Source organism: Monomorium pharaonis, chromosome 1 (assembly GCF_013373865.1).
Source record: "Monomorium pharaonis isolate MP-MQ-018 chromosome 1, ASM1337386v2, whole genome shotgun sequence".
In the NCBI taxonomy this organism is placed as follows: domain Eukaryota; kingdom Metazoa; phylum Arthropoda; class Insecta; order Hymenoptera; family Formicidae; genus Monomorium; species Monomorium pharaonis.
In genome coordinates this window covers 6,787,488-6,859,576 of record NC_050467.1, presented here as the reverse complement: position 1 = coordinate 6,859,576, position 72,089 = coordinate 6,787,488, and the positions used below count along the sequence as shown (strand labels likewise).

The window sequence follows — 72,089 nt, the reverse complement described above, 5'->3', positions numbered from 1 at the left end:
CAAGTAAACGATATTATATTACAAGTTGTCATCGTTTATTCGCAATAATTACCTTGAAAGCAATTTATTTATGACTATAAGTAGTTAATAAACAATGTCAAAGAATAATTATTCTTCAAAAAAGAAGAACCATGTAAGGTATTTTTACTTAATGTGCCCCACCTAAACTTTGGTGATTTTTAACATTTTTTATAAATTCAAAATTAAAAAATAACGATCAGATTTAAAATAGGAAAGATTTCTGAAACTAAAAAAAATATATAAAATATTTTCAATTATTTGTATAAGTGTAGTAAAGATTTTAAAGAAAGATAGCACTTGTGCCATATTGATTTACATATATTTATACTCAATGTGGTCCAGCTATGTATTTTCCTATTTTTTGTAAACATTTTTTAAATAAAAAAATAGAAATAAACATTGAACATGTTTAATTAAGCATTTTTTAACATACTTATGGAAAGAATACACATAGAGTTATTTATGAAATAACGAAACTGTGTTTATTTACTATAAGTGGCGTTATCTCAACTTTTATCTGTCCAAAAGCTCCAACTACAGCAAGATAAGAAATAGTAATTAAAAGTTAAATACCAAATAAAAAAACAGAATTTTAACTTTTGTATTATTGTGTTTCCAGTGTCCCTAGCCATAATGGTTTCACAATATAAAGAGTTTTCTTTCTTTAATTATAAACAAGATGTTTTAATAAAAATGTAATCTAAATATAAGATTGAAGAGCATAAGTAAAAAGCTACAATAATATAAATTGCGGACATTTATAATTGTTACATGATAATTATACAAAGCAAAAACTTACCTCTGAAAATTTAAGTTCGAAAGAACACAATTTATATAAAGTGCGATTACATGCCATAGAAAGTACATATTGACCAATTAACTGACATAAATACGTTGTATCGACTTTCTGGGCGATATATTGACGCTTTTTGTGAAATTGTTGTATAACTGTTTGAAAATGAGGGGGAGTGAGCCATATTGGGTACAAATACCTTATATGTCTTTTTAATATAATACTCACACACTTTTTAGAGAAAAATAATCCACATCTAAAAAGAATTCAATTTTTACGAAAGATATTTGCAAATAAATTAATTTTTGAGATTAATTATATAAACATAAATCTAATTCTAAGTTGAAGCATTTAAAACATAAACGCTCGTTTTTAAATTGTTTATAAAAAATAAGTTTTTTGTATTATAGCATTATATATACATACATCCAAACAAACACACACACATACACACACACACGCACGCGCGCACACATATCATTATTATGTAGCTTTATATGTATAAAGTATGTACTTTTTCATAGTTTGGGGTACACTTTACTCTATAATTTATAAACCTATAATATTGAATTTTCTGTTTCTCGACTACAGAAACTTAGGTTACAATAATAAAATTGCGAGAGAGAATATTTTCACACACACACACACACACTCGCGTGATCGGTAGTCTGACATTAAAAGAAAAGGAAGAGAGAATCTTTCTTCGCGGCGCGGCGCGGAGTCTGCCGGAGGCGTTTCGTTAATTTTAAAGCGCGCGAAGCTGACATCTTCGGAGTGAAAGCCTCCGGTTATTATATTCCGATCCGAGAGACGCGCTCTCGAGAGAGAATCGCACTTCTCACGAAGCGGAACATAATTCTGCATGCCTGTGTGCACGCGTGCGAACGGCTTAATTAGCGGCCAAATTGAGCTTGTATGTCGACGACAAATACAAATTTTTCAGCAATCGCAAGGTGTGCGATAATTCTCAAGCCCGTAGATAACAAACATATTCAAAAATTTAAACATACCGCGCGGATACCGACGCTTTTCCTTTCCTTTTCTTGTCTTCGAGAACATTTAGGTATAACTTTAAAATCGCTTTTAACAAGATACGCGCAAGATTGGACGATAGATGGGAATAGAAATTGATTTTTCGTCGTAACTGCCAGTTCATTAAATACACTCGAATTTCTATTCGCAAATGAATCGCTACGCGTCGATTGTCCCGCGAAGTTTTTTTCTCCCTGATTCCCAGATGATGAATTATTTTCACTTGGGTGACTCGGCGTTTGTTTCACTTCGGACAATCCCGGACAATGGGATCTCTTCCTTTTCTCTCCGCGGTCTTTTTTCCTCGGATTTTAATTACTTTCCCCATTTTATCGCGATCGACTGCGTTCAAGTACACGCACGCGAAGCTGCGTTTTTTTTTTTCACATACGATTAGCGCTTGTGTAAATTTCAGCTAATTGTATATTATATTTTAATTCAAGTGGAGCAATCATGTCTCGTGTCTTTCCTCAACATTTCACAGTACTTTCATAAATTAGACTAGTCTGTTAACTAATGCACTAAAACTGTTCTGTTTCGAAAGATTCGTTCTTTCTCACCATAATTCCTAATGCGAATTAATACAGTATCAATTTGCATTGACATTGGAGAGTCAAGTAACTTTCACATTAAGTTTCGGTTTTGAAAGTAATATTTTTATTAAATTTTTAGGAAACAAAGATTTCACTATATTATATTTAAAAAAATTTATTATATTGTTTATTAATAAATATTTTCTTAAAAAAAAAAAAAACAAATAATATATCTAATAATGTTGCAAAATGTCATCCACAAAATAGTTTTACTTAAATAATATTTAATTAATGTAATATGTATATTTCATAAATTAGTTTAATATTGACAATAATATATATTATTTTATTTCAATAAAACGTAACAAATGACGCGATTCAAAGGAATTTATCTAAAACAGTATGCAGAGTATCTTTTGCAAAGGTACGTTTCATGAAGATTTGCAGGGCGTTTGATTACAAAACAAAGTTAATAATGCAATCAGAATGCGATAATAGTTTAAAGGGATGTTGCTACGCTCAGCGTTAAATCAAGTCGCGAGTACTGTTGGAGTATCGGTAGCGGTAATTAGGAACCAGTTTCGCGGAGAATCCTTGATCGACTGGTGGAAGCAAGAAAAGTTGCGTGAAAAACCGGTCGACGGCTTCTGCGTAATAACGATGCGCTGGCAACGTGAGTGAGTCTTCGGTGTAGCTTCCACGGGTCTGGGTCACTCGGTTACAAAACCTCGAAGCCGAAATAACGGTACTCGTACCCACGGAGTAGCTTCAGAGTTGATCGGGATTAACCGCTGTTGGAATTGCTGGTGTGTGTGTGTGTGTGTCTCACGGTACAGTTCTACATGTATTATCATTAACGATCGATATATCGGGTCTGTCACTCCAACGGTATATCGAAAACAAGAATATACCGTCGACATTCCAAATCTAGGCATAATCATAGGTTCCGGAACGTGAAGCAGAAAGTTGACAGCTGTTTCATAATCAAATTAAATTACAAGTGATCAAGAGTCTTAAATTTAAGAATGTACCACCTATAATCTCGTCTCTGTAAAGTAAATTAATAAAATTAGGAATGCGTTAATATACTTTGCTTAACAATTTTTGTAGTTTATTTACGTATTTTAATATAAAAAAATTAAGTTATTTTCAAATACCATGACAAAAGTTTAATTTCTTCTATTTACATAAATTTATTATTTATTATATAAGTATGTATAACAATTTATAGGTTTTATTCCGTATTTAAGATTAATAAATAAATAAATAAATATAAATTTGATTTATTTAAATAATAACTGCATAATCATAAAACTTTATATAAATCATCTTGTATACATTAAAGCACTTATTGCTGCTGATTTTTTCTTGTCTTACTCTTAAATACTCTTAATCTATAAACTTTTTTATCTTTTCTTTTTCGTTATTTTGAAAATACATACATGTATGTAATATATTCTTAAATCATATAAATAATATATAAAAGTCTATCTCTCGCATCAATTAATCGCGGCAAGTTTAAAACAAATTTCTTGTTTTATTTAAATTTGTAAATTGTTAAATTTTAAAGATTAACAATTTCCCATCAATTTTCTACTTTTTAAAAGAATTGACTTTGAACTCATTGAATAATGCATGTTTAAAAATTCGGTTCATGTATTGTATTAAATTACACATCAAACAATCAAAGCAATGACATTGCCATCTATTACGGATTAAACTTATCTCTTTCAAGTTCGAAATAAATGTTCCGTGTTCCATCCTGCGATCCGTCTGGCATGCGCCACCTCGGTCGTTAACGATTCGAAACATATGTCGTCGTTTATCGACCGTTTTATTCTTAACATCGACACCGTGTTACGCGAACTCCGTTATGTGTCCCTCATTCGTACCTATGATCTTAACGTGTGAATACACAAAGGATTTGAATTTTAAATCGTCATTCATAACTTTGAGACGTTTTATGCCACTGTCATTATTATCTATATACCGTTCGACCACCATAAAAAACATTTTTTAAGTATAGCCCCCCTCCCCCCCAAAAAAACGTTTAAAAGTAGTTTTCAATCGAAATCGAAATCTCTAGATTTAAACGGCAGATCAACAAAGTATTCGCTCCACACGCAATTTGTATCTTACAGCAAAAGGAAGATAGAAGGGTAAAATAGAAGAGTAACAAGAGTCAATTTTTGCTCATTATCCAGCCAGTAAAATTATGGTAAATTATATCGCTGTTGGTACTTTAGAGAATACAAAATTATTTTTCTCAAGTCGATAAAACAAAGGAAAATAAAGATAAGACATGGTATAGAAAAATATTCAATGTTAGTCTTTGTTTTTTACTATTCAAGGTACTTGATTACTGAATCCTCTTGCATCTCATACTTGATTTTGGGTCTTTACCCTCGTCAATTTCAGAATCATTTTCCCTCTCATGTTTATTCAGAAAATGTGCGTGCACGGAAATTAATATCTAAATTTTTAGCGTAACTTAAATACCGTACGAACATTGCAACATGCAAGTAACACTCGATTACTCAAGAATCTACCTTGCATGTAGGACCCTTAATTGACGTTAAATAAAACTCTATTGTCATTACGTAGAAAGATAATTTTGATAATCTATTCGTGCATTTTTTTTAAACTTTTCATTTTTTTTAAATTTTCATAATTTTTAACTTTATTTCTTTTATTTGTATGTTTGGCATAATAACTATGAGTAAGTCGCAGATGCGCACAGTGTAAAACGAACATCGGCAATCAAATTCTATAAATTCATCCTAATCTTAACTAATTTAGCAATCTGATTGGTGGTATCCGTGTTACACTGTGCACATCTGGAACGCTCCCAGAACTATTTGCCACTTTCAGTTGATAGCATCATTTGTATGCAATAAAAATAGAATTTTATTTTATAATTGAAATTTAAGGACTGTTAAATTAAAAAAGTTGCTTTTAATAAAAATTTATTTAACAATAAAATGGGATGTCTGGAAGGATACAAAGATTAAAAATGGAGGTAAAAAGAAAGTGATCTTTGCTTCTTTACTGACAAATATTTAACTAATAAATAATTTCTTGAATGGAATAAACCGATATCATTACTATTTGAATAATCTATGACAATTATATTTATTTATTTTATTTAAAAAGATAAACAAAATTATTCATTAAAATTATCAACAAAAAGGCCAGAATTGCTTATGTCCTTTTTATTTTTATTTTCCATTTTTATATCCTTTTTTCTAGACATTCCACTATATCGTCAACTAGATTTTCAGAAAAGACAGCTTCTTTTATTCTTAATAAATTTTAATTGCAGTCTAATTAAATAAAAATTTTTTTGTTAAGGCCCGCGTTATAAGAATTTAAAACAGAAAGGCGTATAAATAAGGTCTCTCAAAATTTAATAAATTAATGCTATCAGCGAAATAAAAAAATGCGATTTCGATGAGCGTAACGTGTATCAGGTCTAGTTAGAGGTACGAAAAATCGTGCGAAAAATCCCGCGTTTTCCGGAGGACAAGCTCTTGTAATACCTGCATCGTACGTGCGGCACGTTGTTGCGCCGACACGCTAAGTAAAAACGTGAGTAAATAACGATTGACCCGTGCACCGTGCACCGTGGATCTATAGTTTATACATACGTGGACGCGGTATCGGTAGAACTGATTGTCGTAGGGGGGAGGGGGGCGAGTTAGAAAATAGGCGTGCCCGTGATCTATCGCAAGAGCGAGAGGTCGATTCACCGGGTGTGTACGCCGGTACACACAATAGCGGAAGGAGCCTTTAAAACCGCACATTACGAGATCTCTCTCGCTCCCGCGAGATCAGGTAGATTATCTAACGAGTACCCAATATTTTACCACGATCGACGCTCGCGAGTCTCGGCGACGGCAACGCGGTACCTGAAGGCAATTTAGCCTTCTCCAACAAATGAGCAATTTGCCGCTTAGCGTTCAGTGAGTAACGGGGTAACGAACCTATCTTTGTAACGCTGCACTTTGTTACACTTTCTGCATCTAGAACGGGACAATGTATTGTGCGAAAATACATGCACTGCAAAATATAGAAAGTGCGATTAAGAGAGATGATGCTGAGAGGAAAAAAACAGAGAAACAAATTCTACGTTGTTATTTCGGATTCATTACATTTTGATCCTTAAATTGACATGAAAGACGAGAAAGCACGTAACGATTAATATATTTCTTATAAAATATATTAATTTAATCCAACAATATTTGCATTCGATAAAATACATTTGTTTAATATTTAAATATCTTTTATTTTGGAGGCGGAGAGAGAGAGAGAGAGAGAGAGAGAGAGAGAGAGAGAGAGACAAAATAAAATAAAATTACATTTATTTCAATTCAATAGTCGCCATACAGTTTGTTTCCTTTACAAACAATTCAGTTCTAAATATTTATTGATTAGTGAAACACATACAGAAAATTTTGAAAATTGTACGTAAATCTATCCTATCAACTGCAAATATTGTTTTAATTTAAACTATATAATAACAAAAAAATATCTTTTTCAAATAATATTATAAAATTTTTCCGCAAAAATTAAAATAATAACAAATTAAATTTACGTTTTAAACTTAATATTTTTGACTAATTACTAGAATTGGGAATATATTTAAAATTAACTTGATACTTATATGATTACCTTATGATAGATTTGCAGATATATAAATTTATGAAACAAGTAGTATTTATATTCAATAAGTAATTTACAGCATTGTTCTGTGTAAAAATCAATTAAATGTATTATAGTAAAAAATTTGATAATTTCCATTCTTTTTATTAAATAATCTCATCAAGAAATATTAAGAAACAGTCAAACAGATGCCCTTGCAAATTAATTATTCTTGACCATACCGAAAGTCTTGGTTCTTTTTTTTGGTTGTGGTTTTATTAATAAATAACAATATTTTTATACATTTAAGTCAGTTCTTTTTTCTCCGATCACCTCTCTTCTCCCTAACAATTGTACATTTTTCCATCACTTTCCCTTGTCGAACTTGCGACATGCGTTGTCAGTCGCACGTCTTGCGACAATGAGAGCTTTCGGAATCGAGAACAATGGCGATCCGATCGCATCGAATTTAACGGAAGTCGCCTGCGGAAGACAAGCCCGCCGATCGAATCAGACACGCGACACTTTTTCCACTCGCTCTAACCAACGATTTTTGATTGGCGTAATCAGCCAGGCTATTACGTGTCGGCTGGTTTGCGTAAAAGCAATTCTATCGAGAGCGAACTTTACTGCCGCGCCGAAAGAAACCGGTTAACAATTTTATTCGCCGGCGTACTTTCGGCAAAAGATATCCATGCACGATCGTACAACATTAACGATAACTTTTATTCGCTGTATTTTATGACTTTAGGATTTTATTATTATCATGAATGTTTATTGTATTGTGTACGTGACAATTGTAAAAAAAAAGAGAATACATTCTGTGATGTTTTAAATTAATGAGTTTTTTCTGATACTTTAAATATTCTGTCGGAATAATCTGCAAATATAATCGATATCTTGTTGATATTTTTCAGCTAAAGCCATAAAACTTTTAATTATACTTAGTAGACGTTTTTTCATTCAGATGTTATACTATATATATATATATATATATATATATATATATATATATATATATATATAGTATAAATTTAGTATCATTATTAAGAATTCTTGATAAAAGAAATTAATCATGCTCGTTTGATAATTTGTAGAAAACTTTAGAAATTTGTCTTTTTTCAACAGTCATACTGGTGGACTCTGCTAGATTTTTTATTGATTCCACCAGATCTTTTTTTCCGGTCTATTATCATCGATGAATCTGATCATCAACTGGTTGAACAATATATTAACGCAGTATATTATGAAATTGTATTTGTATTGAAAATCATAAAGCAGTACAATATACATAAAGTACAAAATGACGATAACTGATGCTCTTTGACATTTTCGTTTGAGAAAAGTTAATTCTGTCACCGGAAAGAATTGTACTTCAGGAACCAAGAATATACTCTAAAAATAAAAAGAAAATTCTAAAGCTAAGTTTAAATGATAAAAGTGAGTATTCTTAGCTTTAGAAATTTTCTTCTTTTATTTCTAGAGTTATCCTCTTGACTTCTAGAATACAATTTTTTCGGTGTAACTTAATGAAAGATGTCTGTCAACATGATACAACGTAATCGAAGTGGAGCACTCTGCAGTTCACGACGTCGGTTTCAACGAACGAAATATCGCGCTCTTTCCGTTTCGGTTGCGTCGTTTCCCGACTCTCTTTTTTTTTCTCCCCGTTAGTTGGCTTCCTTCCGAGCGCGTTATCGCTGGAAGATTCGAAGAGAGCTCGCTTTATATCGAGGTTTCCTAATCCCATTGTCCGAGGAGGAGGAGGCGAAACGCGCGTGGTGTATCGAGCCGTACGGTGTTGCGCCACCTTTCTACGCCTAACCTGCCGTGAAGTGTTATGAAACACGCGGCGCAGTGACTCGATCCATCAAAACTGCACAGCCGAGCAGCGGGGCCGGCTTTCGAAGGCCGATTCGGCCGAGGGTGCATCGCCCGGCGGTCTCGCTGCTTCGGCGACCTCCAAGGACGGTGCGTCGCGACGGCGAGGAAAAAGCGTGAAAACCGGCACGTGCGAGCTCCTTTCTTCCCAATTAGTACAATTTTGCGGACGTAACGGTGTAGATGCGCCGTGTCTGTTCTCAGAATTTACTATCATACGGTGGGATTGCGTAACTTGCGATCGTACAACGTCATCTATCCTAAATTGCAAATCAAGGAAAAGTTCGAATCGGATGCGCCGAATAACCACTTATAGGATAATTCAGGTACACTGAGAAAAAATGTTAATTTTACTAGATCTTTTCAACTTGATTAAATTTCTTCGATTCAATTATTTTATACTCCGGTCAAATATATAAATAGTTAAATTGAAGTTCAAATATGTTATGTATTTAAGTTAAATGCATAAATACTTGAACTGAAGAAATTTAATAAAGTTGAAAAATTTATTCAAATTAACAACTTTTTTTCTCAGTGTATATATGTTGCACCCATCAAAAATCTAATTTATCGAGCGTTATTTATTATGTATTTATAAGAAAAATAAACCGACAAAAATATACTATTTACAACTGTAAAAAAATAGGAATTCTATCAGTTAAAATAATTAAAAATACAAGGAATTATTAACCATATATTGTATTTTTTAATTTATTATTGATTTTTTGATAAAAACAGTCGACTACTTAATAATTAATAAAAAACAATAATGGAAGAGGACATCGAAAAAAACTGGCTTGAGTATTTTTGTGACTGACATTATTCATATAAAATATTAGTTTTACTATTACTATTTAACAGCCTTATATTATATCATATTATTATACTAGATTAGTGTTACATTTATTGCAATAAAATTTGTAATAGCACAATTTATGAAACTTAATTTAATAAGATTTAGTTAGATTTTATTAACAAATTGACTGAAAAACTTTATAATAATTATAAATATGTGTGTGCACACAAAATGTAAAATATTTTACAATAAACCTTTTTTTATGAAATATAAAAGTTTAATGCACAAATACATAACTGCACTGTTATATTAATTGATCAAAAATGGTTAGTTGTGATTAATTTTTTTACTTGTTATTAATACGCATAGAAAAAAAATGTAAAACTTTTGTCTATGTTACTCATTTCTCATTTATTTTATTTTTGTCACTAAATAATTGCTTATTAAGTAAAAATACTGATAAGGTACGATTAATTTTGATGAATTGAGCAATTTTCCTCTATAGGCTGCATCTGTATGCATTATTTTATTCGATCATCGAACAAAACGTTACTAACAATATGAAAGTATCTTTATGTATCAAATAGAGAATGGAAGTGAATAGAACCACTTCTTTTACACCTACTTCTTCTTACATCAATTTTTGTGACTAAGCATATAAGTTAGAAATTTTATTAACTCAGTCATGCAATTTAGGTCAAGAGAAATGAATTTCCCTTTTTGAAGCAATATATCGATTGTTAAAAATTGAACGATGAGATACAGTTGAGATGTAGGATATCTCAACCATAACTGTTACGAAATTCACGATTAAATACATGATTTTTGTTCCCGAGAATAAGTTAAAATTGCAAATCATAAAAGTTTTATACGTTATAATTTTAGTTAACAAATCAGTATTACTGGAAAAAGGAATTTTGCTTTATTTTTAGATAATAAGCTGTTTCACTTCTATCTTCGTTTTTATTAAAAAAATGTTTTAGTTATAAACCTGAAATCCTTTACGGTTGTATTTCAAATCTAAACGCGCCGTTCAAAGTTGAAAGTAAACTGTTTAAAACGGGAATAAAAATAAAACACTTTGATATCCCAAAGTCAAACACATTTTTCTCTCGACCGGCGTTAATTTTTCAAATCGAAGTTTTCTCCCCTTGAGAAATGCGAAAGAGCAGGCGGAAATGAATGCATCCACATTTGCATCTCGTCACGGCGACCGCATCTCAAGGACCCCGCCCGAGCGTGCGTTCGATTATGCTCGTTGCGCGCTTCGCATTCTCTCGTTCGGCCCTAAATGTTACGATCGTCCCAGCATAAGCCCCGTCTGTCCGCTTCCTCTTTCCCGGAATGTAGAGGGAAAAGAGTTCCCCCTCTCCGCGGAGGACGACGCTTTTACTTCCCATCGCGAGCGCGAGCGTTAGCTTTATGTAGGGCAATCGCGGGCGATCTGACCTGCCACCCGCACGCGAACGCGATCGAATCGCGACGGTGATCGGCAGCGTGCGAAACTCGACTATCGCGTCCGATACTTCGCGCGAACGAAACGCCATTCGGCTTGGAAAGGCGAAAAAACGAGAAAGAGAGAGAGAGAGAGAGAGAGAGAGAGAGATGTGAGAGGAGGTTCGCGGATTACGAAATCGACCAGAATGGCTGGTGCAAATTGAAGAGGTGGAAACGAGTTAGCATATTTATCTGAACCTCGGATTCTTCCTCGGCCCATTCTTCACTGGCACGGATACTCTGGCTGAATCTAAAGGAACATTATCAACCTAAACGTATTTTATTTTTTTGAATCCAATTTAAGTTTTCAGAAAGATAAACCCAGTGAGAAATAGTACATCGAATCATCATTTCGATGTCGATTCGACGTCGAATTGATGTCGAATTCATTATCGTTTCTCGCTGGGAAATAAATCAGTGGACCTTAAAATATTACGTGTCGTTATAAAAAATTATGGATTGCCTCTTGAAGTTTGCAACTACGTAGAGTGAATTATTGGATTTGCCACGTATTCATTAATTCTTCCTCTCCGTCCATTTGAAATGCATATTTTCTTAATTGAGATTCATAATGCAGCCTCTAGCGACTTGTGTGCTTAATAGCACAGATACCGTGAGTTTAAAATAGAGAATTCAAAAGCCGCGGGTAGCTTCGTCAGGCGGTCGCGAAAATTTGAAGGAGCCGCCTCCCCCCCTCTGCCCCAATGAATAAGGGGAATCCCATCGTTAACGAATCGTAACCGCTTGTCTTTTGTTGTGGGAGAAAACCGCGGAGAGAAGACTCGTCGTTGGAATTTTGAAATAGCGCGGGCACTTTCACAAAGCGGAGCGCTTTTCTCGGTCGCGTCGCGACTCGTAAGCGTAGATACGCATATTACGATTGTCGGCGCGAGGGCCACGCGTTTCTCCGCGAAATCTTACGTTAAGCACATTGTTGCTAAACAAGCAATTTCACGTCTGTCAAGATTCGTTTCTAGCGAGATATCGTGAGAGTTTTAAAAGTGCAGTGAAACGCAATGGCATAATTCCTTCATACAATTCTAACTGTGCAATTCTATGTATATCATTAGTTTAGTTCTTTAAATTTTTCCGATTACGTTAGAGCTAACTAATTGTCGCAGACAGGGCTGGTATTCTTGTAATTTTATTCTTATTGCCGGAAACAGAAGAAAAACTGGTTATATAAATTGGAAAGCTGATAAACTCCATTCGTTTATTTGTATTATAAAAAGATAAACTAATCAAAGTTCTTCTAGAAATTTCCAAATAAACATATAAATTATTTCTTGTTAAATATACTAGAATTCTTGAAAATTATATTAAAAATTTAATTAGTTCAATCCTTGTAACTTTTTAGTAAAAAAGTTAATGACTATAACAAGAAGTTTTATAAATTCAACCAGAAAATACTAACGAAGGAAACGCTTACGGTTTTTCCTACCAAACTTCTACTAAAAAATCTAGTTATAAAATATCAAAAGTTCAGTCATAATAATCAGAAATTCCGTTCTTATCAAAATAATATATTCTGCCATATCGTCTTGTTGTCATATTAAAAAAATTTTTCTGTTATGTATCTTCTCTGTGTTTTCCATTTTGTAGCGTTGAAAACTCAGCTAAGCACAGGTACACACCTAAATGGAATTCACGCCTACTCGTCGAATATTTCTACTACACGATTATTTCTAGGCGCAGTGTTCTCGCGATCCAGGAATCTGTATGGTCAACGCCAATCTCCTCCCACGCTTTAATTCTGCTCGATATAATGGAAAGTTCAAGCAACCATTGCACTCTCCAAGTGGATCTGTTAGATCTCTCAATAACCTAGTTTAGTACTTCTCTATTAATTAATTAATCTTTCATCTGAAACACGTATTTATCTCTTCGTGTAGCATTTTCATGCTTAAAAATTCAACTGCATCTAAACTCATTTATTATGTAGTTAAGTAACAATAACTAGATAAAAAGTCAAAAATTGTAAATATAAAGTTAAAAAGTTAATCATTTTTTACTTAACTTAAGTTAAATAAATTCATTTTAAATTCAATTAGTTTTTTTTTAAAATACAAAAGTTTTAAGTAATTTATTAATTTTTTAAATTAAAAGAGAAAAAGTGTCACATAAATTACAATACTTTTTTGTTTATTTTATATAAATTCACAAAGTTAATTTTACGAATCATATTGTATTAGTTTGATTATTTATTGTAATCTAATTTTTCAAAAATACAATATTTTATTTTAATATTTATCAATAATGTTTTTAAAATTAACTTTTAATTTAGTTTAAATTAATTTAATCTTAACGCAATTTTTATATAATAATAGTAAGTTAACTATTCTAATCTAATTTTTATCTATGTAATTTTTAACATAATAAATTAATTTTATAAATTATAAACTTAATTTAACTAAGAGAAAATATTAATTTAGAGAAAGATTGTCAATACTGGTCTAAAATGATTTCAGTTCAATTAAATTGTATATTGTAATTCTTAAATAAATTGTTATCTTCATTTTTATTTTTAAATGTTAAATTTTAGTGCTTTTTTTTATTTTATAAACTTTGTTTTTAATACATAGAAATATATTTTCAAGAATTAAGAATTTTGGTATATGATAAAATCAATTTTATGCTCATCTGGTAATTTCAGAAGAATATTATCATCCATTTTTTAAGAGACATACTGATTGAATCTAATAGATTTTTGCTTAATCAAATTTTTTCTAGAGACTTTTCTTTTAAGAATAAACATTCACTTTTTAATAGAGACTGCCCAAGGCATCATGTCCAATATAATAAATACAGAGTGTTACGGACACTGTATTTATTGTACTTTCAAATACATACTTTGAAATACATTCCTTAGAAACAAATAATAATCTTATGCAAGGAGGTTTGCATTTCCCCGGTAGAATTATCGAGACGTTACGTATGCATCGGGGAAGAAATATGCGGGAACGGGCTCTCGCGAAGGACGAAATCAATCTAGAGACAGTAGTAGATCGCAGCGGGTGTGATTTACCCAGTTCAGGCGTTAGATAAGTCGACGTTTCAAGGATAACGGTCCGCGTGTAAAAGCGGCTCGCCCCGGTAAGTAAAACGTATCATCTACATATCCCGTTTCTCGCACCGCCGCTCTAGTTTTGATCCCGTTTATTTCTTATGGAGAAAATAAAAGGTTTCCGAAGTGCAATGTAGGTCGGACCTCGCCGCGCCGGATCGTGTTTCGGTCGAGGCAGGTGGGTCTCCCCTACTTCCGGTGCGCCCTGTCATGAACAAGTCCAAACTTTCAGCTCCTCTGACTCACTCTCATGCTATGCATTAAATGCACATGGCCTCTTTTGCAATTCGATTTTAATGAAATTTCGGACTTTGGATTTCATTTCAAATATCAGATATAATTAAATGTCATTTAATGGAATTGTATTATTTAATTCTTGTCAAGACACACATTTGTGATGCACATTTTGCTTTAAAGCGATTGAAAACATGGCCTCAAGTTTAGATACAGCAAATTTCAGAATTTCTTTGATTTACTCTGCATTCCTTATTTTCTAAATCTCATAAAGTTAACAGAATATAAATGAAGCTCAATTATTCGAATAACTTTTGCCATTTTAATAAGAGCAAAGATAACTATAGAAGTTCCTGTTCAGTTCGAGTGATTTTTGTTCTCACAAAATAATGAACTTAAATAATTATACAATCTTAATTTTTAATCTACAATTTTTAGAAACCGAGTACGTATTTTTTGTTTAATGATTTTTTTTATAAACATATAATTTAATCAAGGTCTACGAGATCGCGTGAGTTCATTTATCACAGCACGTGTTTCTCCACATTCTCATAGGTAAGAATTAACAACAGGCGGTCCGTTTGCGTCACAGCAAAATATATAATTAAATCAAATGGAATGCGTGGTGCAAAAGCAGTTTTAGCATCGGTAAAAAAAAATAGCTAGAAATATATCTCGTGCGAATTAACGCAACTGTTAGGCGAAACGCGCGTCACGAAGTAGAACGGGATAGAGTATCCCGAGACTTTTACTTGGCATTTGAGAGATAGACGAGACATTTTCTCGCTCCCGAGAGAATCATCCATCGAGTTATTCTGCGGTGTCAGAAAAAGGGGGAAAAAAGAACATGACGAGAAGCGTTTTTGACCACAGCCATTTCGCGAGAATCGGGAGAATATGCGAGATATGACACGGAGCCAGTGGGGGGAGGGGCTCTTTTATCTACGGATATACCGGGTGACCTCGAGACACCAGAAGACCAGCGAGGACGAGAGCCGAGAGTGGGCGTTACCTGTTTTTGCTCGCTTACTCTCCTTTCCTCGCTCGCGCCAGGGACAAGGCGGATAAAGCGCGAGTCGGCCGAAGGAATCCTTTACCTTCCCTCTTCTAGGATTCTGCGCTCGGCAATTTTGCGCGGGGTCATTCTCACGAAGCGAGCAAGACAAGTGGATATTCTCTAGCTAACGATCACTCCGAATCTCATGCCCATTAGAGAATTTTTATTACTGATAATTACTCTCGAACGAATGTAATTAATGCAAATCTCGAACGGATGTCCGAGATGACGTTTGCAACCGTGTTTAATTCTGTATAGTCGTCCGAGGCTTGTCTGACGGACGACTCGCAGTAAAGTAAGGTATCCAACAGTGTTGCCACAGATTATGAATATTTGTAATAAATGTGATCTAAAAAATCAATGTATTATGATTCAGTACACAAATAAATACTATATTTTCCTATCCTACAAAAAATTTTGCCCTAAACTTTTTATCCTTCCAAAAAATACCCGCGGCAACAACGAAACCTAAGTTTGAATGAAAATCTCCCAGCTTGACAACACTGGTGTCTAAATAAATGTTCACTCGTAGAGGTCACTCCGGTGTATCTATAGAAGAGGTCTTGCCACTGGGAGTGCTGCACTTGGGGAATGCACTCTCCCGCCGAGGAGGATGCACGCGTACTTGCGTCTGCTTTGCGGGAGATCGATCACGAGCGATAGAAGGCTTTCAGCGAGGAAAGATTCCCCCTTGTAAAATCCGCATCCTTTTCTTCCTCGCGGGAAGACGAGAAAGGATTTGCCTAGCGTGAAACACCTCGATATATATCTGAATTGTGTAACTGCCTACTAACTTGTCGGCAGAAAACAAAAAGAGAAAAATAGAAAAAGTATGTAAAAAGTGGCGTAATACAACAATACAGCTTCAAGTGATTAATTGATAACAATAAAAAAAATTTGGAATTTTTATAATGCTTTCAGCGCTTAAGGTAGAAGATATTTCGTGCTTTAAGTTGATAAATTATATTAGAGAAACCTTGCATCACGTTTTTCACAATTGAAATAGATTTCTTCGTTCGCATACAGGTAAACTTTTAGAGAAGTAAATCGGTAGTCTATATTTATCGTTACGTAAACCACACGCTAGTCCATTAAATCCTTTCAACAAAAATGCGTTACGATATCAATTATTCCTACGTAATGCAATTCAGTGGTTCGGTAATCAATTTTAATCTCGACCTAACTTATCCTTTATCTTTTTCTAGTACTAGGAATCAAAAGACAATGAAGATTAAGTAACTGCCCTAGTAGCACAAAACATTGGCGCAATATTGGGAAGTAATATAAAGGCAATATTCTCAATATTGTAAAATAGATGGTTCATCTTATTTAGCCAATTTATCTAAACAGTAATATTGGTTCAATATTGGTTTAACATTGGACCAATGTTGAACCAATCAATTTTTTATATTGGACATTAATTGCATTCTAATTTGGAACCAATATTTTATGACCAATATTGGCGTTGCATTGGGAAAACATTGGCCAATGTATTCCCAATATTTAGTCAATGTTTAACCAATATTAGTCAACATACTGCTAATGTATTGTGCTACCAGGGTGAAATCAAAGTTAAATCTACTTATTGATGAAAATAAACATTAATATCTTCAACTCGATTTCTGCTTCCATCTTGATTTACGTTTTGCACTTTCAAAATCAGCAAGTGTATCGTGATACATATACGTGCCTTGTGCATACGCGAGGCTTCCCACGAGGGGCAGGATGATCCCGTACACCAAGATCATTCTCCAAGGATCGGCGGAACGACGCGGCGCGATCACATCGACGATCCAGCGAACCAGGAACCACCTCGGCGCGCGAACATCCGCGGGGCCCGCTAATAAGGGGCTTCTAGGAAGCACTCGCGCACTACGAACTTTCACGAGAGATATGTTTCTTTCCTCGTCTCCACACAAGGCCAACGTCGCCGGGTGAAACAACCTGATAAAGACGCTTTGTGTTTCCACCTAAACCAAAGCGTTCCTCGAATCGCCTCTCAGGTCCGGCTGATCCTTTCGTTCACCTTCAACGGTGATCTTTCAAGGCGATCTCAACAATTCTACAATTGATCCCTCCGCACTATTGGCATTTCCACTGACGAGTCCCGCTAGCTCTTTGACACTTCCTTGATGATCTACTCGTCGCCGACCGCCGACGGGTTCTTCAATCACAATCGGGTACTACTTCAGTCCAGAATCATTCTGACAGTTAGACTTCGGACGAACCGCAGCATCATCGAGCAATCGCTGAGTCCTCGGGATTCTCCATGATGCGTCCTAGTCCCTCGCATCCGTCGACTCGGCGCCCACAAAAGATTATGTCTTCAGGTGTGATGACATTCGATTAACGCGCGATTATACGTGAACACAAATGAGAGGTTCGCGATTACGACGGAATTAACTTGACGGCATTTTACCCGCGATATTGCTCGCTATACGCAACGAGTCAGGATAACCGACGACGATCCGTTCCCTTCACCGGTCGACCGTCGAGTGCCCCGGGCCTCAGGCCCCCTTTGCTCTCTCGATGGCGATGAAAGTATCGCGCCGAACAGAGCCGACCAGCCGAGTCGGAGCAGCAACGTTCAGCTACGTTCTGCTGCTACGTTTTCATGTAGCGTAACGTCAGCGTAAGCTAGTTCATTAGATCTTTGTGCTTGTGTATATCTTTAGCCGTTCTGCTAAATGCCACGAGAAGAGTGCTGAATATTTTCGACAGGGAGAAATCTTTTTTTTTAATCTTTAATTGCATTAGTGGGTTTGCAAGAAAAGCACCAGTTCATGTTTACATCAAGGGAAAAGTGAACTAATATTATTTTTATAACAGTTACATAACGCAGATGTAATAATTTTGGTAATTTTAATAAGCACGTAATATTAAAATTATTAAAAAAAAATAGAGATAAAATTTTTCATAAGAAAAAAGATTAGATTACTATTAGCCATTGACATACATTCTGAGAATAATTGGGCAATAAAGTTTCTGTAATAGAAATGTTATGTTTCCTGCTAATGCTTCGCAATTTCCCGAATTAATGCACATAAATACAAAATGTGCTGTTTACTCACATATGAACTTTCACATTACTCTCTACAATTAAGTATAGAGGAAAGTCGCCGATACTGACATAAGTTTCTTAAAGTGACATTTTATTTCTTGAAGACTAAACATTGCACTATATTAGTACTGACAAAAGCATGATTTGCTTAGATAATTACAAAAATAAAAACCAATAATTTATATATTTATAATTTGTTTTTATATCAAATAAACTAAAAATTTGAAGAAATTGTTTTTAGCAAAAGCAAAACTTTTACGATTCTTTCTTTACAAATTGCAATTTTACAATAAGTAGTACAATTATTATTAATTAGATCTAAAGGTTTACGAATCAAGTATTTAAGAGTGAATTCAATTGAATCGAATCTTTTTGATTTAAATATAGAAATATACTGGACATCCGGCAACTATCCAGTATCCGGTTAGTTTTTCACAATCTGATTATCCGGCCGGATATAAAAAAAATTTTTTTAATTTATTTAGATAATAGTCATATTTAAATTTAGCAATATAATGAGTTCTAAAATTAACTTTCAATATATTGATAAAAATTTTTAGTTTAATTAGTCAAATGTTTGATAAAATGTAGAGCCTGAAGAAATTTTTCCAAATGTCTGATCAATCTAAGCATTTTTATCAATATTATCATTTTGTTATGAATATTGTCTGATAAAAAAGCAATTTTTAGTTTACATTTACGTTTCTATAACTTTAATCTTTTTAAACAATATAATTAAAAACAAATTGACATATATATCAATTTTCAATCTTCCTTATCTTACTTAATATTGCAGTACAAAATCAATTTCAATTTTATAAAAAAATAGGTCTCTGAAATTGGATACGAAACATTTTGTATGAATAAAAAATACTTTTTTCGGTATGAAGAAAATTACAGAATATAATTTTGGTTTACGTGATCGCCGAATAAACCAGTAGAGTTTCTTAAATTTTAAAACGACTGAAATTCTAGTGCAAATCAATGCTAAATCTTGTCCGTGCTCTAATTACTTTTTGATAGTTTAGAAATATGAAACTCAACTAAGTTCTGGACCAAAACCGGATTAGATTGAAAAATTGCTGTCTATGACCGATCGACCTCCTTTTGAGGTTTGCAGTTACATTAAAAAGGGACCGGTATTTACAAATAATAAAAAGGGACTGGTGTCCGTAAATAACATCCACACGAAAGTAGACTGTTTTTTAATTCCGATCTGGTACAATTACGGTTAACAGTACAACTAAGAAAATAAAAAATAACCCAATAATCAAATATATTTTCTTAGGAAAGAATTTGAGTTGTTCGTATACATTATGTGATTTCCAAGAAAACTTTATTGCATTTACATGTTTGTATTTTGTAATGCTAAATTTTAAAATTTTATTTTAAAAAATATAATAAATTATTACAATAATAATATAATATAATAATATAAATAATAATATAATTTCAAAATAAGAGAGAGAGAGAGACTCTAAGTTTTAGAAGTTTTTGCAAATTTTTATTTTTTACAATTTAATTTTTTTGAATATTGCGTTCTTTCTGAGAAATTCGTGACTACTCTTCAGAAATTTTGATAATAACTATTAAAATCTGCCATGACTAAAGTCATAAAATTATTATCAATTTTTATGTAACCAAAATGTAAAGTCAGCGTTCTGTTTTCAGATTTCTTTTTATATTATTATTTAAATTTAATTAGAACTTTTTTAAATATATCAGCAAAGCGTGTAATTTTTTAAAATCAAAGTTAATAGTTTATAAAATTAATTTAGTTATATATATATATGTTAAAAATTATATCATATAATTAAAAATCAAATTCTTGTACATTAAAAGTTAAGTATGTTAAAATAAAATTAAGTTAAATTAAAAGTTAATTAAAAAAAAAATTATTTACATTAAATTAAAAAGTCACAGTTGTTATAAAAATACATTTCTTAAAATTATTATATAAATATTATATAAAATTATTATATAATATAAATTATTAAATAATTTATCAAATATTTTATTTGTAAATTAGATTTATATAAAATAACATAGAAATATCGTATTTTATGTGCAATTATATTTTTTTAAATAGAAATAAATTTTTAACTTAAAAAAATTTAATAAGTTAAAATTTATATGTTTTAAATTATGTAAGTTAAAAATTAACTTGTTTAAAATTAACTATTAAGTTCAAAAAAATTTTAACTTTTTAACTTTATTATTTGTAATTTTTAATTTTTAACTAGAGTTACTATCTAATTGTGCGTGTTATAAACTTTAAAATTCTTGGTCAACAGTCAGAGCCCTTTTAATTACATTCTGCAAAATTCGAAGAATGGAGTGCTAACTTCGCAGAAATCTGCTTAGGAAAGAAACCACTGTATCAGTCGTGGTCAGTGACGTGAAGTCGCCAGTAAGGTTACCGTGAATTTACCGTTAAGAACCCCCCTCTTTGGGCCTTCGGTCCCCGGCCACTTTTCTCGGGCCCTCTCTTCTGTCCTCTTGTAAATCCACTGCGATATTCCGCGCGATCGCGTTTCCACTCCGGTGTTCCCCGCTCCCGTCTTTGCTCATTTGTCTTTTTTTTTTTAATCATCTACCGACGTCAGCTTGGGCCCCTTTCACCTCCAGCGAACCTTACCTCTTTTCCATAGATTCTCGAGAAACAGAGGCACGCACACACAGATACTTTTCCACGTGTCGCACCTCTAGAATAAGAAATAGACGTAATTAAATAACATGACAATGTCTTGATATAGCGGTTGTTAATCGATAGAATTTCAGAAAGTTGATTTTAACAATTAATTTTTGAGCATGTTATAAAATTATAGAGATTGACTTACATTTCTTTACTCTAATTGTCAAATTAATCTTTTTTTTTCTTAAAAATTATTATTTTTTATTTTTTGTAATGCATTTTTTATTTTTAAACAGATATTCATAAACAGAACAATTTAACTTGAATTTTTCGCTATTTCGATTTAATATACACTTAAAATTAATCATGCTAAAAGAGAATACATTATGATTAACTCGTTAGGATTTTCTAAAAACTTTTATCATTTAAATACAAATAGAGATATTGTAGTGTAAGAAATATAAAAAAATACACGCGAACTTTCCACTTTTGTTGAAAAGATTACTTTTTATATAGCCGTAGTCATAAGCAAGTTGTTGAAGACACGAAACACTTACAATGAATTAACGAGTCGGAAAAGCCGCGTCTGCTTTCCTTCCGTAAAACTACTATGAGTGTAATTACATATCCACCTTTATAATTATATTCATATGTTTTTTCATTATAAAGTCAATGCGCGCGTGCGCGCGCACGCACGCGTTTTATACACACACACACACACACACACACACACAGAAAAAATGCAAATTTTTTTTAACATTAAAAAAAATATTTTAATTTGTGTTTAAAAATCTGAGATCTTCTAAAAATAATAAAGTTATATAAAAATTTTAAAATATATATATTTTATATATATACAAATTTCTAAAAAAGCTAATTAGAGTTCTTAAAGTATCACTATTTTAAATCACGTTTACAAAACAATAATGTATAGTGAAAAATTAAAATAAAAATTTAATTAAAGATTTTTTCTACAAAAATTATAGAAACAAAATTTTTAGAAAACAAAAAACTTCTTAAAATTGTTTTGTGTAAATATGTAATTTTTTTTTGAATATTAAAATAATCTTATTTTAAAAAAGAAATTTTAGAAACCGTTTATAAACTTGTTTTTTTTCCAGACAGAAATTTTATATAACTTATCTATTTATTATTATATGTAATGTTTAACATTTACTTTTTTTATAACATTAATAATGTTAATAATAAAAGTAAAAAAGGAAATATTACTTAAAATATAGAGCAATGTTTTTTTATTTTTTATTTAAAATGTCATAAGTTGCTGTTAATAAAAACATCCTTTTGTATTTCTCTGCGTAAATATTATAATATGCTAATTTTTTTCTCTAAATATTTTATATGTACATATATAAATAAAAATTAAAATTTTAAACTCAATATTTTAAAATATATCCAATAAACCAAATAAAATATCTCAGGATTTGTTTGATTTTTGCTGGAAATTTATATTTACTATGTGTAATTTAATTTATTCCTGCGCATTTAAATCCTTTCTGTTTTTTTATCTAATTCTTGCGTGAGCAAATTGTTTATGATGTAATATTACATGAGAGAAAATTGATTTGACGTCATAACTCAGATATTACAAAATAAACTTGTTTGATTTTTATAGAAAATTCATCAATTATATTAGAATTTTTTAAAAAATTTAAATTATTATATTAGAATATTTAGAAAAGAAAATAAATATTCCAAATCAACCGCAAGAACGTATCAATACTTTGAAATTATAAAGAAAGGAACATTAATGCGGAATAACGTTTCAACTGTTAAAACAATATTATCTCTCAGTTTACTGACAAGTAGTCGTTTAATTTCTAAGCCGAATGGCGTCATCTGACAGTATATCGCAGTACTATTCTCTCTCATTGGAATAACAGACCGAATGGATAGACCGCTGGTAAAGGCGCGCGCAAGTGCTCTCGAGCAAAGTTGCTAACTCCGACTCGCAACAACCACCATCACCACAGCAACATCCCATCCACTAGGGCCTAGAGCCACTACTATTGGCTCTAATCTCTGATGGAGGGGGCGTTGCTGTGGTGGGGACGGTTGTTGCGAATTGGATTTGATGATTTGGCTCCGAACAGGCTTGTCAGAAATCGGCCGCTGCAACATCACTTACACAAGAAAAGCCACGTCCGTATGCACAGTGCCACACTGATTGGCTTTTACTTAGTGTGTGCACACCCTATCGTCATTGTTCGACGTTGCAACAGCCGATTTTTGACAAATGTGCTTCGATGTCTCATATGACGAACACCCGGAGGAACGGCGCCGGTGTCAGTACGGAGAGTCATGACTTTCCCACGGGACAATCGATAGTTCGATCCTCGGGTCGTTAATTCGATCGAAGCGATGTGAGTACCGAGGTTATTGTTAATTAAGGGCAGTACGTTCATCGTTATCATTCGTCCCTCGTATGACCTACTTTTTTTCTCTTTTAGGAGGAATCTGCACCACGCTGGTGCGGTCAGTTCCTGGCTTGCCACGAGGCTGTTATTTCTGTAATACTTTAGCACGATGAATCCCGGCTAAGTGTACATCGTATCTGCTTTCTGCGTGCTCGAAATGTTTGCGCGTGAGGCAACGATGAGCTCTGTCGAGCGGTTGGTCTAAAAGGGTTCAGCTATGGCTGAAGGTGGCACGGAGCCAAAGTCTATTGACGGTCAGATTCCAAGAGGTCAGTTAGAGATAAACGAATGCCTCGGTAACTGGTTGATGTACTTACAGGTCAGTATACTCAAAGGCCAATCTACAAAATAGTGTAAATGTATCTGGTGTATGTGGTTGTAAGATATCGTAAAGTCCAGTTGTATTTTTACTTATTTCTATCAACGAAGATTAATCTCGATTTTCCTTATTATTATAGAAGTAAAAAAAATTTTTTTTAATAAACCGAATATTAAAGCTAATCTGCTGTAGCAGATGAACATAGAAATGAACATAGAATCATCCAGTCGACACAGTAGTATATAACAGCTATAAGTTTCCATATCATATTTTATATAAAATAAAAGTTGCATTGCATAGTTATATATTTTATAATTTCTTCTTTTTTCAAAAATAACCATGATATATAACTAGCTATTTCTTTATATAACATGTGCAACATGTGTAACTTTATACACATATTTATGTAGTTCCAATGTTTAAGTTTTATATATTGAAACATCACATAGTTATTATGTAAATAATATGTAGTGTAAGTTCATTTATATTATATAAAAGGAAACAGTAAAATATATATGTAACTAATATAAATATCTTGAAATATTTGTTATATAAACTATTATTCCAAATAGCAGTAGTACAAATTGTGGGCCTTACAATTATTTACATCTATCATAAGCCTTTAATAATAGTACTCATGTCATGCCATCGCACATTAATAAAATACTGTCTCTTGTACTATAGACACTTAATGGCCTATGTACAGCTGGTACTAAACTAGCCCAATCCCTACAAGCGCTTCTCTCCGTGCACGACACAGTAGCACAATGCCGTCTGACAGGCCAATGTCTGGCTGGATGGGAAGAATTGGCGAGAGCTACACACATAGCCAGTAACACTGTTAAAAATCATGTTATCACTGCTCTGAGAGATCATGAGTCTCGCGACAATGATGGGGACAAGCATGTAATTAGCTACTTTTATTCAATCAAACTCTTCTTGTTGTTGAGTATTGATACATAACTAATTGGGTTTTACTTTTGCATTTTCAGGATATTCTTAGAGAAAATCTCTTGACATTCATAAACTTACAATATCAGTTCTGCGTCGCTTGTTGCGAGTGCTTGGGTAAGTCTATATTAAAATATAATACACAACTCTTTTTCAATGATTATAATTATCAAAACATAAATCAATTTAAAGTAAGATTATTTAAGAAAATACTAATAAGAAAACAACCAAGTGTCCGCCTTTGATTTTAATTAGCTTTGAATATGTTCAAACATAGATAAAAATAAAAGACATGCATTTTTTATAAGAGACATGTATTTTTTTTATAAGTGCATTCTTTCACATTAAGGAGGTAAACACATCTTTGAAAAAAATTAGTTATTTTCTTTTAAAGCAAATATCGTTAAAACGTCGAGTATTTTTTAATGGTGTTTAAAAAAACTTTAGTGATAAGGATATAAAAAATTAAAAAAATTTTTTAATATTAAAAAGTACTCTTGAAACCATTTAACTTTTATATAAAATATTTTCTTCTTTTTATTATAGATAATATTTGTTTCAAAAGGAAATAAGTAATTTTTTTTAAAAGGTATTTTACCTCTAACGTGCAACAATGCACTCTTGTTCTCTCATAAAATATGTATGATATAAATTATATCAACTAAAAAAATGTATACTGTATATTATTTATTGATGTAAGTAAATATTATATTACTTATATTTCAAATACTTTATGAGTTTATCTAAATCTATCATAAATTTAAAACAAAACAATCAAATTTGTTTTAATTTTAATGTTTAAAATTAATTCTATTTAGAAGTAAATTATAATATCTGAATACTTTCATATTCGAAATTGTACCTACGAATAAAAAAATTTTTTTGATTAAAAAAAAAATTTTTTCCACACATGACTTTTACGCAGTACAAGATTAACAAGAACAAATATAATAATTGTCGACATTACACAAAGAAATCAAATAAAGCTTAGAAAATTTTATTTTGTTTAGAATTGTACCCTCTTCTATGTTTGTTTTGTTTTCCTGTACATGAGTTTTTTTATTTTAAGTTTTTAAATAAATTTTTCAAAAATTTGTATTGAATATATTTTAAGACTATTAAGAAAACTTTTTTTTTTTTTTAATAATTCAGTAATTTTTTAACATTAGAATTGATATTTTCTGTATGCATATTTACATAGAAGTTGGATTTAAAGTAAAAAGTATAGTTATTAACAATTATATCTGTCTATCTTAAGAATATTCTATTTTTCATTGTTGATTGCAACTATTTAGGTGGCATGGCAGAGTGCTCCTGCTCTCAAAGCGGTAGCGGTGATTGCGACATCGCTGCGCTTCAGCAATGCTTCGAGCGTCTTTACAGCTCGCCGGTGCCGCCAATTTCCTCCTCGTCCACCCAGCAATCCACGCAGAACTATCGAAGATCCCCTCTGCCGTATTCGTTGTTCCCTCTGCAGGTAATTAATATTTTTTACGAGAACTTGCAACACGACTGTACCTCATAATAATAAACGCGTTATCCTCGGTTACGTGTATGTATCAAGGTTCAGAGGAGATGGTCGGAAACGGCGGCGGCGGAAATGTCGGGCGAGTCCGCCGAGAGCACGATGAGACGCTGGTCGATGCCCTGGGACTGCAAGCACGTTATAGAGTGGCCACGGCAGGACGCGAGGTCACGGTTAAGGGTACCCCAGCAGGATCGCAGTAGATCGACCACGCCCGACTCTGTGTGGAAAACATCAATGGCTAGTCAGGACGGTCTCCAGGAAGCCATTCAACTGTTGTCTTGCAAGCCAGGTAGCAAAACCTCAGTTCCCCACGACGGTTTGCAATGACAACGTATGTACGATTTTACGTAGCGGAAGGAAGTTCGCGAGGGATTAATTCTCCGCGAAATGTGCAAGTCAGAAATTGTAGTAACTCGTACGATTTCGAACTCTAATCTCTCTGAAATTAAAGATTTGAAACAATTATCTGACGGTCAACCCTCAATTTCGAATACGAGCTATTCAGTACTTTTGCAGAATGACTTTCCTTCCCTTTAGAGGTGTGCGAATATTTTGAATTTGAATTTAAAAAAAAATGCAAATTTAAATAATTTGAAATTTTTGAATGATAAATTAATTTTGAATCACCTATTTTGATTGTTTTATTTATATCTCCTGCACGACAAATCTTGTATTGTAGTGTATACCAATTCTCACGCTTGATTGTTTATCAATTTCTAAAACTTTCTACTATTTATAAATCTAGTAAACTTCTAGTAAACTAATCAAAAATTTGTGTATCCAATAAACAGTTATTTTCGCAAATTTGTTTTAATATTTCACGAATTTATATTAAACTTTAGAACCAAATTTAAAGTTGCATTATATTTTTCTAATAAAATGCACAAAGTATTATTATGATATTGTAACTCATGTATTAATTTAATGCCTATTTATTAGTATAATTATCTTTATAACTCAATTAGACCGGTATTCATAGTCGATTTTTAAATTTGAGACCACTTAAGTACTGACTTCTCGGGAAAAAATATTTTATATAAAAACATATAAATATATATAAAATATGTCCATATATATTTATATTAGTCTCCTTTCTTTTATAAAATTTCTGTTTGATATAAAAAAATAACAGTCATACTGAAAAGATAGAAACTAATTTAACAAATAATTTTTGCATTGCTTCTTTTAAAAAAGCTAAGTATGAAAAATTGTCCATATGTAATCATATATATTGATTATATATGGACAATTTTTCATACTTAGTTTTTTTAAAAAAAGCAATGTAAAAATTATTTTTTAAATTAGTTTCTATCTTTTCAGTATGACTATTATTTTTTTATATTAAACAAAAATTTTACAAAAGAAAAGGGAGTAATATAAACATATGTGGACATATTTTATATATATAATAAATGTTTTATATGAAACATTTTTTCCAACATGTTGGGTTAAGATGTCATTAACTAATTACAGATCCGTTATTACCATCTTAAGATATCACTTAAAACGGTCGAAATAAAATTTGACTATGAATACCTTGAATAGATTTGACTATGAAGACCTTGCCTGTGCTTGGTTTGCACGCCTCTACTTTCCTTTATAATTACACCTAATCTTCATAAAATCGAAAGGGCAAATTTGGTGGGCTAAATATAAATTATAGTTATCCTGTTTTTTTTTTGCGTTCCCGAATCTTACGATTCGAAGATTGTACGTTGTGCAGGAGTTCGACCGTCCAATCAACTCTCGGCTTACACTAGTCAGCATATCCCGGGCGTCACTTTGACGACCTGCAATTTCGACTCGAATTACGACTCCGCCATTTGGTCTGGATCGCGTAGGATAGGTTCACCTAGGTGTTGGCCCCAGGACTCCAGCGATCATTCCGATCAATCCGGGCACCGTGATAGCGATCATAGCGTTCACAGCGAGCATAGAGATTCAGGTAAGATTTTCTTTCTCATCGCCGTTTATCATGATGATAAAGCAGCCCTTGAACTGATGGAAGATGACGGAGGGATTGACACTGTCTGTAATATTGCTACAGAACAGAGCGGTGCCAGCGGTAGTCACGGCGACAGCAAGGACAGCATTCACTCCCATTGTGATCATAGAGAAACCGAAACCGGTGAGTGCGTAAATAATCGTCGTGATTGTGAACATTTCGTTTCATACCGCTGAAACGTTTTCGAGAGCTGACGTTAAGAGGCTCGACCAAAAAAATTCAAGCGCGATTGTCTCAGATCGAACGTTTCTTTGAAGGTACAGCGGACACACTGCCGTCTCGCAAAAGCAGCTCATCGACTGACTCCTGCGTCTCTGCGCACAGCCGATCAGGTTCAGAAAGCGCGGGTGGCGGGGTAAATAAATAAGATCAATTATTTTCTCATTGTGTTAGAGAGAAGGAGAATAAGAATGAGAGAGAGAGAGAGAGAGAGAGAGAGAGAGAGAGGAAGGGGGAGAGAAAGAGAAGAAAGGAAAGAGATAAAGTACAGTGTTAGTAAATCTAAGTTTATTAAACTGGTGTCTCCCAAAACACTAACTATCCTGTAATAAAAACGAAGTATTTGTACATTGACATTTTCACAAATCTCGGATTCTTTCGTGATCCAGAGTAACAAGTAAATTCTGTATGTGCATGCGTGCGTGCGTACGTGCGTGCGTGCGTGCATGCGTGCATGTGTAACAAATGTAGAAGATTTAAATAAAATAACTGAGACGCAATCACTAAAATGTAATAATACTAGAACGTAGATAGATGCTTCCCTAGTAGCATAAAACATTGGCATAATGTTGAGAAGAAATGTAAATGCAGTATCTCCAATATTGTGAAGTGGACGCTTCACCTTATTTAGCCAATGTTAAATCATTAAAATTTTTCATATTAAACATTAATTACATCCTAATTAGGAACCAATATTTTAAAATCAATATTGGCATTACATTGAAAAAACATTTGTCAATGCACTCCTGATAACCAATGTTTAGCCAATATTAGCTGGTGTATTGGTAATGTGTTGTATTACTAGAGTTGTGATCGGACAAAAAGAGTTCTAAGTGTGGCATTTTTGTCTCTTATTGTTAGTACAACCTTGTTAAAAGTTTCATCATTTATTCAGGTTTTAGAATATATAGATCTAATATATATATTATATTATATACTTTTCCTGAGGTTATACGATTCCTATTGTTGTCTATTATGCATGCACGCTACAGCCTTAACAAAGATAAAGACCACTTAAGACGCTCTTTAACTTCTTAACAAAGAATTGTATGACCGTGCGCGTTCCAGTATTATTACATTTCAGTGGACGCAACACTAAAAGATGATATAGGACGCGCATGCAGTTGAAAAACAAATAAATGAATGGCGTATGAATGACACTCGCTGCGTTGCAACTCTTCTATTTTACACTCTCCTATTACGGTATATGACACCTCGATGTTACCAGGAACTAATCTCTCACTTGTTCTCTCTCTCTCTCTCTCTCTCTCTCTCTCTCTCTCTCTCTTCTCTTTCTTCTCTCTCTCATACAGCATAAACGTCGTTGATTTTAGGAGTGCACGAGATCGCAATTGTACTCGATGTGGAGTGGCGGCGATCTATCCTTCATCAAGTTGCCGGAGAGTAATGAGATACAAGATGAACATCCACCTACTTAAATACCCGACACTTTTATTTTCACATTTGAAATGTATCCAAAAACATAATTCAACCTTTGGATTACTGAACCATGAATTACTGAACGAAGCAACTTCTAAGGAGTATTTTTAAATAAATACAATACCCATGCACTAGAAATTTGCGAACTATTCGAATTCGAGTCGAATTGAATCAGATAAGTTCTTATTCGAATTTAAATCTTTGTGATTGGATTCTAAATGATTCAGAAATTTTGAATTTAAAAATTTCGAATATAAACAACATATATTGATGATTTCATAAAATCATATTTAAACTTACTTTATATCATACCATCGATATTATGTTTATGTAGTATGGAAATATTTATTATCTATATATTAAAATTTAACCTATCATACACAGTGATTATGCTGTTAATTAAAATTATGTTTCAATGATTTTATTTAATTCATTAATTCATTTCGGGTAAAATTTTTTTATTTAATTCGATTGGAATTTAAACAAAAAATTTTTTTAATTTGTTCCAGTTCGACGTTAAAAAGACTTTCATTCGCATATCTCTACTATGCATCTTTAGAAAATAAAATAAATTTGAAATCATTTTTTAGAAACGAAGTCTCGGAACCTTGCATAAAAATGATTTTTTATTCTACATGTTATTTTTTTCACAAGATATATATGTTTGAAAAGATTTTTCGAAGAGAGATTTGAATGGTCCAGTGATTCAAAAAATAAATCGTTACCGCAACGTTAAGACTTGTTGACCCGAAAATTTACTTGCGATTAATTTTATTTGTGATGTATACATGTTTGGTATATTTGTGACGGCGCGAGTTAGTACGTGCATTGAGTGTGCAACTAACGATAAAAAAATATATAAAGAACGTTATACAAGTTGCCCACTTCGTAATATTTATGGTATGTACGACATGCGCCATGAAGTATGCAGAGCTTCTAACACTAGAACTACCGATTAATGTCAATTACTTAAGTATACTATGCACGTAATTTTTGGGAGAAAGGGACGAAGAGAGAAAGAAAATTTGATCAATTTAATCATCTGCATGTTACAATTACAGTCACAAAAAATCTACAAATGTTATAAATTTGAGTGATTTAAAAAAAATTACGAATCAGTTATATTATTAATTATATTATATTATTTAACTCTTACTTTGGTAATTCTAGTATTAAAAGTTCTATCATATTTAAAGAATTTATATTAACTTATTAAATATTATGAAGTGTGCAGCTACGTCTCTGCGTTTAGAAAATGGACGTTCTGTATGTTGTTAAAACTCGTATATACAGATGTACGCATGATCCAATTGAGGAGTATCGTTTCGCTCGCTTACGAAGATTACTCTTCGTTCTTGAACTCCCAACTCGATACCAAAAAAATGCACGCGCATGCGATCGTTATTCCCGCGCTCCGTCGCGCGTCTCGGACAGCGCGAACCTCAAGAGTGTTTTCGCACACGTATCTCGTTAAATATCATTATCCAAATCGATCCCGAAGCATATCACATTCCACTCGTAGAGACGCGCATAGAGGGAAAAAAACAAAAAGGCATGACCAAAACAAATATTATTTAATCTACCAATGTTACTAATATATTACTATCCAATTAATATTTAACGGTTAAAGCTGAAATATACATGTAAATCATAAAATATAAAAAAATTACTTACGACATGAATCAAATTAAATACTAATAAAAATTGCCTGATCTCCAAAAGTTGCAAATGAAATTTAAAAATCTAAAAGATAATAAAATATTTTATTTGAAAATCATGAAACTCTTCAAGAATATTCTTAAATTTAAACCTTTTAAAGTTTTTTTTTTAATCTTAAGTATTTTGAAAGCTTAAAATCAACAATACTCTCGAACTTTATACAACAAATTAATTAATCAATTAATAATACGTTGCAACATTAGTTTTGACTATGGTTTTTTATTTCTTTCCCCCTTTGTGAGACGACGCGTCTTATCTCGCCCCAATCGCGTTGCTGGCGTGTATATTAAAACTGCCCTATATTAGAGATACGCAGTGCTCTACCGCTTGTAAATTTTCGAACGCCTCATACATGTCCAATATTACATAAATAAAATTCGATATATCTGCATATTCAATATATATATTACATAAATAAAAGTCTAATAAAATAGAATCGTTAACCTATCTCTGCGATTACTTACTTTAAATGTTTTTTCATATATTTTCGAAGATGTTAATTTATCATTCCTTTTTTACGTGCTTATTTTACAAGCATTAAATAGCCTTTACATGTAAAATATAAAAAAAGATATAAAAAACATCCTGAAACGAGATAAGAGATTAAACTTTATCATACGGAAGTGTGTTGAAACTTTCCACGGGCGTTCAGCATGTCCGCATTTCACAAAATGTCCGGAAATTTATCAGCGGTATTGTAACGTTCAGAGAATATTCTTTCCCAGAGAAATTTCGAGAGGGATCCCGCATGTGTAAAGCGATCTCTCTCTCTCTGTTTCTAACTCTCTCTCTCTCTCTGTCCGATCGAGAGCGATTTGTTGTATGTACAATTTTATGGCACGGACGTGATAATAAAGATTTTCGATGTTGTACAAATAATCTAACGTTGACCGAGTGCATTTCTTAGTAAAAAAAAAAAAAAGAAGAAACGGGAGAGGAAAGCTACATTTACAATATTATACTGTCTTATACTTGCAGTCACATATACAAAGACCAGGCCTCTCCAATGAGACCGCGCCTGGTCGCGTTTGCGCTGGACGACACGTAGATTATTATATTTTATTATACTTCCACGTTGTCGATAGTCGGCGACTTCGCGTTCTTAAATTATAAAGTTCCATTACGAAAGCCCTTTCTTGAAGGGACGACACTCTGAGATTGGGAGATTTACACTTGCAAGTTTCACCATCACGATATCGACTTTCAAAACTGTTCCAAGTCGGTTTTGATCGAATCGCCGAACGTTCGAAGGGTCAAATTTATAGTGAGGCACACGCCCGTGCAGGGTAATTCTAAATCGGAGATTTACTAATTCGTTGCCATCGTAAACCCTAGACGGTTTTCCTAAGGATAAAACCTGAAGCGTACCGAGATTAGAATAAAATCTCACTTTTTATCGTGTAACGATAAAACGATGAATTCTTCACAAAAAAGAATGAATCTCGCAATCATCATTGCCGTCGGAATGTCCTTCCACGAACGTTTCTCCCCTCATCGCATCTATTCATGCATATGTATATATTTGGAACGGAAAGAATGTGCCGAGGGAAAGCGACGAAAATGTCGCGAATACATATCCATCGCTAATCCACCACGTCCTCGCCCAGCTCGTCCTCATCCTGACCGTAATCGTCGTACTGCGGGTCCTTCAGGTCGGCGGATTCCGGATCGTCCTTTCCCTGCGAGCACAGCCTGCATCTCGACTCGTTGATTCCGTAGTTGATGCACGTGTCGCCCACGCACTCGCAACAGCCGTCGTGGAACCACCTGTAGCTCGAGGCGCCCATGCTCTGGCAGGACGCCCGACATTTGTGCCAGGAGTTGCACTGCGCCATGAACGCGACCGTGCAGTTCACCGTCATCACGTTCGGCTTCAGCGGATGCAGCTCCTCCCCGTTCGCGGTTTCTGCCGATCGAAACGCAATTCGTTAATTCGTGGCACTTGATCAACGTCATTCATGTCTCTCCGCTGAAAGGTTTTCTTTAAATTTCTCTTACAATTCTTCATATAATTTTTCGAAGTTTTCTGTCTACCTTTATACAATTTTTCAGATTTTTCTGTAAAATTGTCGAAACGTTGTAAAACTTCTACATGTAATAGTTTTATAATCTTTTCGAAAGATTTTTTTGATTTTTAATAGAAATTAAAACAATTTTCAAAAGCGTAAAGTCTATATTTTTTCATAAAATTTATTATATACATATATATTTGGTAAATTTTAAAATGTATGTAAAAGTACACAAAAATATCAGTATGAAGATCCAACCATTCGAAACAGACTATTCTTTAATCATTTACATTTAATCAATTACATTTTCACACATAGGTCTATATTTTCCTGGTATATCAAGTATAAAAAATTCTTAAAAATATGAGATATGAAAACATAAAAACTTTTTATCAAACTTTTATCACATAATCTTTAATATTATCGACCAGTCAATATTCATTTCGTTATACAAATTATTCTACATCATGTCATTCCAGAAAAAATTACTTTTTTCCAATTAGCAACGTAATATTCGTGACGATCGGATCGATTATGTCACACGCGTAATCGACCGGTCGACCAATTTCTGGTTTCAGCAGCTTCTCAGTTCTCCGAACGCGAATGGCAACCGTGCGCTTTCTCTCGATGGTACAATTTCGATACTTACGCATATGATATTTCATTTCGTTCTCATGTTTCGGCGTGAAGACCGACATGTCGAAGTCTACCGGATACGTGAAGGTGAGCCATCTCTCGTGTGGATCCGCTTCGGCCGTGAGCGCTTGGAAGAGCGCCGGCACTGGCTCGGTGAATTCCTCCACGTGAGACTTTCTGCTCAACGGATTGTCGGTGATATTCGGCTTCGGGCACAGATCTGCACACCCACGGAAATGTGTTACATCATTTTGTGTAGGATGTTTGGAAATTATTCGCGTTATTTTTTTTTTTCCTGGAGGAAAGTAGGATAAAACTGACTCTGGGCGGTTTAAATTGAGTACCCGCTCATTCCCTCTCACGTATACATTCCGATAAATTGAAAATTACTAGCAATATTAATAGCAACATTTAATCATTTATAATTACTATAATTTTTTTTATAGAATATGTTTCAAGCTATCGAGATATTTAAAAGATTTATAGATATTCTTAATAGAAGCTCAAAGGAAATTTTCAATTACTCCGAAACGATTTATTTTGATCAGAAGGAAATTTATAACGAATATTCGGTGCAATGATCTCCGCGGAGACATTTCAGAAGTTATATGTATAACAGTATCTAATTCTTTTGACTTTATAAATATTTATGGATCATTATTAATCAGCTGGCAGGCAATTAAGGGTGTTTACTATTGAGCAGTTTAGTATGCTTTTATTTGCGTCCATTTCCATTTTAAACTGTATTTTTAATTCGCAATTTGAAAAATTGAAGATTTAGCGTAAATTAAAGTTTCTTGGGCTCATTCATTCTTATCTTAAAATAAATTAACAGGATAATTTTTACAAGTCAATAAAATACTTTGCTCTTAATTAAAAATCTCTGTTATTACTCTCTTATTACATTAAATTATATTATTATATTAATTATATCACTATTAGAATTAATTTAATTAATTAATTAAAAATTAACTTATTTTTTAAAAGAAATTTTTGTTTGAGAGATTGATAGAGCAGCAACAATTTAAATCTTGGTTTTATCCAGTTTCCTCCTGCTTTGTCTGAGTCACTCGACATTGTATGTACTTTGTATATATAATTGTTACAATTACACTTTTAAGAGGTTTTACAACGCTCTTCTACGTTATTTCTAAGATACTTTATCTTAATTTATTTTTTATCTTCTTCTAATTTTAATGTTTATTACTACTAATATATATGTAGATTAACTTTAATCTGAGTTTAACGTACTTCTTATCGTTTTCTTACTCTTAACTCAAAACTCTTAGAAGCTCGTAAAAGAAATCTTAAAACCATTGACAGAAATGATAATAAAATTTTAAGAATTATCTTAAAAGAAAGAAACCAAATACCCTAAAAATACAGCAAAGAAAAACAGAGAAAAAACTTTTTTTTAGAAATTTCGAGAATTTTTCTGGGCTAAAAATACCAGGGTGGATTTTCTTTCCGTAACAATGTATCTGATAAGCCAACATTATTAAGCACAGGATTCGAATATCCTCGGCAGTGTCTTACCTACGCATGAGCAGCACTCGTCATACAAATAGCTCAAGCACGAGAAGCAGTCCTTGCAGCAGGTGCAGGTAACCAAGTCGCACTTGCAACTCTGCGTGAGCATGCACTTGCTCACGACGCTGGCGCAGATCGCCTCGTTGCATGCTTCCGAGCGTTTCGTCGCGGTCGTCAGCAACAGAATCCCGACGGCGACCGCGACGAACAACACGTGCTCCTGTTTCCAACTCGTCATCCTGTTTCGAATAATTTCAACTTAGTTTTGTCTTGTTGAACTTAAACTTACATTAATGCTGTAAAATATTCTGTGCACAAGTATTCTATGTATTCTAAAGGAAGATAAGATCAATGAGGGTATTCGAAAATAGATGTGTAAATAAATGATAAAATTTCGATCTAATAATAAAATGTTTTGGAATTGTGCTGAACACAAATAATAAAAGACTTGAGTTAGTGTGTAGCTCGGCAACTTCGAATTACTTAAATTATTAGTAAATTCGATAGTTTTGTACATTATAAATTTTTTAAATAAAAAAAAACATAATTTATATAAATAATTTATATAAAATATAAAATATTTTAAATAAAAGAAATTTTATGATTACATAAAGAAGGAAGAAGTTTAAGTAAATGTAAGTTATAATTATAAATTTTTGCAAGTCATATATAAATAAAATAAAAATTGTATAAAATGTTATTTAAAATTTTCTGTAAATAATTAAAAGAATTATAAAAAGAGAATCAATACAAAGATTATCAGAATTTAATCGAGTTATAAATAAAACAAAAGTTAATATTAAAATACACTTTTTAAAAATTTTTATATAAATAAAAAGGTTAAAATAAAAAATACAAACGAGGAATTATTAAGGAAATCCATCAGTATTTTTTTCTGCAATATATGCATTAGTATTAAAATTCAAACTATTATGTTTTATTTAGCACAATCATGGTGTTTCGTATATAAACCAAAAATTATATTTTTATACATAAAACAATGATAATCTTGCATATATATATATATAAATTAATCATTTTAAATTTCAGCAAAAAATATTAAATTTTAAATATTAAATAAAAACTAAGAGTTTTGTTTTATGACCAAATCTAGCAATAATTTATTGAGTTTGATGGAAAATATGACGTTTTGACCAGATATTTTCTGTTATACTTGATATAGATTTGAAAAAGACCAGATGGTCCTTTTCAAATATATCTATATCAAGTATAACTGGTCAAACCGTCGAAACGTTTTTTTTATCAAACTCAATGAATTGTTTTCAGATTTGGTCATAAAACAAAACTCTTAGTTTTTATTCATTTTGTCGCAACGCAACGTAAATGTTAGTTTGAAAAATATTAAATCTTTTATTGTTATAATAGTCATTTTTTTAAAGCATAATATAAAATTGTTTTGATAATAATATATATTAACACATTTTCTAATCCTTGATTTATTACTATTTTCAATTTCATTTTAATATATTTAAAATTTTAAAAATAAGATCGTATTCTTCTTTTCTGTTGAAAAAAGAATGGAGTACTTCAAAAACGGTTTGAAATTCAGATTTTATTTTGAAGTTGCAATAGAATGTTAATTGTTTCTTCTTTTCTTACAATCAATTTACAACTAGGGACTTTTGCGATATCTTATCATGAATGTATAATATACCGTCGCTCTTTTTATTTTCTAACTTTTATCTTTTGTTTTCCATCATTGCGTCCCTTTTGTAATCTAATAATTTTGTACACGGGAAAAATATGAGAGAATGGAATGCTTTCAAATGTGTTCAAATATTTTCGAGTGTATTGATTGCTGCAAAATGTAATCCAAAATATAATAATTTTTACATAGGAAGTTTTTCCTTTAAAACTTTATAGAAGTTTTACAAAGAGTTGGTACTAAAAGCTAAACCACAGAACCACTTGACGATCATATTACCGCTGAAAGTTATGTGGCTGCGTTCACGTGATTTTTATGTGCGCTTTTCCCTACGCATGAACCTACGCGGACTATTATTCGTCTATTCGTTGATATGCCGGACGGTATACGATTATATACGTTTCCCTGTTCCCGCGTCACTCGTCCCAGCGTGGCATTACGAAGACGAGGGCCGATTAAGATTATTAAGAATATTCACGAACGTGAGTCAGGGTGTCATTAAGCGGGAACGCGTGCTAAAAAGAATGAAATTTCAGTCTCCTGGCAGCGAGCGCTGCTATATAACGTGCTAACCCGAGCAATCAGCGTAATGCTGCTCCTCTCCGTTCCAGGGATAACGCCGAGGTCACCGTTTAAACTCATTTATTTAAGCCTTCGCGAATTCGGGGTCTCTTTACTGTGGAAGTGATTTCGCTTCCTGCATGAAAGGAATTAACTGTGCCGCTGAAATTCCGGGGCTCGTTTATTACGGCGAGGTATGAAAATGAGTTTAGAATTAAACGGATTCCTTTTATAGTTAAATAAGCAAAAGTGTAAACGGGAAACAGTTACACTCTTGTGAAAATTAAAATACGTCCCGTGTGAAAATCTTAGTAACAATACATTGACAGTACATTGGCTAATATTTGTTAAACATGGGTAACATTGCATTCAATGTTCTCCCAATGTAACGCCAATATTGGTCATAAAATATGGTTCCAAACTGCATGCCATTAATGTCCAATATGGAAAACTGTATAATCTAGTTAGTCCAATGTTAAACCAATGCTTAACCAATATTAAATCGAACTGATTTAATATTGCCTACACCAATTGATTATATAAAGTATAAAGTGAACTTTATAATATTAGACCAATATTAAGAATATTGTGTCTACAATACTTCTCAATACTGTGCCAATGTTTTGTGTTACTACACTGAAAAAAAAAAGTTAATTTAACTAAATTTTCCAACTGAATTAAATTTTGTCTATTCAAGTATTTATACATTACAATTAACTATATAAATACTTGAATTGAAATTTGTGCATTCAAGTTAAATGCATAAATTCTCGAACTGACAAAATTTTAATTTAGTTGGACAATTTTGTCAAATTAACAATATTTTTTTCTCAGTGTAAGGAATTATCTTCTATTACTTAAAGATATATCGCAGGCAACACAAGATCCAAATGCGTCAAAAAATCAGGACACAAGAAATATCTCAATTAACAATATTTAAGATGTCCGTCTTGATGTGTGTCGCTTAGAATCTCCGTGTCCATTATTGTAACTTCTATTAAAAAGTAAAGGAAAGCAGACGGGTAAATCGTCAAAAGGCAGAAACTTGCAGCACGTTGCAGAAAGCGATTATTCCGGTAGGCGCTTATGACTGCCGAGCATGAACGTAACGGAATATTATACTCTTCATTTTTCCAAGTTATCATGTCTCCTTACAAATCGACAAGTGCGCGCGCAAATTATTCCCGCGAGCGTTGAATGCCCGTCCAGGATAACGGGGAGGATAGGGAGACGACGTTAATCGAATGCAAAACGATCGTTCGCGCAATAATTGTACCTTTCGAACGCGCCCATTAAGAATCTATTTATATCGCGCATAATCGCGTCCTACGATATCGCGGGTGACTTATTATTGGAAAAAGAATTCCATTACAACGACCTGTTACACGCGGCGCGGTGATTGAAAAAGGCGCGACCGGGCCCGATCTTGTACATATACGTGTCGCTGCTGGCAATCGACTTTCACACGCTCGCTTTCCACACACGTTTCCACATCTCCCGTTTATTAATACGCTACTAAACGTCACGGGGAATTAATTCCAAGATAGAGAAAGAAACCAGATAAATATCTAAAACTGTTATTTAGCTCTTAAAGAACTCGCTTCTAATAAAACTGCTTGTTCTCTTTCGCTATATCTTACATATAGCCCGTCTCTCTTCTATTTATATTTCGTTTTCAAAACAGTTATGTTTAAACGAGTCAACCGAACGTTTGGGAAAAGTATTAGGAGCTGTAACAACCTGAACGATCTCGATCTTCCCGATCGTCTTGGGATAGACGAGGTCTGCGTCTAGCGGGGCTCGATTTCTTCAAACGGCTGTATCTCTCTCGCGTATAACTTTCCCGTTTTCTTCTTCACATGTATATTTGAAGCACGAAGATACTTTTGACACTTCCGTATTTACATCTTACTTTACATACTTTTACGTTTACGTCTCGCATTGTTCAAGTCCCCCCCCCCCGTATTTCCGCAAAGCTTTACTTCCAATATCTCATTCTTCGATAAATGTACTTTTTATTTAACGCACGCTCTTGCTTTTGTACACCTTCGCCGTGCAAATATAGCTCCGCATACTTCGAAAATCACTTTTCAATCTTGCGCTTCACCGTTCCGCTCTTCATTTCGCCGAACACCACCGAATGACAGGACCCACCGCGGCAGATTCCTACGGCAGACTAATCACCAGGATTTGACGGAGGGACGGCTGTAGTTTTAAGGTAGGAGAGCCCTCCCCCCTCTCCCTCCACCTCGAGTGGGTTCGAGACGAAGTCCCAGGTCATTCGTAAATGAAGGAGCATCGACCACACCGCGCGGAGCGATTTACGATGGCGTCCAGGTAATTATCTATGGTCTTTTACGCGCCGGTGTAAAAGCAGTCACACTTCGGCAGTTTTCAAGCTCGCTTAAATACCTTCATCCCGATCGAGGAAGCTCGAGTGGGAAGCACGACGGTTTTCTTTCTCTCGGGGTAGATGACAATTAAATTCATACGCAAAGATACACATCGATGCGTGTGCCGAATTGAAGAATCTAAGAGTTTCGAAAATATTTATGGTCATTTTTGCCGAATTGAGTGATCCAGCTGTTTAACGACTTGCTCGGACAACAGCTAGGCCATTCGTCAGCGGCGATGAATGGTAAGCGATGAAACTAACGGGGGCTGGCGCTGCTATAAGCGTGTCAAATTTGTATCCTTTGTGACAATCCCCTTTTAAAATTGCATTCCACTTGATAACATATTGACTCGGGTTTTAAGTCTCGTCGAGAGATTCCTCTCGGTTTCTATAAAAGGGACAGCTATATATGCTAATCGCTACTGCGGATTATGGCATATTTTGGAAACTACTCTGCGCCTCAAGTCCCCACAGGTCAAATTTAGTTAAAAGTTTGTGTGAACTTCCAAGCATCCCGTGTAACAAAGCACTCGTCAGGGATTTTCGCATGCAAAATTTTTGACGAATTTCTTCTGACATCCATTGTCGCAAATTGAATAAAAAAGCTGCCGAGCCAAAATCAAGTCTAGATCAAGCTAATAATCAAGCTTAAACAATAGTTAATTTTGGTAATATAATTTTAATCAAATTTACACAGTTCAACGAAAAATTATACCAGAAAGAAACTAATTATTTTCTGTAGATTTTTGGATGCTAAATACAAATTTAGTTTTTAAATCGTTTTATCGTGTCACAATTTAAGAAATGTTTTTGATTAAAATTGTAAAAAGAGGCTACTTACATTGCGAAAAAACCTACGAATTTTATCAAATTATTGATAATTTATTAAATAGCTTCTACCTACATTTCTTCATTCAAAAAAAGTATTTTGCGTTCAAAGTGATTTTTTCCATATTCCAAGCTTAATGTTTTACAACAAACTCATTTCTTTTTTAATAAAGTAAATTCATCGCAAATTTAGAATATATTATTCTGTTTTCCTTTTATATTAAGATGTCTTATATAAAAAAGAATAAATTGATTTGAAGCAGAGTGGCCTTTTACATGCAGCACAAACAAGCAACGAATAGTCGATTTGTATATTTTGTAAGAATGATATGTTTATACTATTTTATTCTTGATTTTGCAAGGAAAATCCTTTTAAGGTCTAAATAAGAATAAAATCCTTTAAGATTTAGAGAATTCCACGTACACCAAAATTATTTTTTGAGGTGAATTTAAACTTAAGTAATTTTTAGGTCGCTGATTACTAATAAATATTAAAATTAACGAGTTCACAATGTATTTAACATAGTGGATGTTAAAATTAAAAAAGGTCCAAATTTTTACAAAAATTTTTGTATAGAAGTTTTTTTATAACATTAACCTAAATGCTAAAATTGATTCAAAATGATGAAATTATTGCTGGTTGAAAATAATAAATATTGTTTAAATTTTAGTAAAAAACCATACAGAAATTTTGCTTTTACGTCATATTTAATCAGAAATATCTTATTAACCATTAGGTAATTAATCTTGTATTAATTGTAAAAAAATTTTTTTCGTGGAGGACTCAACAACACATTTAATTTTGTAATAGAATTTCTTCAATCGTCATCTACCATTATAATATAACAACATACATAAAAATATCTCTTTTTACAATTTAAATTACAAATTTCTCAAAATTATGACGAAGCTAAAGAAAATTAAGAACCGGATTCATATTCAATAGTCAAAAAAGTAGACAAAACAATTAGTTGCATTCTGGTGTTAAAAAAATCATTTTTTGTTGAATTTTGTTATTATTGGGTAATAATTAATAGTTTTTATTAAAGTAATTATTAAATTAATTTTTTTACAGTGTATACTCGTCAAAACAATGAAACGGCCTTATACCATATCGAGATGATAAATATGTTATTTGAATAAGGCTGTCACTTTTGAATTCAAAGCTTCAAAAGTAATTGAAATTTCAAAGGTTCAGAATTAACTTAAAAGTTTTAAGTTCTTTCGAAGCTTATATAGAAATCACAGAAGTAATAGCCCTAATTATTTAACAATTCTCGAAATCGAAGAACTTTTCCATATTTTGTCAATTTAGAGTTTTAGAGTAACTGTTTCACCACCGTTTATTATTTGTATCAATTGTATTAGTATTAGAATAAAAAATATAAGAATGTATCAAAAAAGTTTTAATGTTAAACCGAGACTATAAACATAAAAAATGTATAGCAGTAAATAGAAAAGCAATGTTAGGTATGTTTGGCAGTAATTATAAGAGGGAAAAGAGGTAGTAATATACAAGACATTGATTGACAGAACTAGTAGTTCATAAATTCACTTTTTTGTTTTATATTTCTTTCAATATGTATAAATAGCCAATTTTATAAGCTTGTTGCTTTTATAGATATTTTACTCAAATTAATTTGCTTTTATAGATAATTTACTCAAAAAAAAAACTTTTGTTATACATGGAATTCTTTAAATCTTCGAAGATTTTACTTTTATTTAAGCCTCAAAAGAATTTCCTTCCCAAAATTAAGAGAAAGATAGTCTAAACATTCTTACAAATAAAGAAATCCACTACTCGTTGCTTCTTTTGTGCTGCACATAGGAAGCCACTCTGCTTCAAATCAACATATTCTTTTTTTAGATAAGACATGTTGCTCTTAATGCAAAAGAAAAAAGAATAATTTATCTTAAGTTTGCGATAAATGCTTTACTTTATTAAAAAAAAAATATGTTGTAAACATTGAGCTTAGTATATAAGATTAGGGGAAGGATCACTTTGAACGCAAAATACTTTCTTGGAGTGTAAAGTTTTTACTCGAGTAATAATAAGAAATAATGTTTATTATACACTAAGAAATATTTCCAACCGATAAAATAGTTGTACTCGATTAAATTTGTTACCGATGAAGTTGTATTAGTAAATATATTATCCAATCATAATTATTTGATGAAAGGATTAACATATTTATCATCCAATTTCTCAGCGAATATATAACTTTTATATATTCATTCATTACTATAATTTTGAATTATTTGATGAAATATCAACGGATGGGTTTTTCAGTGCGAATCTACACTAAGAAAAAAAAAAGGTTAATTTGACTAAATTTCCCAACTAAATTACACTTTGTCTATTCAAATATTTATATTAATGTTTTAATTAACTATAAAAATACTTAAATTGAAATTCATGTATTTAAGTTAAATGCATAAATTCACGAACTGACAAAATTTTAATTTAGTTGGAAAATTCTGTCAAGTCAACAATATTTTCCTTTCAATGTAAAAAAAATCATTAATATTATATTATTATACATTCAAAAGTCCACCAAATAAGCATATCGACTGCCGCTGCGTGCTCGAAGCGACGGTAATTGGGACATTTACCCTATTCGTCGCGAGCAATCCAACTAGATCCCTTTTTTTTTTACATTCTTTTCAGAGACTGACAGCGTAAGGTGCGTATATGAACGAGCGCGCGTGGTGCGCTCGGGACACCGCGTATACGTGGAGACGGGCGCGATCGGAAGGTTTTAATAAAAATTCCAGCTCGCAAGCGAAATGTGGATGTTTGTCATCCAGGGACAGGCGTGCTGTCGCCGCCGTCGCCGCTGCCGTCGCTGCTGGTACTCACGATCGGCAGCCTCGCCTCTCGTTCTGTGGCCCGAGGCGATGGAATAACTTCAATAACAAACACCAATCGCCTTCGCAGAAGGCGGCGGCAAGTATCTGGTATCTCTACCTACGTGGTACACCGCGCTCGCGCGGAGGAAGACTTTCCAATCATTTTCTGTTACTACTGAAGCTGTAAGCTTCTCCGTCTCTCTCTCTTTCTTCTCCCTCCCCCCTCCTCTCCTCGCCCGCCTTCGTCGCACAGGTGCAGAGGTCGCGTAACCCTTTAAACGCGAATGAATCTTTCTCGCCCGTCTTAACCAAAGTAGGTTAATTGTGATCTCGGCTTAACGTATTCTCTTTATCTTTTTCCAATTTATCTTGAAAAAGAAAAAAGATAAAAAGCAAGTTAAACCAAAACAAAAATTATTCCCGAGAAAAAGTGTTTTATATAAAAACATATATATAAAATATATATAAAATATGTCCATATATGTTTATATTAGTTTCTTTTCTTTTGTAAAATTTCTGTTTGATATAAAAAAATAATAGTCATCTTGAAAAGATAATCCCTATGAATATATATGATTATATATAAACAATTTTTCATACTTTCATACTTCATAGCTTTTTTGAAAGAAGCAATGCAAAAATTATTTTTTTAATTAGTTTCGATCTTTTCAGTATGACTATTATTTTTTTGTGTCAAACAGAAATTTTACTAAAGAACAAAAACTAGTATAAACATATATGGACATATTTTCTATATATTTATATATGTTTTTATATGAAACATTTTTCCCGGGTTTTTTATTAGCAGGAATTCGTATAGCGAAAGAAATCGTGAGTAGAGATCGCTAACCAACGAGAGATAAATGTAAACTAAACGCACGAGCTAAGAAACATAACGAAGATATTTTGGGGAATAACTTCCGGACGGTATTTAGAAATTTAATCTTCGCTTTTTATTCACTGCAACGTTTCATGCGTCCGCACAATTCGCACGGCTGAAAAAGTCTATCAACTTGTGCACTCAAATCGATTTCGAGAGAAGCGTCAAAGTTGCTCCTTGCAGTGAGAATTCGATGGAATCGGAGTCGAATTTCGCGAAAAGGCCAGTCTTATACCCGTAGCTTTTGACATGACGCAATAACTCGCAGATTGGAGTATTTTACCATATCACACCCATATAACTTCTTTTTAAATACTTTTAAAAAGAGTTAGACGTGATTAAGGAGACTGGTGAGGTTTAAGATGTTGAAAATTAGCTTACGTTGATTTGTTATAATAATAACAAAGCCATGGATGAATATAGAACATTTTATTTTTTACAGTATATTAACTACAACATTATAAAGTAAAAAAATCCTCAGAGTGGATCAAATCATCATTCCAGAGTGAATAATTTCGGTGTCGCAATGTAATAATATAAACTGTTGTATTTACGGTTTTATAATAATTCTGGTAGGAATGGAGAAAGATTTTGAGAAATCTCAAAAAATATTTCCTCTCCTTTGGCTTCTTTTAGAGGTTATACCTGAAAAATTAAAGATAAAAATAAAATTAACAAAATGGCGTCTAGCAAACAAAAAGTGTAAAAAAAATTTGTTTTTTTTTTTTAGACGACATTTTATTAATTTTATTTTTATCTTGAATTTTTCAGGTATAACCTCTAAAAGGAAGCCAAAAAAAATATTTTTGCGATTTCTTAATAATCCTTTTCTATTCGGCCGAAATCGTAGTAAATCCGTAAGTATAACATATTTCATATTTTACATATTTTGAAACATCGAAATTGTTCACTCTGGAATAATTCTGAGTGGATTCTTTTACTTTATAATGTAATTAATACTATAAAAAATAAAAAAAGTTCTATATTCATCCACAGCTTTGTTATTAACAATTAAACGCAAGCTAATGTTCGACTCTTCAAATCTCACCAATCCCCTTGATTGGACGACGAAGGACGATAGTTTCTAATCTTTTAGATTCAATTTTCAAATCGGACACACAGTCGAATAATTAAACGACACTTTTTTAGGGAAATTCTGTTAAAATTAACTATAGCGAAATCACGTCGACTTAATGATGCCAGACGGACCGAAATGGATGCCGTCCTCTCAGAAAGGATTTTTGATACCAAGATAAAAAATATTCTGCACATATTTAGTCTTATTACAACCTCATATAATATGAAAAAATAAAACAAGATTAAGATTAAATCAGAAATTTCTATCTTCAGATCGATCTATTCTTAAATCTAGAATATCATAAAATTATCACAAATTTACTAAATCATTCGAAGTTAGTATTGGGAAACTTAGGGAGAGTAATTGTAGCTTTTCCAACCTATCTCCTACCCTATCCTCTACAATTACTCTCCCTGTGTTTCCCAGTGCTAGCAAGTCATAATCAACAATAGAAGATTAAATGTTACTCTAGATGCTCTAGGTTCCTACATGGATCCTATTAGGATGCATGTAGAATGCTTTTGACAGATATTTGTTGATGAATTCATCGTGCAAGAATTAAAATAATTTTGTAGAACACAAATGTAGCAAAAAATAGATAGCGTCTTTATTTAATTTACTATGCATGAAGAATTGTCAAATATTATTCGCATACAGTTGTATCTGTCTACTCGTGCTACCTGGCCCATTAGGTCCAGAAATCTTTTCTGCGGATGCTGAAACTCGATCGTCCGTCGAGTCTTCCCGAAGCCTGGTCGCGCATCTGGTGACCTCCTTCGTGCATTAATATCCGCGTTATCGAAGCATCCGCGCCGTTATTACGCTGTCGCTGCTGCCATTTACCGCGATGTCGTCCGGCCGTATTATTATTTTTGGAATTATTGCAGGAATTACCGAGCGCACACGAGAGCCGGACCTCTCACGCTCGGCGAACGAAATCGAGCGCGCGGCGCTGTATGCTCGTCGTCATCGAACAGCCCCGCATTTACGACGCGCGTTGAGCGTTAAAACGTGGCCGCGACACATAACTATGATAACATAGAGCAGCATCGTAATAATAGACAAGGGGCAGTCGGAATGGAACGGCCACATTTAACGTTAAATGCGCTATTAAGGATGTCGATTAACAGCGAAGCAGTTATTCGCGTGCAATTTCTGCGAAAGTCGAAATTGTGACGCCGCTGAAGGGGAAAAAAAAAGTTTAGAGGTATTGAAAGTTGAAGAACAATATATACCTCTGAAGAGACATCAGTGTCAAATCAACGATGCTGTTCTCATGTATATGCAAGAGTGTAACATTTTTAATTTGAATATAAAATTCTTTTTTAAAAGAACTCGATATTCTTAAACGGATAATAACTTGCTTATATAAGGAAATGTTGTTTCTGTTGAAGATGATTAAATTCTTTAAAGGTTTTACATTCTTGCATATAAATGAGAATAATATTGTTGATTTTAAACTAATGTTTTCCCTGTGTATAAAAAAAGGTATTTAGTATTTGTGAATATAATAATTGCATGGTAAAATAATTATAGTTACGTGTTCCGTTTTTACAATTATAATTAGTAATAATAACCTGCCAGTTCTACTGTAAAAAAATTTTACTGTATGTTACTCATGATAATCCTAGTAGCACAAAACATTGGCACAATATTGAGAAGTGATGTAAAGGTAATATTCCAAATATTGATCCAATATTGTAAAGTAAACGCTTCACCTTATTTAGCCGATTTGTCTAAGCAGTAATATTTTTTCAATATTACTTCAACATTGGGCCAATGTAGAACCAATTAATTTTTCATATTGGACTTTAATTGCATTTTAATTGTGGAATCAATATTTTATGACTAATATTGACGTTACATTGGGAAAACATTGGCCAATACATTTCCAATATAACCAATGTTTAGCCAATATTAGCCAATGTACTGTCAATGTATTGTGCTACTAGGAAATTTGTTAGAGATATCAAGATATGGATAGTAAAAGTATAGAGTAAACATTTTTATGCAAAATAAAATGCAATCGCGTAATCATACTAAATTTTTTCTAACGGTCGCGTTTCATGTTAATTAAGGTACAAACAGAGGTACGATCACTCTGATTTACGATGTTCCGTGCGTTAAAACGCCGTCACACTTTCGTCAGACTCTTCCACCCCGAAACTCCCTTCAGAGAAAGTCTCTCGACTCCGGTCGGAGTTTCAACGATAGATGCATTCAGGTGCTAATCGAATTAGCATTCGATGGACAGAGACGATATACTCGAAAAGATGTGTACTTAACCGCGTGGCATGATCGATCGGCACACCGATGCGTCGCGTCGATGCATTTGCGTCTCTTCTGCCGGCTCTTGCGAGAACTGATGGAAAAAGTGCGTACGTTGATCGTCGTCATCGCGAATATAGATCGCCATTGAGAGACTTAATTCCGGCGTTTGCTGGCGCAATCGCGTTCGCAAAAGTGATCGAGTGCACCCACCGATATATGCGTCTTTCTCTCTCTCTCTCTCTCTCTTTCTCTTAATTAAGCGATTGTGACTTGGAGTGCGCTAAGGCGCACATTGGTTCAGTAGACCTCTGAAGCTGAATCGCGTGACGATTCCACGAAAACCGCGTCGCAAATAGATCGATCGCTTTTGTTCCGTGCGCGACGCCAATCTACCCCCCTCGGGCAGAAATAGATCGTTTCTCTTTAACGGAGCCTCGGCGGAAACTCCGAGGAGGAGAAAGAGGAAGACGGAGGAGCAACAATTACGTGGCAGCGGATCAGTTTTCTCCTGGAGGTTCCGCCAATATACTTTTCTCTCTTTCTCTCTCTCTCTCTCTCTCTCTCTCTCTCTCTCTCTCTCTCTCTCTCTCTCTCTCTCTCTCTCTCTCTTTCTCTCGTTTGATCGGACTTCTCCGTGTTCCGTCAACAAGCAAGCTCTCCTCGAGAAACGAATCTTTTGACGGATCGGGGAAGGAGCAGAGAGGAAGGCGATCTCAAAAGAGACGGGGGTTTCTCCGTAGTTCCTCGGCCGATAATAGCTCGGGAGAATCGAGAGAGAGAGAGAGAGAGAGAGGGGGGGGGGGGAGGGCATCTCGCGCTCGAATTTCGAATACCTCTTTAATTGGAGACGAGCTATTTATTTTCCATGATCACAGGAGAGGAGGCCGGCCGCCGCGATCCAGGCGGATCTTTCTCGCGCGCGCTCTCGTCGCGGCAGCGGCGGCGGCGTGAGAAGGGATGAAGGGGGAGGGAGGGGAGGATCTATCTAACGGCGATAGAGCCGGTGATCGATATTTACCTGGCACTACTCTCCGGTGCGGCGGCGTCTCGTGTTCCAGCGGCGGCGGCGGGAGCGGACGGTGCGTGCGCGCGCGCGAGCGCCAGTTACCTACGCGCGTGAGAAACTATTTTAAGAGCGCGCAACCGGTTCGCGCGTTGCGACGACCGCCGCGGGACATGTTTCCTCGGCGAGAGGCGAAATCCTTCCTCGCATCCTCTAGGAAGAGGGCAGCCCGCTCCTCATCCCGCGAGGCGAATCGTTAAATCGCCCGCGCGCGTGTCCGCCTGCCGCAACGCGTCTCTCTCGCTCTCTCTCTCTCTCTCTCTCCCCCTCGAGGGGGATCCGAAGCGGATTTAAAGCGCAGCGGCGATCCGCGCGTCCGTCGACGAGCGTGTTCCTCGCGGGTAGAAGAGGGTGGAGGGAGGGGGGAATCCTGCGCAAGCACTGTGTATCACAATATGTTTACGACGCACCGAGCGGCGGCGAACCGTCGTCAAAATAAACTCGCGACGCTGCGACAAGCGTCCTCCGTCCTCCACGAGGAGGATCCTCTTCTTCCTCTTGTTCGGCAGTGGCAGCGGCGGCGTGTCCCATCCGGCGCGGAGGACGCGCACTTCCGTACGGATGCGTAGCGCGGGATGTGCAGCGCGCGCGGTGTCCCGCGCGACGTTTACGACGTTGGCGCGTTGCTGCGACGCATCGCGACGCACTTGCGTCGCGCGAGATCGCAATCGCGCGAGATCGCGATCGCGCTCGCCCGCTCGCCCGCTCGCTCACTCAGGAGGGGGCGGGAGGTGAGGAGGGAGGGGGGGGGACGTCTGGGAGAAATCGGTGTCGCGGGAGCGGATATGGAGAACGGCCCGTCGTCGCTTTTTCGAAAATTCGCGGCGATCCACAGCGAAGGACGGCGAGGGAGAGAGGAAAAACAGAGAAGAATGTGTGTGGAAAAGAGATTTGTCGGCGGGTGTGACGAATCGAAGAGCGGCTCTCATTGGACTGAATTAAGGAAGAGCGTGGACCGCGAGGATCGCAGAGAGAAACGGAAGAAGAAGGAGGAGGAGGAGGTGGAGGTGGTGGAGGAAGAGGAGAAGGAGATAAAGGAGGTGGTGGCGGCGGCGGCGGCGGCGGCGGCACCGCGGATGGTGGTGGTGGATTGTACCGTCGCAGATCTCTCTGGTGGAGGTGGAGAAGAGAGGAGCGCGAGCGAGAACCAGGGAGGGAGAGGGGAATGAGGAAGGGAGGAAGAGAGAGGACGGGAGATTATCCACGAAGAGAGAGAAAGAGAGAGAGGGAGAGAGAGAGAGACTGAGTCCGCTGACGGTCGGGTAGTCCGGACTACCGACTGCATAAGACTGGTTTTCAATTTTTTCTCAACTTTTTGTTTTACCTGTACTGTGCCTCGTACAGCCTCACCGCGTCTCTCTGCCTCTATCTTTCTCTTTCTCTCTCTCACTCTCTCTCTCTCTCTCTCTCTCTCTTTCCCCCTGTTCTTCGAGCCTTTCCTCATCCTCCTCCTCCTCCTCCTCTTCTTCCTCTCCCCCTCTCTCCTTTTCCCTCCCGCAGAGCGTGAGTAACGGGTGAACCGAGAGCTCCGGGCCGCCGTCGTAGCCTATCCTCCGCTCCTCGATCGCCGCCGGTTGATCGGATCGACTCCGAAATCCTCGGGGACGGATCTCTCCCTCTCTCTTTCCCTCTCTCTCTCTCTCTCTCTCTCTCTCTCTCTCTCTCTTTCTCTTCGTGGATGGTCCAGTGTGATGAATCTTTTGGCTGGACGCATCGGGAGATGATTTTGAGAACAAAGCTCGACGCCATTAGATCGTTGTGTCAGATCCACGCGTTATCCGATTCATCAAAGTGATTAAACTTGCTACTCAAAACTTAATACTCGATACTCCATACTCAACACTTGATACTTGGTACTTAAGTGTGAAGCATTGGGTATTACTAATATCTAATACTTTATATTTAATTTCTCTTTCACACACACATGTACAAGTTGGTACTTCATGATTAAAGTTTGCCATTTTTTTCCTAAAAAATAGTGACCAATTGAAATCTAATATGTTCTGGGTGGATTTAAATTTGCATTCTTTGGCACAAAAAGCAACAACTCTTACGTAATGATTAGTGCACTTCATATTTAATACTTACTAATAATTAACTTAATACTTGAGTGTGCATGGTTGTACACGCTCCATCCGTATTTATCAAAATGGTATAAATTTCTCACTCGAAAATCAAGTATGTTCCATGTGAAATCGTGAAAAACGATCTCTTCTTTCGATCGACATCAGTATAATTGTTTTTAATAGAAAATTTGATCAATTGGAATTAAAAATGATTTCCATCGCTATTAAACATATTATTACATTAATATGCAGATCTCTGCGTTAATTGAAGAAACTGAATGGTAAATTCCATTCCTTACAGAATTGATAAACACGTGGTGTCCAAGGTATACGCGAAAGTAGCGATTTTTTCGTCAATAACATAAATCGCATATATGCTAATGTAATCCGAGAAGATTTATCACTGACGAGTTTTGCAATCGAAACTTGGTGTAAATTAACGATGTAAAACCAACTCGACTTGTTTTTACGATCGACTGGATATTCTGCGTCTATCTGAACTAAACGTTGTCTTTCACTTCGTCAAAAACTAAATTGCAACTGTTGCTAAATTAATTCCAGCTAGTCATTTGCTAATAATAACACTCTTCAGTGGACACAGTGTCGGCTCTCGGGAGTATCAATCCGCGGAAATATTACTCTAAGCGAGTTCTGGATTTTAAAGTAACGTCAGAAGCGCGAGGTACATCACACGAATCTTTATTCCAAACAAAGTCTTCAAGGCAAACGGCGAAAAGAAAAAGAAAACAATTACGTTTCGTTCGTTGCTACTTTTCTAGCGTGACACAATTTTGCAATTTTTCTCTACGTATAGTATTCTTATTTTTTTCCGGAAAAATAAAATTAAAATAAAAATTAACTTTTCAATATTCTTTCCAAAAAATATAGAATAAAATTATGTCGTAGGAGATACGGTACCAGTCTTTTTAACTTTTGTACTCCTTGCGCAAAAATTCTACTGTAGATAAGTTTTTCTTTTCTATCTTTTATAACACAAACACAACTTGCAAATGTAAGCTTTAGGATGAAACATTCTCCATTCGGTACAATTACATTATCAATACTACTGACGTCTACTTTAAATTGACATTTAGTACACATTCTACAGAAAAAAATTTACTTAGTAACTCTATTAATTAGCTTATTAATTTTTATATTAATTTCCTCATAAACTTTAACAAAAATTTTACAAATAATCATATAACTGCATATTTTAATACTGAATTACTTACTAAAAATGTAAAAAAAAAACAGAAAATTAATAATGTAAAAGTCAATGAAAGTGACATCTTAAAAAAAAATATAGAAAACGAAAAAAATAGAAAAAACCTAAAATATTTTTCTCTTTTAAATTGTGTGTGTTTTTCTTAAAATTTTCTACAATTTTTTCAAGCTAAGAACATTAATTTCCTGTTCAACAATGTCAACATAAATTAAAAGAAAAAAAATATTCATATTTAACTATAATTTATAACCATTTTCAAAACTAACTATATTTATAGTTTCAACTATGCACATTGTAATTATTAATTATTATTACTATGTAAATAGTAATCGAATACTAAAAAATAGTTTTATTTACTATAATTGTAATTTACTACGTGAAAATGTTAATTTTATTTTTTTATTATCCATATCTTAATATCTTACTATATTAATATTTAAAATAATTATAATTTATATTAAAATTTTGTCGATAGAATTTTAAAAAATTATTATTACTAATAGTTATGATAACCATAAAAATGACTTCTACCAATTATTTTACCATGCAGTTATAGTCACAAGTGCCAAATATACTATTTTTACTTAATACGCAATTTTTATTTCAATTTATAAATCATTTCAAATTATTTCGCAGCCCTGCACTGAAAGAAAAATAATATTCAGAATTATCATGACATAATAAAAAAAATGTTGCAACATTTCAGTAACATTTACCATAAAAATAATATGCCAAACTTCTTTTATCATGCCATTACATAGTTCCAAATATGATACATTTTTTCTCTCAGTGCAAGGCAGTGTGGAAAGTCTTTTCAAAACAATCCACTCGAAAACTTTTCTCGTACAAGTCGCCGCGAATTCTCCGCCGGGAACGTTCGAGACGGGGTTGCGAACTCCGTACTCCCGGTAGGTCGTCGCGTCTATAACGTTGGTATTCACACGCTCGTGCGTTTCTGCGCGCAGCACCGTCAGCGGCGGAATGCAGATGAGTACAGGTTGCACTTCGGTGCATTACACAGGCGCGCGCGAGACGTAGGTACGCCTTGGGTCTTTTTTTTTTTGCGTTGCGTCGGAAAGAAACACGCGAAGAATTCGAGCGCGCAGAAAAACCCGACGCTCCGCGCGACTCGTTGCGTAAGAGGAAGTTCACGAAGTTTACGTATGCACGCGGTTAAGTGTTGCGCATTGCGAAACCCTTGAAAAAGCTCTTCTGATCGTCAACACGACGAGTCGCCTATATAGCCGTCGGTCGGTCGGTTTTAGCTGGAATTCAGCTTGCTCATTCCTCATCGATCGACGCTTGTTGCCGATCATAATTCATCCCGTTTTCCATCCGAGGATGCGCGTCGGTAAGCATAATCGTATTTTTATTCCAAGGCTGCACAATTCATTATTGCCATCTAAGTAAACACTTCTTTAATACAATGTGTCTATAAAGAAAAAAAAAAAAAAACTCGACTCGATTGGTGCAGCGTGCGAACACACTCGATACAACGAGCCGCCGCCGTCTTCAGCCCATATGTTTGCGACTTGGAAAAACTTTTGAAAATTTTAGAAGAGAAAAGATTCTTTTTCGGTTCTTCTTCGCTGTATTTCTTCAGCTTTTTCTTTCTTTCGACATAATGTCATAGGTATTATCTTCTACGTCAACGGTTTCGAGATCGCTAATGAATAAGTGATTTATCAGTGAAGTTGTTACAGTTTCACTTTTCTGCTTTTTTTTCAAAAGAAAACGGAAATATTTTTCCCTCAATTTTATTTTTCTATAGTATTAAAAATACACCAATTGTCTTTATAAAAAACGTCGCAAATTTTGATGACTAAAAGATTCAGTTCCACAAAACAATAGACAGTGCTCCAAATTGGAAATTAGACCTTAAATGTTTTTTTTTTATATATTAATGTAATTATATTTATATATATTTATACAAAGTGTCTCTGGATTTTCCATACAAATTTTAATAGTATGTTCTATAAGCTTGAAATAAGAAGAAATACTGTATAAGAATAGGTTTGAAAATATTTTATAAAAAATGTGCTATAGCAAAAGTATAAACTGTGCCATAGATAATTTTTCACTAAGTTTGCATTTTAAAATGTTTATGTCCACATCAGTACAAATTTAGCATCGATATAATATTGAATTTATCACTGTGTAGAAATTTCGTGTCAATTTTATTTAATTTCTACAGTCGCGTCGATGTAATTCTTCATATATTAGTTCATCTCTTGACACGACTTATGTTCGATAAACTTTGTTTTTTATTATTCTTCACAAACAGAAGTCTAGCAATGTTTACATAGCTAAAACCGTACTGAACGGATAGCATTTTGAAATGCAAACTAATGTAAAAAACTTTTTTTTACAAATTGTATAATTTGATTATAACTTTTTAATAGAACATTTTGGAATTTGTGTTTATGTAATATTTTTTTCTTATAATATTTTAATATATCAAACATACTTTTAAAACTTGCACGAAAAATCCAAGAACACTGTACATAAATACTGCATACATAAAACTACTTATACTTGATCTTTTAATTTAGAAAAGCATTTAAGATCGGAGTAATTCCAATAATTGGGACACTATCAGATAATTAGCTTATTTATAAATGTCAAGCTTGTGTGTGCAAAGCAAACTAGGAAAATTAAAAGGCCAAGGAATGAGGGAAATAAAGAATTAATTAAAATAAAAGACTAAAATTTAATATTAAAATAGTCAAATCCCAGAGTCATTTCAATGACTCAAATTAGAGAAGCAGTTGTGAAAATCAGTAAAGCGTATAAATATGAATACTAAGAAAAAAAGCGAGTGTACGTGTGCATGTGAAAATCGCGCAAAAATAAAATACAGATTAAAATTCGGAATTAAAACAGCAAATAAACGTTATTTATTTATCAGTAATGATAAATAAAATTCGCGCTTGCACGAAAACAATGTAAGACATCACGTTATGTACAGTACATAGTAGTGTGCAAAAGCGATGCAAGTGATACCGGGCGAAATATGATCAACTCCACGTATTATTTTTGAGCTAAACAATTATTGAAAGCCTTCGGTATAATCAAGCGGTAAATTAAGCGGTAAATTATACCGCTGCGAGTTGCCGTGACATACACAGAGTATATACGAGTTTGCCGGCAGCATGTGTGTATCCTGCTCACGTCAAGTGGCGAGTAAACAAACATTTTTATTCACATGGCCGCGCTTGCACGATTTCTCGCGATCGTTTCACAACGCGGTATCGACGACGGCATAAAAGTTCCGCCTTGCGTAAAACAACGCGGCGATTCTTCTTGCGAAGATGCATTCCGAAACTCGTCGCAGATGTCCGGCTGACCTTTCTCACCTCCAGGTCCTCTCTCTCCCGGCCCCCTCGTCTCGTGCGGCAAGTGCGAAATTGAAAGATATCGATATCTCCTCCCCCCCCCTCCCTCCGGCTGACCTTTCCCAACTTCTTGGCTCTCTCGCGCTCTCGCTTCTCGATGGTGCCAGGTGCGAAATCATTCAACGCGCCGTGAAGGCGATTTCCGAAAGAACGCACTCGCGCTTGGATCGGCGATATCGAAATTCCATTCGGAAGGCATCGATACGGTGATAACGTAACGCAGACGTGCGAGAAGTTGTGTGTGGCACATGAAACTCTTGCCTTATATCGGATTATAGACGAAACGTTAAGTTCTAATCGTTCCGGTTTCTGAGTGTTTTAAAAACGTCTTACGATAATTGAATATTGTGTATCACATAAAATGTAATGTGATTCTCTTACTCTCGTGTATCTGAAATTTTTTAAGTTGCGAAAAAGTTATAAAAGTGTTCCATATAAAGTGACGGTACAGCATTATCCTTATATGGCTCAAGTCTTGATTATGAATCAAATTTGTTTTAATTTTTTTAATCAGATAATTTATGCATCTTATATTAGTAAACCAATATTTTTTATTTGCTTATGCAGATTTATTAATATTTATCTAAGATTCGAGAATGTGATATAAATGTTATAAGCCACTTCCCCTTTTTAATGAAACAAAATTATGGAATTTGCTTTTTATCCCGAGAACCGTGGAAAATATGTTACCGTGTTCTTTCATTGCACATATTTTGTTTTCTCAGACATTTCAAGGACGCATAAAAATTGTGTAGAAATGACATGGCAAACAATGATGATATTTTATGCGCTGTGATTCAACATAGGATGGTACCGAAGCTATTGTGTGTCATCTTTCAGGTAAAACAACATATATACTTGGAGCAACACTTTTTTTTAAAATAGATTTTATCTTCTACAGATACAAATTCCAACTTTTTTTCCTGATAAGCCGTCGGCTTCGGGTCATCCAGCCGCCCTTAATTCCACGGACGGTCGATTCCGGGATTCCTCTTCAATGATTACGCGAATGAGGATCAACGGTGACTTAGTGACAATTCCTGTTGGTAACATGCGACGACATGCCAGCGTCCATCGCCGCGTCCGTTCTTCCAGGAACCGAACGAGGGAGAGCCGTCCAGTTCCGCGAAAAAAGTATGCCCGGTATGAGACCACCGCGAGATATGGCGGAAGCAGCTAAATGCTTAAACGCTCGAAAGCCAGGCTTAAATGCCGCTGATTGCAGTAGGAGGGAAATGAGAGGTTGCACGATGAACGACGATATGTAATTCCGTATCTCCATTCTTGAAGGCGGTGGTCAACGCGACGGCGCACGTTGGTACTCCAGTATCGAATACTCGTCCCGCACAATCTTTGCGCCAATCTTCGATTTCATTCTTCCTCTGAGAAATCGAGTAATACTAACTGGTATCTTCGTATAACTAAAACATAGTTGCAATAGTAAATGATACTAAATTAGGATTTTTTAAATTTAGGTAGAACGCGGCCTATTCTAACTTTAGGGAATATGAGGAAGGGATAATGAATTGATTATTTATTCCACTTTACTCGTCCTATTTTTTTGATTTTTTTATAATATAACTTTATAAATCTATTTTGCACTTAATGCACTTTATTTTTATTCATTTCTTTATCTATTCGCGCGCGCGCGCGCGCGCGTGTGTGTGTGTGTGTGGTGTGTAACAGCTTTGACATTAATGCAAGTCGTCATTGTATGTACAAGAAGTTTAATAATTGTAATTTATTTTTAAAAAATCTCATTTCAATCCTACCGTCGTAAAAAATTCTTCGCGACTCAAAGTTTAGTTAAAAATCTATGAACTAAACTAACATATTTAAAAAAGAAAAGCACTCTAAACGGTCAAAATTGAATTGATTGTTGTTTAATATTTTCTGCACTGAGAAAAAAGTTATTAATTTGACTAAATTTTTTGACTTAATTAAATTTTTTTGATTCAACTATTTATATATTTTAGACAAATATATAAATAGTTAAATTGAAGCTCAAGTTTTTTATGTATTTAAGTTAAATGCATAAATACTTGAACTGAAGAAATTTATATAATCAAGTTGAAAAATTTAGTCAAATTAACATTTTTTTCTTAGTGCGTTATTTACATATCTGTAATTTATATGTCTACATAATTTAAAATTAACCGTTTAGGATACTTCTCTTTTTGATTATGTAATTATTAATTATATATATACATAACTGTACTTTATGTATGATTATATTTAGATATTGAATAATAGCAGAACAGACTAATCTCGATTACAGTATTGGTCAGAATATAACACAGAATCTTCAAACTGACATGACAGTATAATAGAAAGCGAGATAATTTTTTATTAAGAAACACATATAAGTTCCAAAAGGCACGTATATATTTTCGGATTTCTAAACGAATTGTCGGAGGATCATATAATTGAAGTCTACCTAATTTTTTTGTCATAAAATAAATCAGTTTATTTTGTTTTCGCACTTAGAGATACTAATTAAAAGTCATTTTAAGTCTATTTGAGTATTTTACTTATCAAGCATCTTTCGATAACAAAGTTCTTTGTGTTAAAAATGTTATCGATACGACTCTCAATAGATTTACAAATTATGTACACACACACATACACACACACTTTCTCTCTCTCTCTCTCTCTCTCTCTTTCTCTCTCTCTGTCTAAAAATAATATATTGATAGCATATTTCAGCAAAAAATAACTTTTCTTAACATTAGTATTTAGTGTCTAAAAGCATTATTGCAACTGATTAATTCTGTTTTAGTGTTATTTTTTTTTTATTGAACAGTATCATACTTTAGTACACATTTATAAAAAGAATACAATTAATTTACATAAAGTTTGGTTTCGCTGGTACCTTATATCATGATTAAGAATCCACTATTCAGTATCAAATATTCTTGAGAAAATAGTGATAAAAGTTTTTCTAGCAATATTAATAAATAGTTCATGGCTACACCAACAAGATGGTGAAAATTAATCATTGAAAATAAGGTCAGAGCATGAACAAATATTTTTGATATAAAAAACACATTATACAAATCAATTTTGCAACTAATTATACACAAATTACTGTTAATAAAAATTATTTGTGTAAAGAAATAATTGATAATATTCCTAGGAAAAACTTTCATCGTCATTTTCTTAAGAATGCCTGAATATTGGGTTCAATAACTTCATCGCAGTGTAAGTTAAACGTGAATACCACACACTTACATAACTTCATTGATCGGTGATGACCGATTGTCGGATTCCCTTTGTCAGTTTAAAGATTAACAGATACTTCTGTGAATAAGATTGATCCCTTTTAGACACATTTTCAATACACACATCCTTCTCTCTTCCTTTTCTTTCTCTTTTTCTCTTTTGTCGTGTTTGTCTTTTTTATCTTGTTCAAAGTACAGGAAACATTGAAAATGCCTCTTTTCAGGAAAACAATTTCAATAATTCGGATAGACGTGAGAAAAGCGGTGCGAAGATCATCCTGTGAATTGTCCCATGAATTATCTCAAATATTTCTTTTCAAAGATAAGCTGAAGGAATTCTTTACCAGAAGAAGCGAAGGAAGATATTTAACAGCACAGAATGATGGGACGAAAATTTTCCTCCGAGATCAGATAGGCCATGACCAGCGCAGGGTGCATCTGGTTTTCTAATTGCAATTAACGTGAAAAAAGTTAAGAGTAAATTAAAAATAAAATAATGTGATACAATATTTCATGAAATAAAAGGGAGTGCCCTTTCTTGATCGAAGCTTGTTGCTTAATATTTTTATATAAATTATTAAATATTTTTTATATAAATTATTAAATATTAAATGTTTTTCAATTCCTTAAACTACATGCTGATATAATCATACATCTATCATTAAATGAGGAAACTGTAGATTTGAATCCTGGCTAGGGTATTTTTTTTGCAATAAGTTTCTTATAGATTTTTAAGTTTGTAGCATCGTTAAAACTTGACGATTGAATTAATTTAAAATGTTATTTTTAGCTTTAGTTTATGATTACATTTTAAGTCTAGTAACTATATTGGCAGTTTTTTAAAAGATCTGGTCCGATCGAGTAATTTTCTGTTATTTCTTGTGTTATTCACACGGTCTAATATCCAACTTTATACAAATTTAAATAGCAACGAATAGAAAAAACTAATGCAAAGAAAGAGGGATAATGTTTGTAAATTTCTTCTAATTTTCTAAAGACATTTTATTTCTGAAATTTGCAATCTTGAAGTCTGATTTATACATTTTTTTTCTAAATTTATAAATACGTTATACATTTTTTAAATTAAAATAGACTATAGTGGATAAAAATATTAAAACAAAAAATATTATTACATAGTTTTCTTTTCTTTACAAAAAAAGTGTTATTATATTTATATACAAATTAGAATTTGTGTCAATAGGAGATGTTGGCAGTTTTGACAGGGGTGACTCTTCATCAATGAAAATATTTTAATCTATGTTACATTAGTTAGAATTTTTAATGTAATGCAAAATGTATTTATTTATCGTAACACAAGCATTTTTTAATAATCTTAACTATGCAGTCTTAACTAAAATGATTGAGATTAATAAATCGTTGACTATAAATCGTTTTTAATGACTCATAAAATGTAAGATCCAATAGCTAGCTAATTTATGGCTCATATGAGGCAGAAATTTAAAGAATATGGTGTTTTCTTCAAAACTTAATTACTTTTAAAGCAACGCGCGAGACGTAATTAGCTATTAAAAGCAAAATAGGATTTTCAGATATGAAATGAATTATTAACACTTTGCCAACCGTTCAGGTAGATTTGCTTGTTTCATAATCTGTATAAATGACTGAATACTTATTTTGCAACTATCATTCTCTTCTGTGCCATATCTCTTAATTTGTTCAAAGAAAAATTAAAGAATTATAAAAGAGAGAAAAAGGGAATTTTCCAGAATGGGGTTAATTAAAATTGTACAGTACGCAATTTAAAACATAATTCGCGCAGTTGGCAAATTATTAATCCGCAAATGACACTTATATATGACCTTACTTGTAATCTCTATTTTTACTTATCCATATTAATATTGTAATTTTGATACAACAGTGTAATTTCTATTTTCTCTTCCAAATCTTTATTGCTATTAGTATTTAATATATATATGTATTAAAAAGTATAATTTTTTATGAAGAAATAATGAAGAAAGATTACGAAGAGATAAAATTATAAGCATATATATCCAAGTTATTTTTATACTTATTTATTCTTTTATAAAGATTATATGACTAAAAAGTTATTATTGAGTATTATTGTAACTTTTAGTTAGGGAATCACTGCTTGCGATTTCTTATATGTTAATTTAAACTGACATGGTCTTACCTTATATTATATTAGGGTGGAAGTTTCGTCTTCCTGAATGTCGCATTTAGTATGCGGAAATTTGAAATTTATTTCATAATCGATTATGGATTATGGATTATTTTAGCATAAATATTATCGTGTTAATATTATTATATGTAATAAACATATTGTAAAAGGCTATATCAATTAATAATGCATAGCTTTTAAACATAAATTCAATGTTTTGGTGAACGCACTTTTAAAGAGGTTCTGTCAAAAGTATCAAAGTAAACTAAAGTAATTCAATTTTTTACGATACAATTAATAAATTTGATTTCCTATTTGTTTAAGGTCGATTATCGTCTCGATAAACAAGAAATATTGTGTTAAAATCGGTTAAATCGTATTAAATAGAGAGTCGTGTTTCTTTTATCGTAATTATTCGGTCAAATAATTAGTAATCTTCCTTTTTCATAACACATATTGAAACTTCGATTTTTGAAGCCGTAACATATTTAAAGTTGTCATAAAATTCACGCGAATAATTTTATTTTTACCAAGAAATCAAAAATGAGACTGAACCCATTCTTATGAGATTTGTTTATTTTTAATTAAGAAAATAAGATACTTAAGGTAAACAATTTTAAACATTTTACGGCTTCATTAAAAATTAATGTTTTAATATGTAATATAAAAAAATATACTTGACAATGTAAAGTACGACATAACGTGACATAATCATAAACGCCATAGAAAACCAAATCAAATTAGCATGGCGAACTGATAATTGTTTCTAAAATATATGTACTAGAATAATATTGTGTGTGTATCAGACAATACTTATATATTTCTAATAAGATCAAACATAAAAAATGTTGTATTTTAGTCCTATTTAAAAACATGTTTAACAGTTCTTTCTTTGACTATTAAGTATCAGGAAACCTCCTAGTAAGAAAATGCATTATTAACACTCTAAGCTGTCAAGAAAAGGTCCTGGGATATGGACATACAAATGGAACTTCACCAAAAAATTTTTTCCTTGGAGAATTCGGTGGCGGCATTTTTCTTTCATGACTCACTCCATATTTTCACTTATTTAAGTGGCATTTAAGCGGCAAGAAGTAAAGTTTAGAGCGACAAGCTTTTTATCTCTCCCCTCCCCCCCCGTCTCTCTCTCTTGTAATGTCCGCTGAATTCCGCGAAGAAATGAGTAACGGTAAAAAAAAGCTGATCCTCCTCGCGGCAGGTCCTCAACAGGACACGAAAGGATACGCCGTTCCCGCGCGGTAGGTGGTCTCCACTCTGTAGTGGAGAACGAACGCCGTCCGGCCTCAGCCCGATTCCTCTCTCAGCGTTTGTTTCGAAAGAGGTAAGAGAGCGAGGGCGGGGCGCAAAGGGTCGCGAGTGCGGGAGGACAGGAGAGAGAGAGGCGATGGGTCCTACCCTAGAGCTGAGAACGGCCGGCTCGCGAGTGTTTCCGGTGACTTCGCAGTTTCGCGATAGATGGACGCAAAAAGCTACGTAGCAGCAGCAGCAGCAGCAGCAGCGGGAAAAGACAAAAGAAGCGAAATTGGATAAGAAGGTTGGAATGGAGAAGATGGTGAGGGGGGAGGGGTAGGAAAGGAGATGGAGGACGTCAGGTATACGAAGGTCGTTAGCTCGAAGAAAAATTAGCCGTTTGTCGGAGGCCCTGCCCCGGAGATGGGTCAATCAGATACGAAAACACTTGTCGGGGCCCGAGGCATTGTGGCCCAGCGAAGGTAACAGGCCACTACAAAAGATTGTAGACACAGGTATACCGTCCTAATGATCAACCCGAGGAATTCAAACCTAGGCCGTGGAGTGCAGGAGGGGAAGGACAGCTTCCTCGTGTCACCTCGTATTCGGGAACGTGGAAACGCGCGCGTGTGATCCACGGCGGTTGGCCCCGTGGATACCAAGAGGAGGGGGGGGGGGGGTCGAGACAGATGCAGGATCGATCTAATAAGGGCTTTCGATCCACGGTGCGGTACTCCATATCGCATTCCTCGCGTTATCGGACGCATTATTAGGAAACTATTGCGACAATAGCGACGCGACTACCCGAGTGCGGACTTTGGCGGACGCTCGAATTTCCGATGTGACATGACACTGTGGAATTTTTGTTATCGTTACACGATACTTTGTAACGGATTATAGTTATAAAGAAATCTTCGACTAGCCAACAAAGAAAAACTAGAGAGACTCTCAGAAGTTTGAAAACTTTTTTATCGTTTGCGGCAGATCGCTTCCCAAATAATAAACTCAGCAAAATCATGGAAATCTGTGATTGCTTATTATGCTAGCAACTTGCCGTACATCTGCCTTCAATGAAATAAGCGACATTGAATTACCTCGCGCTGTCGACAAAATAATAGCATTGTATGGTCTCACATTTATTATGGTAATTTTATAACAACAATAGAATTTTAATGACAATTTCAAAGTCGCCTGTAAGTTGTCATATCGTGATGACACCAATTTGTCAACAAATGCGGACTGATCTGTTGCTGCAAATTTGGTAGCAACCCTAGTAGCAAAATGCATTGGCAGTATATTGACTAATATTGGCTAAATATTGGGAATGCATTGATTATATTGGGAATGCATTGATTATATTGGGAATGCATTGATTATATTGGGAATGCATTGGCCAATGTTTTCCCAATGTAAGGCCAATATGGGTCATAAAATATTGGCTCCAAATTAGAATGCAATTAATATCCAATGTAAAAAATCGATTGGTTCAATATTGGCCCAATGCTGAACCAATATTGAACCAATATTTCTGCTTAGACAAATTGGCTAAATAAGATAAAACGTCCACTTTACAATATTGAACCAATATTGGGAATATTGTCTTTATATTACTTTTTAATATTGCGTCAATTTTTACTACTAGGGAGTATGTATTACGATACCAACAAAAATGCAATCAGTATTTAGGATTATGAAGAAAACTGATAACTTGCAATATAAAATTGTGCAGCGAAATTCCCTTCCAGCGTGTGGAAAAGGCGATTTAAATCCCAATTCAGAGTTTAAGAATGCGACGCGATTTTAGCGGCGGATTAGCTCCGGGCATTGTCGAACGATACAGGAGGAGTTCCAAAGTGACGACACTCGGGTTGGAGCCAAGTGGAGAATCGTGTCCGGCACAGGTTCCGATCAGGGGCGTGGTCGTAAACTTTAGTATATATATGCTTCAGGGACCACCTCGACCTGTCGGTCCGTTCTTTCGCCATCGATACATAGCTTTCTCTCCTTTCTCTCTCTCTCTCTCTCTCTCTCTCTCTCTCTCTCTCTCTCTCTCTCTTCAGCGCTCTCGGTGTTCCTTTTCCGGTTTCCAGGGCGAGAAACACACCGGACCTACTTGCCGCCCAAATCAAGATAGAGCAGCCGGCTATAAAATGTAAATGAGGTTATTGGCCCTAGCTTTTAAAATCAGTAATAGATTTTTACGTTTTAGCACACCGCGCTCGCGATCTTAGCCTTCTTTTTCGGTCGGCATTATACTTTGACATTTTATTCGTCCGAATCAAAGGGGAGCGCTTTTCGCGATGTATATAATTGATCGGTGCGCGCCATCAAAAGTCTCACAATTACTTCCGCTATTATTTCGTTTCGCGGAAAATCAATGCTATTTATGGACGATATTTGTTTTTTTTTTCTTTGTCGCAAATTGTGCTTATGAAGCACTCGGCACTCGCACTCCTCGCACCCTACAAATTAGTTTTCAACCCAGTAGGAAGATAGTCATCAGCGACCGCCAGGGTTTGTTTGTATGAGCTGCACGTTCGCGACCACGTCTGGCACTCAGCCAATGTAACTATCGAGCCGTGTGTGAATTGAAACAGTCGCAATTATCTGTATTACGTGGCACACAATAGGCTTATGCGACGCACTACTTTTCTAACGGATTAAACGACATTTAGCTTCACTTTATTTATATTTTTTCAATTCTCACATCACTTCCCAGTATTCTTAGGCGCGCGACAAAATGCACAGAATCACTTGTTTAAGATTTGTTAGTATGAAAGTGTGAAGATATATAGACGCGCAACTTGTTCATATAAACTTAACATTGAACATAAAATCATTAAAATATATACAAACACGCAAGACTAAAATCTGTTTCTTTTTATAAGCTTAAAAAATTACAGCTTGCTCCTTGGATTATAACTTGGTCCATGTGAAGCTTATCTTAAAACTTTTCTTTTTTTAAATAACTTGTTTTCGTTATAATCTCTCAGTTTAAATAAATCGTTTTTTTATATTTATATATTTAGTAGAAAAATGGGCGGAAAACTTATTTATAATATCACAATTTTGAAACAGATTTTAAACTGTCATTAAAAACATTTTTTTGAAGTAACAATGATATCATCATGTATTTTTTCTATTTGCACATGATTTAGATATGCTTTTGCTGTAAATTTATTTTTGAGAGCTACAAAAAAATTTTACTTTAATGAAAATTTATACATACTTAAAATAATAGGTACTTAAAAAAATCACCAATAAAACCCATATGCTTTTTAAAGATTTTTTTTTATTTCTTGGATATTAAACATTGTTTTATTAATACTTATATGTAAAAACATGATCTGTTTAGATAATTAAGAAAGTAAAAGAATCTTTTGTATGTGTTTTTATTAGTATTGTTATACTACGTTATTATATAGCCACTGCTAATTAATGTTTATCCTGTTGTCATAAAAGCAGAAAAACAATTGAACATAAAATAATAAGGTTTTGGATACACATTTTGGTTATGTTTAAACTACATGTAATAATTTTTGAAAGCTTCTAGGACAGATTTAGAAGACTTATTCTCTCTAAAACAAACAAACCAACAAATATTAACATAAATGAGCACTGACATTCGTACTAAAATGAAATAGTTATATTAAGATTTAACAAAATAATAGCCCCCGAAACATTAAAGTCGCAATTAAAATTTTTTTTTTTTTTTTTTAATAAAAAACCAATAAAGTAATAAAAATGGAAATAATAAAAAAAAAGATAAATTTTAAAGCTTTGTCTATAATATTTATTTAATTCTACTATGGACAACATTTATATAAAATTAAAACTTATTAAAAATTTATTAAAAATTTTATTGAGCTATTTTTTTCTATGCTAGTTTTTATATAAAATTGATCTAAAATAACTTACATATCTGTATGTAAAAAAATATATATACAATTTTTTTTTTAAAGATATATGTGCAAATATATTTAAAAAAAACAATTTTTGGCGTTACCACAGTTTAAACTAGCAAAAATAATGTTAACGGCACATGGTGTTCCCAAGCGGTCACCCATCCAAGTACTAACCATGCTCAACGTTACTTGACTTCAGTGATCGGACGAGAACTGGTACTTTAAAACGTGATATGGCTGTTGACGATAGATAGGTTTTTATTTTTTTCAGATATACTGTGAAATATTAGTATATAAAATATGTTAATATTATGTAGAACACAGATGCATGTGTTTAGAGAAAAAATTATATTCTACATAATTAATAAAACAAATTAAAATTTCATTAAATGACTAACAGAAAAAATTAAAATTTCCATGACAAGAATTAATAAAATAAGTGAATATAAGTTCTAAATTTTATGGTAAAATATTGCAATATAAAACACTTTTTTAATAAATATATTGGTAAATCTTTGCTGATGTGTGTGTGGAGGGGGGAGAAAGAAACAGAGAGAAAGAGAGAAAGAGAGAGAGAGAGAGAGAGAGAGAGAGAGAGAGGGAGAGAGACATTCAATATAATAGGCTTTTATTCAAAATAACTCAATAAAATTTTTAATAATTTTTTTATTAAATTTTAATTCTATATGAATGTTGTGTTTATACTAGAATTAAATAAATATTATAAATAAATCTTTAAAATTTGTTATTCTTTATTCTATTATTGCTATTTTTATTATTTTATTGTTGTTTATTTAAAAAACCAAAATTTTTTGAAGAATTGGAACTTCAATATTTCTAGGGCTATTATTTTGTTAAATCTTAATATAACACGGTTTCATTTTAGTGTGAATGTCAGTGATACTTATTTATATTAAAAATTTTATTGCTTTGTTTATTTCAGAGAAAATAAGTCTTCTAAATCTGTCCTAGAAGTTTTCAAAAATTATTACATGCAATTTAACATACAAACATAACCAAAGTGTGTATCAAAAACTTTATTATTTTATGTTCAATAGTTCTTTTTTTTAAACTTGTTCTGTTTATTTAGTGTATACTGTATACATAATATATACATATATTTTTATTATTTTATATAATTTCTTCTCTCTTTGGATATTTTTTAATGTTTTTGGCTTTGTTAATTGATGTAAGATCTTATTTGTAAAAACTTCCTATTTAAAAAATTTGTTTATTATATTGATTTGAATAATATAAAAATATAAATTTTAACAAAATAGTAAGTTTAAAAAATCGTGAATTTATCTTTGTCTAAATTATCGTCATCGATGTCAAATCCATTCAATAACGTCAATTGTTACGGAAAGTTTCAGAAAAGTTTCAATCTTGCACACACACATATTTTATATACAACTCTTAAAAAATTTTGAAAAATGTCATAAAATGTTGCAAAAAAAAGGTTCTAAAATCTATCACATAAATTTAAAAAACACATTCAGAAACAAAACAAAATGTAATTAAGATATCAAAATGTTGTCAAAATGGTTCTAAAACATCGGCATGTAGAATGAACTGATTACAAGGGAAAGAGAAGCAGAAAGGTATAAAGTGAAAAGCAAATGAATTTATGCGTTACATTTCGTCTCTTTTTAAGACTACAGTAATCAATCAAACATTTCATCTCTTTACTAAAAAGAGATAAAAATAACATCAATTAATTCGCCTCTCACTTTACACGCTCTGCTTTACCTTCCACTGCAATCAATGGTTTATTTTACATTTAAATGTTCTAAGATAATTAATAAAAATAGCTTTTTGATCAATCACAATTAATTTTTTGACATTGTTGTGACTCGTTCTACTTGAGAACGGCTTGTGATAATATCAACAAATTGATAAAATTGTATGCGTTTTGTAATTGAACTACGGAACGGCAGTAACCGTTAACAGATTAAATAATGTAATGGTAAATAGTGCATTAAACAGTAAATAAATTTGTTTTAATGCTATAACTTCACGGTTTTTTTATTCAAACGGGTTTATTTTATTTTATCCATCCACTTTGTAAAAAGGTGATGTTATTGATATTGTTGTTGCTTTTCCGAGATGTTAATTGGCTGTCTCGCTATCTCGTTGTCAAGCGTGACTTGCTTTATTTCGTGTTATTTCTAACTGTCAAACTATCACTTTGTCATTTCCAGCTGTTCATCAATTTTGATAGTTACAATTATCGTTACAATTTATTTTAAAAGATAAAAAACAAAAAGTTAAATAGCGCGCGCAAAGCGCGCGTCTGTAATGTCTCTATTTCTAAAAAGGGCATGTCATCGATAATGGAATTTATCAAAGTGTATTATTATCGCTTTTTCGCGATGCTGATTGGTTCTTTCGTTTCGCTTATTTAACACAAAGCCACATTATTATCTTAAGACTATCTCATTACTTGAGACTTGACATTATCTTGAAAAAGGTTCGACTATGGCTACGGTCCACTTGACGCTACAAAAATTTCAAAACATTCTTTGATTGGTCAATTTGTAAAAATCTTTGTTTCGATTGGTCAATTAAACTCTTCGAAGCATTTGTAGCGTCAAGTGGACCGCAGCCTATGAACGGGAAGAGCAATATATCGTGGCGCCATCTGCACTCAAAGTGACTGAACTAAAATTGTTCACGTGACAAAAAGAGAGAATACGCGCAATAACCTGAAAGCGCAGCAAAGCAGCCACAGTAAAAACAACAGGATTAGTAAGGACCATAAGTACAATCAGAACAATTGAAGATGATGTGAAAAAATCGAGCGATTTCATGTTAGAGCGATTAAACAGATATTAGAAAAATTATATGCTTTTTTTAAATTATTATTAAACTAAAATTATGGTGTAAAGAAACAAGTGCCAGTATTCGTAATCGAGTCTTATATTTAAGATCATCTTAGATATTATTTTAAGTATTAGCTTAAAATGTCATCAACCAATTATAAAATATCCGTATTAGCATCTTGAAACAATCGAAAAATAAGAATCGACTATAAATGTATGAATATCGGTCAAAATATGCTCTTGCATGTGAAAATGATTAACCAATTAGAAATGGTGGAACAAGTGGCTGGCTAGTCATATCAGCGTTTTGCCCGCAATACTTAAAATGTGATATAATTTACGCGTATAATTTAAATATAGAAAAGACAATTACCTAGTAAATTTATTTAATTAAAAGCTATTGTGATTTTTATTGTATGTATTAATAATTATTTTCTTTTATATATTGTAAAAAACAACCATTTTTAAGGGGATGCTGGACTGCCTCTCAAACTTGATAGAGGTCGATAATGTAGAGTCATTCGTGCACATTATTAATGAGATTTCGTATATATTTCTTTTATAGATTAAAAAATTATTTTCCAGAATTAAAATACACGTATTAATATTAATCTGTGAATTAAACTAGTGCTCTGTTTCTATCCTCGGACCGCCTCGTACCGATTCCTCACTCACACATATATACGAAATTTTCTCTGAGGCTTTTCTCTTATACTAAAACTTCTAGCTCATTTCTGCAAGCATTTTATTATTCTTTCATATAATAAGATTAGTGCGTACTAGTTATTTGTACTTACAAAGTTTTTAAAACTTATGTGTTGCAAATGAAAGATACGAGACGATATCATTAACGCATACATAATATATTAAAAAGTGTTCATATAAAAAATAAAATAAAATAAATAAAAAATAAAATAAAAAGTACAAAGAACCGATATGACATTATATATATGTTACATATATACATACTTTTTTTAAAATACATTTTTTAATATTAATGGCTGACTCACGTTTTTAATTTGTTAACTTAATCATCTTTTTATTTTATTTAAATGTCTTTGTAATATTACTTTATAAATTAAAAATGGCACATACTTGTTAAAGATACACTCATAATCATACAATGGACAGAACTAAATAATTATATTGAAATTTTCAAAATAATTTTTAAAATAATTAGCTATAGAGAAATATACTCGTTTTCGTCTAAAAATACATATATACATTTATGTATATTTTTCTATTAATTACATACTTGCTTGGCCATGTTAATCAAGTAATATCATCATGTTCTTTGATGATGAAAGAATTTTCATCATGAAAGAAAAAAAATGATTTTTTGCATTTTCTGAAAATAAGTTGCGTTGATAGGTCTCACAATTCTATGGAATAGGTTTTTTTTTTTAATATACCCATACAGCGCACAGAAGCTTGCAGTTATATTGCAGCAACGTTGCAATATTGCACATGGCTGAGCAATTGTAATATTTCATTAAAATATTACAGTAACATTTCAGAAATATTTTGCTATAATTTATCCGTATAATATTATATATCATATATTGTATGTGTGAATTTATAATTTATTTATTTTATTATAAGTGAGTAAGATTTTATCACCTGGGCTTTTGAGATTTTTTATTAACAATGAGATACGTAACTTGCGCCAAATTCGCGCGTGGTATTGTACGCAAGACCACTGGTGTAAGTTTTCAGCCGCTAGTATCAAGAATGTCTCGGTAGTTGGGGCACGCATGCACAATTTGGGTTCTTTAAATAGTGTTATCTTTTAAAAGGTTATACACGCATTATTTTCTTATGAAGAAAAAAACTTTCTTTGGGTGTTAAATTATCATAAAATTATCAAAAAATACGTATCTCAGCTAGGAATTCAGAAATTAATATTATTATGTACAATATATATGTGTCGTATGTATTAAACGTTAGATAAAAATTTTATAAAAAATATAATTATAATTACACTTAATATAAGCTTTTTTTCTTTAATTCTATATATGTATAAAAACTAAAATTTTATTATAGTTTTTAATATGCAAGAAAACAAATTCTTATAAAATATAGATTCATACATAATATTCTTTATATTACATTCCATTAATTGGAGTAAAAGAGATCATAAACTTATATACAATTGCACGTTTTTCTTGAGTGTCTAAAATATTTTTAAAGTTTATCTGTTAAATTCAAAACGATTTGCACGAAATTTGTCTAGCGCGTTTTGTATTGCAATATTACAAGTACGTTGCACCGTAACATTTCTTTAACATTACATTGCAATATTTCTGAGGGACGACATTTTAAGATTGCTGCAATTGTACAGCAACATTGCTGCAACATATTGCAATGTATATGAAATGCTTCAATGTTTCCAAGAAATGTTTCTGCAATGTTTTTGCAATCTTTCCGTCCTGTATG

The 72,089-nt window shown here is 33.4% G+C and overlaps 3 protein-coding genes and 1 pseudogene across 13 annotated transcripts; 2 read left to right on the top strand and 2 right to left on the bottom strand.

The window, feature by feature from the left end:
• Positions 1 to 23,261: 23,261 nt before the first annotated feature.
• Positions 23,262 to 32,737, top strand: LOC105833230. 2 transcript variants are annotated; one of them, XM_012674794.3, is made up of 10 exons: positions 23,262 to 23,626; positions 23,714 to 23,999; positions 24,684 to 24,905; positions 24,992 to 25,067; positions 26,246 to 26,427; positions 26,515 to 26,767; positions 28,202 to 28,423; positions 28,526 to 28,606; positions 28,741 to 28,838; positions 30,037 to 32,737. In XM_012674794.3, exons 2-10 carry the CDS (start codon positions 23,898 to 23,900, stop codon positions 30,139 to 30,141), a joined length of 1,341 nt encoding a protein of 446 aa, XP_012530248.1. In that variant the 5' UTR covers positions 23,262 to 23,626; positions 23,714 to 23,897; the 3' UTR covers positions 30,142 to 32,737. The 2 variants fall into 2 exon arrangements, with proteins under 2 accessions (XP_012530248.1, XP_012530249.1); XM_012674795.3 differs by having other exon boundaries at positions 23,263 to 23,626; positions 28,747 to 28,838.
• Positions 30,901 to 50,920, bottom strand: LOC105833232 (twisted gastrulation protein homolog 1-B). Of its 4 annotated transcripts, none has more exons than XM_036284268.1 (4): positions 50,039 to 50,920; positions 36,043 to 36,275; positions 34,520 to 34,726; positions 30,901 to 33,767 (listed from the first exon to the last, which is right to left on the bottom strand). In XM_036284268.1, exons 2-4 carry the CDS (start codon positions 36,272 to 36,274, stop codon positions 33,445 to 33,447), a joined length of 762 nt encoding a protein of 253 aa, XP_036140161.1. In that variant the 5' UTR covers position 36,275; positions 50,039 to 50,920; the 3' UTR covers positions 30,901 to 33,444. The 4 variants fall into 4 exon arrangements, with proteins under 4 accessions (XP_036140161.1, XP_036140156.1, XP_012530252.1 ...); XM_036284263.1 differs by having other exon boundaries at positions 49,584 to 50,918; XM_012674798.3 differs by lacking the exon at positions 50,039 to 50,920 and adding an exon at positions 44,100 to 44,124.
• A 2,412-nt stretch (positions 50,921 to 53,332) lies between these two features.
• On the top strand, positions 53,333 to 60,133 carry LOC105830227. Of its 7 annotated transcripts, none has more exons than XR_001138551.3 (4): positions 53,344 to 54,270; positions 57,040 to 57,154; positions 57,216 to 57,708; positions 59,760 to 60,133. XR_001138551.3 is itself a non-coding variant. In XM_012669431.3 (4 exons), exons 2-4 carry the CDS (start codon positions 57,077 to 57,079, stop codon positions 57,580 to 57,582), a joined length of 363 nt encoding a protein of 120 aa, XP_012524885.1. In that variant the 5' UTR covers positions 53,344 to 54,270; positions 57,040 to 57,076; the 3' UTR covers positions 57,583 to 58,140. The 7 variants fall into 7 exon arrangements, 3 of the variants coding, with proteins under 3 accessions (XP_012524885.1, XP_036140126.1, XP_036140124.1); XR_004962549.1 differs by having other exon boundaries at positions 57,216 to 57,721; XM_012669431.3 differs by lacking the exon at positions 59,760 to 60,133 and having other exon boundaries at positions 57,216 to 57,457; positions 57,540 to 58,140.
• Positions 60,134 to 66,956: 6,823 nt separating this feature from the next.
• On the bottom strand, positions 66,957 to 67,076 carry LOC114254920 (annotated as a pseudogene).
• Positions 67,077 to 72,089: the final 5,013 nt, after the last annotated feature.

Excerpts from the sequence above, each read along its gene's own strand:
- LOC105833230 (XM_012674794.3), top strand. The coding sequence starts at position 23,898 with ATGGCTGAAGGTGGCACGGAGCCAAAGTCTATTGACGGTCAGATTCCA. Across the intron at positions 24,906-24,991 it reads ACAATGATGGGGACAAGCAT|GATATTCTTAGAGAAAATCT; the intron begins GTAATTAGCTAC and ends TTGCATTTTCAG. Across the intron at positions 28,839-30,036 it reads CAGAAAGCGCGGGTGGCGGG|GAGTGCACGAGATCGCAATT; the intron begins GTAAATAAATAA and ends CGTTGATTTTAG.
- LOC105833232 (XM_036284268.1), bottom strand. The coding sequence starts at position 36,274 with ATGACGAGTTGGAAACAGGAGCACGTGTTGTTCGTCGCGGTCGCCGTC. Across the intron at positions 34,727-36,042 it reads CGAGTGCTGCTCATGCGTAG|ATCTGTGCCCGAAGCCGAAT; the intron begins GTAAGACACTGC and ends GTGGGTGTGCAG. Across the intron at positions 33,768-34,519 it reads CGAAATGAAATATCATATGC|AAACCGCGAACGGGGAGGAG; the intron begins GTAAGTATCGAA and ends TTCGATCGGCAG.
- LOC105830227 (XM_036284233.1), top strand. The coding sequence starts at position 57,077 with ATGGCAAACAATGATGATATTTTATGCGCTGTGATTCAACATAGGATG. Across the intron at positions 57,155-57,215 it reads TATTGTGTGTCATCTTTCAG|ATACAAATTCCAACTTTTTT; the intron begins GTAAAACAACAT and ends TATCTTCTACAG. Across the intron at positions 57,458-59,759 it reads CCGCGAAAAAAGTATGCCCG|GAAAACAATTTCAATAATTC; the intron begins GTATGAGACCAC and ends GCCTCTTTTCAG.